General features: G+C 43.1%; 1 protein-coding gene across 2 annotated transcripts; it reads left to right on the plus strand.

Annotated features, from left to right (window-relative positions):
• Positions 1–11,540: 11,540 nt before the first annotated feature.
• On the plus strand, positions 11,541–56,001 carry mtmr8 (myotubularin related protein 8). 2 transcript variants are annotated; one of them, XM_085999028.1, is made up of 14 exons: positions 11,549–11,821; positions 29,724–29,846; positions 31,219–31,381; positions 34,935–35,092; positions 39,188–39,316; positions 39,636–39,770; positions 40,400–40,532; positions 42,363–42,472; positions 43,108–43,233; positions 46,264–46,313; positions 48,356–48,556; positions 49,305–49,433; positions 52,011–52,137; positions 55,079–56,001. In XM_085999028.1, exons 1-14 carry the CDS (start codon positions 11,798–11,800, stop codon positions 55,406–55,408), a joined length of 1,938 nt encoding a protein of 645 aa, XP_085855154.1. In that variant the 5' UTR covers positions 11,549–11,797; the 3' UTR covers positions 55,409–56,001. The 2 variants fall into 2 exon arrangements, with proteins under 2 accessions (XP_085855162.1, XP_085855154.1); XM_085999036.1 differs by lacking the exon at positions 39,188–39,316 and having other exon boundaries at positions 11,541–11,821.
• Positions 56,002–72,089: the final 16,088 nt, after the last annotated feature.

The following is a 72,089-nucleotide window of genomic DNA, read 5'->3' on the forward strand; positions in this document are numbered from 1 at the left end:
ATTTAAAATGGAGATAGACAGTTTCCTAGCAGATAAGGGAATTAGGGGTTACGGGGAGAGGGCAGGGAAGTGGATGTGAGTCTAGATTTGGATCAGCCATGATCCTATTGAATGGCGGAGCAGGCCCAAGGGGCGGTATGGCCTACTCCTGCTCCTACTTCTTATGTTCTTATGGGAGACCTTATGAACTTACTCGGTAATTTCTACCCATGCAGCTTGGACCTTGATTTAACAAGAGAGTAGTCTTTGGCTTTAAAATAAAAAAGGCCATCCTCCTCAGCTGCAACTTCTGCAGCAGGACCTCCAACAACTCATCTGAAAAGACTTCATTGCACACATTTTCTAACCTAACAGCAATGAAACTCCTTCTACAGCTAGGTTAATTTATAAAAGTAGTCCATTATCCTTTACTGGCGAGCAGTAACCCTTTAAGCGCTGCTGCCACTCCTGATTTTGTGCTTTGCGACATAGGCCCACTTCTGAGCATGGAAAACATGCAAACAGAGCATGTAGAAATTAAGTGGAAGAAATTATTGCGCAAACTTTGATGAAGCCAGTTCTTGCTGCTGGTATAGGCAGGTCAATGCTTTGGGTGAGTGCAGCACTGATTTTGCCAGTCTTCCAAAACTGGGGCCTATGTTAATTGAAAGAGCAACTTTCTTTTCACCAAATAGGGAGGAAAGAAAGCAAATAACCAAAAACAGAATAAGCTCTTTCAATGGCTTGCTTGGCAAAATGCAACTGAGACACAGATTAGAACGCCTCAACTTCAATTCCTGGTGTGTGCCGAGTTTGCTGATTTCAGCTGGGCCAGCAGCAGCGATACTACAATTCACCTCAAGAACCTTTGGGGAAAGTGTAAGTGTGGTCGTGGATCTCAGGTGAGGGCAGGAGAAGCTCTGCTGTGATGCCCTCATAATTGAAAGGCCTTTTAACGCTCAACTGTCTTGGCTCACACATGAAGAATGGCCACTTGGGCAAGATACCGGAGGGCAACCAGCACCCATGGAAGCCTATCCCAGCATGAGCGAACGCCTTCAGAAGAAAACGGGATAAAACTGGAGAGAGAAAGAAACAGCTTACTACAACTACAATGGAAACTGAAGCCTAGTTTTCTGATCTGCGTTATTTTAACACCGGTGCTAACCAATTTCTTTTATATAACCAACAAAAACAGCAGTCTATCTTCCAGTTCATCATGTTGTCATTTTGTTCCATCTCCACTTTTTTCTTTTCTCGTATTGGACATGTCGGGCAAGTAATTTGACATGAGGGAACACTCCATGATAAGTTGCAAAATTTCTAGATTTACTATGTTGTATAATTTGTTGGCCGAGGACTGTAATTTTGCGTACGAGTTCACCCAAATAGTGAAAATGCTGGGCGCTGATTGATCACTTGCCCTACCTATGAAACATTCATCCATTGTGGACAGAGGTTCCCAGTTTCTAATAGTTCAAAAACATCTGGAGCAGATTTATTTCTGTTCCCCTTCCTCCTTTTTTCACCAATTTTCTGCCTAGCACTCCCCTATGATTGCCAGACTCCTTATTTGGGTATGATTCAATGGTTTCCAGATGAGAATAACCGTAATGGCCCGGAATTAAATGCCGATATTGGCGAAGAATGCTGTAAGTTGCACCGTTGTGCTCTTCGATCCTCCAATGGGGAATTCACGCCACAATTTGCTGGAAAAGTCATTAGATTCCGCCACCGCGAGCATAGCGGTGAATCGGGAGCACGGCCAAAGTCTGATACACATCGAAGGTTTGACACAGAACACAATGGGTTATTTAATGTTTCCATAAAAGTAAAAGAGCTAAATAATTTTTGCAGGTTTCCCATTTTCATATTTAAAAATTTCTCACTTCTTAATTCATTTTTGTTGCTTATAATCAGAACAGTGCAAAAACAAGGGCCGCTCTTTGTTGTTGTTGCATATCCTGGCTAACTTCACATCTGACAGTCTTTCTTGTCGGTAAATAGCTGGTTGCTTTATTTTAAACAACGTTATGACACTAAAGTAACACTGGTTTGAAAGAGACTGAAACGGTTATCTCCTCACACACACAACCCTCACCTCCATATATCAGTTGATTTCACTCCCCTTCTATCCCAATCAGGGTTGTCGTAGCAACCTGACTTAGGGTTATATCAGGGTTATAGAATGCTAGACGCTTTATTGGCCGAATGCTGGAGTTTCAATTATTTACCATCTGCACGTCTAACAAAGATCAAATGTGTTTGGTAAAATTGTTTATATTTACTGATAAGATGGACAAGTATGAAAAGAGATTCCTTTAATCCACACTGAACAAAGTCAGGAAGTCTTTGCATCTCCCATTACTAGACTTATGCTTTTAAATAAATCAGTACAATCCCACGACATGTAATCAAGTTGTTCCAAAATAGCAGCATTTGATTATAACTCTCAAACATTTTAAACCCAGGGAATTTTATTCAGTGGGCAAATTGTGTCAAAACATGCTGTGCAATTGAATAATTTACTGATTGAGCCCTTCAGCAGCGTTCTGTAATGGTCTAAGTAGCAGTGGTGATCACAGTGGTGCAAATTCAGCAAGCTCGATCTCGATTGGCTGAGCCTGGTCCATTTAAATCAGGTGCGCAGATTCTCCATTTCACTTTCAGCTGTAGCGCGTGGTTAGTGGTGGTCGGGCTGCTAATAATACCATAAGAAATAGGAGCAGGAATAGGCCATTTGGCCCTTCAAGCTCCACCATTCAATAAGATCATGGCTGATCTACCTCATCTCCACTTTCCTCATATCACTTAATATTCAAAAATCTATCAATCTCAGTCTTGAACATACTCAACGACTGAGCCTCCACAGCCCTCTGGGGTAGAGAATTCCAAAGATTCACCACCCTCTGAGTGAAGAAATTTCTCCTCATCTCAATCCTAAATGGCTGACCCCTTATTCTGAGACTGTGACCCTTGATTCTAGACTCTCCAGCCAGGGGAAACATCCTCCCTGCATCTACCCTGTCAAGCCCTGTAAGAATTTTGTATGTTTCAATGAGATCACCTCTCATTCTTCTAAACTGTGGAGAATATAAGCCTAGTCTACTCAATCCCTCCTCCTGAGACAATCCCCCCCATCCCAGGAATCAGTCTGGTGAACCTCCATTGCACTCCTTCTATGGCAAGTATATCCTTCCCTAGGTAAGGAGACCAAACTGTTCACAATACTCCAGGTATGGTCTCACCAGGGCCCTATATAATTGCAGTAAGACATCTTTACTCTTATGCTCAAATCCTCTTGTAATAAAGGCCAACATACCATTTGCTTTCCTAATTGCTTGCTGTACCTGCATGTTAACTTTCAGTGATTTGTGTACAAGGACACCAGGGTCCCTCTGAACACCAATATTTCCCATTCACTCACCATTTAAAAAATACTCTGCTTTTCTATTTTCCCTACCAAAGTGATTAACTTCACATTTCTCCACATTATATTCCATTTGCCATGTTCTTCCCCATTCACTTAGCCTGTCTATATCCCCTTGAAGTCTCCTTGCATTCTCCTCACAACTTACATTCCCACCCCGCTTTGTATCATCAGCAAACTCCTCACGGTTCATGCATAGGTTGATTGTAACTCAGGTGAGTGTGTTTTGGAGTGGTCTTTAGAGACAGTCTGGGTGCTTTCAGCAGACTGAGTTCTCTAAATGGAAGTTATTGAACTGCAGTGCAACACTCGGTTTTCCAATATTATTTCCAGGTTTTATCAATACCTAGCACCAAATTATCCCAAACTGAGGTCCTTTGCATATGAATTCTTTCCATGTTTGGAACCACATACATGTGCAAACAAGTATTCTTCATCATGAATATCAACAAGACTAAACTACATTCTCAACTTTGTGACACACACCTGAACTTGATACTCAAGATAGATAGAGACCAGTCATTTACTCCAAATGTTGATGCAACCATTCAAGTAAAGAGGTTCCAGGTATCAGGGAGCAAAAGAAGTAAATAGAACTTTTTATATATAGCGCCTTGTTTGATGCCGTTAACAACTACAAATGGCGCAGACACGTGAGTCACAGAATGGAATACCTTTGGGTAGTCACAAATACCATGTAGCAGTTCTGGTGCTCTTCTCTACATTTTCCCTGGATTTAACGAGCGAAGAAAATCATGTCAGATATTCCGCAGTTGCATTGGCTTTCTGGGAGAATCTTTTCCGCTAGTTGTTTATTTAATCAGCAGGGCATAATGCGGGAAAGTGGTGACCATCGCTGCATGACCGATTACCTTTGTGTTTGTAGAGGTGCTCAATGTTACTGTCTTTGAAATCTTGAAGCACAGTTTCATGTTCCCAAATTTTATTGTAGCCTCATTTTAAGATTGTGGCCCCTGTGATTGTAGATCTCTGCAGTTTATCTTAAAATAACTTAAATACGAGGGTTGGGCTTTAATCTCTTCCAATTAGTCTGGGCAATTTAACTTTTTTTATCTCTGAGTATTGTAATGATCAATAATGTTAAATCCTGTACACCCAAAGCTGAAATACAGGAGTTTGAGGTGAGATGTTTAATTAAAATCAGGGAATTGTTAAAGCAGTAACCTCACTAGCAGAACAATTTACAATACAAAGGTCCAAGAGATCCACAATATTTACTATTTGGATTTTTTTCCCCCTCACACAGTAGTTAGTTCATGGAATTTGGGGGCTTTTGTTCTTGTTACAATGCAGATTGTATAGAGTAATGGTGAATCATTCACTGCCAAAGGAGTTTAACACACGATCTCCAGAACCATAGATGAATGCCAGACCTTTACGGAACGTTAGTAAATCCAAATGTAAATTATCCTAAAGCCTAAATCCTAAAGCCAGGGTCTGAAAGCCAAGAAATGTCTTGATTATTTTGGCAGATTCCCAGATCTCACAAAAGGTTTGCATCTGACATGGAGACAGCAATTTCATGCAGTATTATTCACACCTTTAAATAAATTTAGCCTTAGTATTTACTATATAATCATTCCAGAGGAAATTATTTTTGGCTTGAAATGCACCAAGAAAGTGACAAAAATAAAAACACTTTGGGAGCATGCCCCAAACATTCCAAGAAATAAATTTTGCACAATCACAACTCATTTCAAAAATTTCTAAATTCACCATTGAAAAATTGCACGTGTACAAGTTCATGTCCTCTTGCACTCACATTGGGACTACTTTTTGTATGTTATACATGAGGCCACTGTGTTACAATTTGCTGCAAAAAACAAACTCAATTGTAGAATGCGATACCAAAATTCTAATAGAAATCCTGAAATCTAATATATTAAAAAGGTTTTTAAACTTATTCAGTTGCATTGAACCAGTAGCCTTGGTCATAAGCCTTTATTCAGAGCTGTTTGTCTGTTATATTGAGTTGTCTGTTTTTTTAAAACTGTTAGTCAGCTTTTCTGAGTTTTATAGGTTGGCATGTATTCCCCTCCTTAACCCAAGGGCTCAGAGTACACTTGCAACACCTTTACTATGGGGGAGATCATCTAACTCAGCAAACATCATTCCCCGACCCCCATCTCCCAAAAAAAGTGGGAGGTAACAAGATCAATAATTGTTTTTTTAAATCGACATATATGAGCAAATTAATTTGAAATGAGTGAGTGCTGTTGGATCTGGGAACCAGCGCTGCAGAGTGAAGGCTATATGAAATGGTGGCCTTCACCTGAACAAAAATGGCCACAATGTCCTTGGCGGCTGGGGGGGGGGGCGAGGAGGAGAAGGGGGTGGTGGGGGAAGATTTAAACTAATGTAGCAAGTACAGGAAACTTTTTTTTTTTTTTATCCGGCACGGACGGGACCGACGTGGTGCCGGTTCATCAAAAATTCCGGATAACCGAAAGCTATAGTAAAAGATACGGAGCTGAGAGCTCCGTATAAAGCAACAAACCCTGTTGCTTAGCAACAGGTTCAGAACAATGGCCACAAGTTGCAAGCGTCTCTGTAGCTTAGCAACAGCTGCAGCCACACCCTTGCATAGAAACAGATGGAGGAAGGCAAGTAATAAAAGTTACCTGAACCTACTCCTGAATTTTGCCGGTTAACCGAGATTTCCGGTTATTTAGGTGCCGGTAAATCAAAAGTTTCCTGTAGCTGGGGAAAGTCTTGGTTTGGGACTAGAGTGTGCAAGTAGGATTAACAATGCTGCTGGAATGGAAATAGAAGACTTTGCTTAAATAAATAGTGAGAAAATATTAAAGCAAGGGGGATAAAAAGGCCATGAGGTAGTGAAAGAAAAAAAAACAATTTTACCGCAAAGAGCATCAAACAGTTAAAAGGGTCAATGTTCCAAAAAATTGGAGTCTGAATTGAGTGGAATGCATGCAAATACACAAAGCATACAAGGCAAAACTGGTGAGTTTGAAGCATTAGTGACCAAAGCGATATGATTTAGTAGCTATCACATTTGGACAGGATGAGAATTTAATATTCTTGGTTCTAACATTTTCAGAAGAGAAAGGTAGGGAAGAAAGGAGGTGGCAGTGTTAGTAAAATCACTATGCTAGAATGCAGGGATGTCCTGGGGATTGCAGAAAGACAGAATCCATATGGATAGAGTTAAGAAATAGGAAGGGAGATGTTAACAATTCTCAGTGTGCATTACAGGTCACCAAACAGTGAAGACTAAGTAGAGGTGGAGATCTGCAGACAGTTCAGTGAGATAAGCAAGAACAGGCACTAACGTTGGATGATTTTAACTATCACAAAATAGACTGGAATAAAGGCAATGTATGTGGTTAAAGTGGTGAATGATTTTTAGAATGCATCCAGGACTGCTACTTAGATCAAATGTTTCTAGTCCAAAAAGAAAAAAAGCTTGATTTTGTTCTGGGAATGAAGTGAGCAAATGAAGTGATGCAAGAGTAGGAGAATAATTGTGAAACAGTGACCACAACATCTAAGAATAGAAAAGAATATTGAAGAGTCAAACAATTAGCAGAACTCAGGGCAGATAAGCCACCGGGTCCTAATGGCTGCAACGTAGACTGTTGAAAGAAGTCAGAGAGGAGATAGCAGAGACTCTGGCCATAATTTTTCAATCCTCATTAAATCTGCAAATTGTACTAACCAATGCAACATCTGTGTTCAAGAAGGGAAAGGAGGATAAAATGGGTTACAATAGACCAGTTATGGGCAAACCTATACAATCCATAATGCAGGATAAAATTAGTGAGCCTTTAGAAATGCATGGGCTAATCAAGGATAGTCACTATGGATTTATGTAAGGCAAGTCATGTTTGACAAATTTAATAGAATTTTTTGAAGTGGGAATTGTATGGGTCAGTAGCGAGAACTCAGTAGATGTTGTGTATATGAATTTTCAGAAGGTGTCTCACCAGAGGCTGGTTATAAAAATGCAAACAAATGGTACAGGAGGAAATTTAGCAGCATGGATAGAAAATTTGTTTGACAGACAGGAAATAGACTTCAGCTAAATTGGTGCTCAGATTGGAGGGTTGAAAGTGGTGTACCCCAGGGGTCAGTGCTGAGTTCACTTTTGTTCTCAGTATATAAAGATGATTTGGGCTTGGGTAGACCAACAACAACTTGCATTTATATAATGCTTTAAAGTAGAAAACCATACTAAAGCATTTCAGAGGCGTAATCAAAAAACCGATGCCAAGCCAAAGATGATTAATGAGGGACAACCAAAAACTGAGTCAGAGGTGAGTTTTAAAGAGGGTCTTAAAAGGAGATGGAAATGGGTTTAGGAAAGGAATTCCAGAACATGGGACCTAGGTGGCTGAAGGTACAGCTACCAATAGAGGGAAGATGCAGAAGAGTGTGTTTGGGATAGGGTTGTATGGATGGAGGAAGTTGCAGAGATAGGGAGGGGCAAAGCCATGAAGGGATTTAAAGACGAGAATGAGAATTTAAAATTTAAGGCATTGGGGGTTCAGAAGCCAATGAAGATCAACGAGAACAGGGTTTATGCGCAAGCAGGATAGGATACGAGTAGCAGAGTCTCAGATGAGCTGAAATTTGTGAAAGGTGAAAGATGGGAGGCCGGCTACAAAAACACTGGAATAGTTGAGTCTGGAACAAAATCTCTAGCTTTGCTGAAGACACAAAAGTAGAAGGTCTAGCAAAAGACTTCAGGAAGACAGAGGCAGGGCCATCAGAATGGGCAAACAGACAGAAGATACAAATTAATATGATCAATGAGAGGTTACACATTTTGGGAGGGAAACCAAGGAATGGGAGTGAGTATACACTCAATATAAAGATACTGAAAGATGTGGACAAACAAAAAGACCTAGGGGTTCAAAGTGTATAATTCCCTGAAAGTGTGCATGCAGGCAGATAAAGCCGTAAAAGAGCCAACAGCATTTTGGGTTCTATAAATAGAAGCATAGAGTACAATAGTATAGAAGAAATGATAAATTTTACAAAACATTGGTTAGACCCAAGCTAAGAGTATGGTGTGCAGTTTTGGAGGCCCCATAATGAAAAGGATATTAAAGCCACATTGAGATCCACCAGGATGATGCCAGGGATGGGAAACTAGGTTACGAAGAGATACTAAAACTATTTCCACTGAAGCAAAGATTAGGAGATCTATTAAAGCTTTTCAAAAGTTAAGCTGAGAAGTTAGGAGAAACTACTTTACACTAAGGATTGTGGCAACACTAGAATGCTTTAAAACATGGAATGCTTTAAGCAGAAACCTTTGTATCTTTTAAAAGGAAATTGGATACATAGTTGAAGCAAAGAAAACTATGGGGAAAAGAGCAGGGCAGTGGGATTAATTTTGCATTTCTCTAGCCACAGACACGCTGGCCCAAATTTACCTCCTCTGCTGTAAACTTCTATAGCTCAACACAGTAATGTGGAGCCTCAAATCTTTCATAGTATTTGTAAAGTATTTTTTAAAATGCAACAACAAAAATCCAACTAAGAGACATACTTCCGACAAGGAGGGCAATGAGCGGAAATACAGCAGCACCTCAGACAAGCAAGGCAGTAAGTCGAGATACAGCAGCGCCGGCCCAGTTGGTAGCAGTCTTGCCTGTGAGTCAGAAGGTTGTGGGTTCAAGTCCCACTCCAGAGACTTGAGCACAAAAATCACTCCAGTGCAGTACCGAGGGAGTGTTGCACTGTCGGAGAAGTTAAACCGAGGCCCCCTTCTGCTCTCAGGAGCATGTAAAAGATCCCATGGCACTATTTCAAAGAGCAGGGGAGTTATCCCCGGAGTCCTGGCCAATATTTATACCTCAATCAACATACAAAAACAGATGATCTGGTTATCACATTGCTGTTTGTGGGAGCTTGCTGTGCACAAATTGGTTGTCGCAATTCCTACATTACAACAGTGGCTACACTTCAAAAAAGTACTTAATTGGGTGTAAAGCGCTTGGGACGTCCGGTGGTCATGAAAGGCGCTCCAATCCAGATCCAAGGTCATCCCATCCTCTGTCATCGAATTACAGTATGCAGACGACGCTTGCGTCTGCACACATTCTGAGGCCGAACTCCAAACCATCGTCAACACCTTCATCGAAGCGTACGAGAGCATGGGCCTTACACTAAACATCCGTAAGACAAAGGTCCTCTACCAACCTGCCCCCGCCACACAGTACTACTCCCCGATTATCAAAATCCATGACGAAGCCTTGGACAACGTGGACCACTTTCCATACCTCAGGAACCTACTGTCAACAAGGGCAGACGTCGATGACGAAGTCCAACACCGCCTTCAGTGTGCCAGTGCAGCCTTCAGTCGCCTGAGGAAGAGAGTGTTTGAAGACCAGGACCTCAAACCCAGCACCAAGCTCATGGTCTACAGAGCAGTAGTGATACCTGGCCTCCTGTATGCTTCAGAGACATGGACCATGTACAGCAGGCCCCTCACAGCACTGGAGAGGTACCACCAACGCTGCCTCCGCAAGATCCTGCAAATCCATTGGCAGCCTAGGCGCACCAACGTCAGTGTTCTTGCTCAGGCCAACATCCCCAGCATCGAAGCTTTGACCACACTCGATCAGCTCCAATGGACGGGCCACATCGTCCGCATGCCCGATACGAGACTCCCAAAACAAGCGTTCTACTCAGAGCTCCGACACGGCAAGGGAGCCCCAGGTGGGCAGAGGAAACGCTTCAAGGACACCCTCAAAGCCTCCTTGAGAAAGTGCAACATCCCCACCGAACCTGGGAATCCCTGGCCCAAGACTGCTGAAAGTGAAAGTCTCTTCGCCGGGAGCAAGCAGAAGTCAAGCGCAAACAGCCCAAGGAGCGCACGTCAACCCAAGCACCCCCACCCACCCCTTCAACCACCGTCTGCCCCACCTGTGACAGAGACTGTAGGTCCCGCATTGGACTCACCAGTCACCTAAGAACTCATTTTTAGTGTGGAAGCAAGTCATCCTCGGTTCAGGGGGACTGCCCAAGAGAGGAAGATGATTGTAGAAATTACTTTTTTTTTTTTACATTATTGCTTGTTCATTTTATGTGCTGTCTTTTTAATGTCTTTTATTTATTTTATGTCTGCTTTATTTATATTTAAAGTATGTATGCGTGTATATGTCGGTATGTGGTTTTTTGTGATGGCGCCGATGAAGATGGCTGTCATCCTTGCGAGCTCCGTGCGTACCAGGCAGCGAAGTGTTCTTGCTGCTTGGTGCTCTCGGCTCGTCAGGAAAAAAGCATTTCACTGACTAGATTACACTTCTTGTATTTAGTTATGTGACCAATAAAATTGAAATTGAAATTAAATGCAAGTCTTTCTTTTCTCAGACAAGCAAGGCAGCTAGCTGAGATCCAGCAGCACCTCCGACAAGGAGGGCAGTGAGCCGAGATCCAGCAGCACCTCAGACAGGGGATCCAGCAGCGAGCTGGGAGGTGGCAGCACCTCAGACAAGGAGGGCAGCGAGCAGAAATACAGCAGCACCTCAAGCAGGGGGGGGCAGTAAGCCGAGAGGCGGCAGCACCTCAGGCAGGGAGGGAGGGCAGTGAACCGAGAGGTGGCAGCACCTCAGACAAGGAGGGCAGCGAGCAGAAATACAGCAGCACCTCAAGCAGGGGGGGGCAGTAAGCCGAGAGGCGGCAGCACCTCAGGCAGGGAGGGAGGGCAGTGAACCGAGAGGTGGCAGCACCTCAGGCAGGGAGGGCAGTGAGCCGGGGTCCAGCAGCACCTCAGACAGGGGATCCAGCAGCGAGCCGAGAGGCAGCAGCACCTCAGACAAGGAGAGCAGCGAGCTGAGAGGCAGCAGCACCTCAGACAGGGGATCCAGCAGCGAGCTGAGAGGCAGCAGCGCCTCAGACAGGGGATCCAGCAGCGAACTGAGAAGCAGCAGCACCTCAGACAGGGGATCCAGCAGCGAACTGAGAGGCAGCAGCACCTCAGACAGGGGATCCAGCAGCGAACTGAGAGGCAGCAGCACCTCAGACAGGGGATCCAGCAGCGAGCTGAGAGGCAGCAGCACCTTAGACAAGGAGGGCAGTGAGCAGAAATACAACAGCACCTCAAGCAGGGAGGGCAGTGAGCCAAGAGGCGGCGGCAGCACCTCAAGCACAGGCTGCCGCAACTCGGTTTAAACCTCCCGCTGCAGCAGCGGAGCTGGGATTGTGCGTGCCGGGCTGAATCTCGCGGGATCCCGGTTGAGGGGGTGGGTCACGTGACGCCGCCGGAAATGGCGGACAGTAACGGTGTTAACGTGTCCAATCTTGTTTGAAAAAAAATGAAGACACGAAGCTTGTCGCTTCTGCACTCAAGCGCCTGATCGAGGCTTCCTCCGGCGGACAGGAATATTATCCCCCAGAATGGAGCACATTATAACACCCAAGGTACGGAGCATTGTCGGCGGCAGGGCAGGGCAGGGCAGAGTGGTCTTCTTCCTCCTCCTCCTCCCCGTCAGTCGGTGCCGGGAGAGCGGGGCTGTGGTCCTTCCCCCGTCAATCCAACAGTTTGCGAAAGGGAAAGCTCCATCAAGTTCCGTGCCTTAATGTCAGCCTGATTGCATTCTTCCCTCATTAGTAACTGGCGTCTGCGTTTCATTTCCTTTCTCGTTTTTGTTTTTACATGCCTTTGTTTTTTGCTATTTTAAGGTTAGTTCGTGGAAGTAACTCCCCCCCCCCCCCCCCCCCCCCCGTAACATGAAGAGTAGAATCACACCACCTTGTTGTATTTGCTGCAACAGGAAATCTTAACCAGCTCAGTTGGTAAGTAGTATCGGATTGCAGGGCTCAGATTTCAGAGTCTGGAAAGTTGCAGTGGTCGCAAGGCGGTGTTGCTGCCGATTGATCTGATTGTGCCGAGTGGGCAGTGCTGTGCTTTATAATGTATTTTCCTAAATGCTTACTTGCATCCTAATCTCCGGTTTTGGGAGGTGAGTGTTAGGGCCTTCTTCCTTCCTAGTTGCCAACTCATTTCCTTCCACTTTTTATGTGATGGGGAAAGGTGCAAGCTGTCATTGGGATGCCAGGAATCACACCTTTAGTCAAACAAAGTGAAGCTGAATAAGCTTACTACTGTATTTTTTTAATCATATGGCATCATGTTACTGAACACGTATTTAATGCAACTAAAGATGTACAGAATGATGTCGGCACAAGGGAAGGAGCTGATTGGTAAGTAGGACCTGGTGAGTATTTCTACAGTCCAGTTGTTAAAGTAAAAGCAAGGTCTCTAGTTTAGAGTAAGTAGTGTTTAAAGTGAAGTAAGGTCCCTAGTGTATTTAATATTCTTTCATTTAAAGGAAGTGAAGAGAGTAAATTAAGGGTAGGACATGGCAGGGCAGCTCGGCAGTGTGGAGTGCGCCTCCTGTGCTATGTCGGAAGTCGGGACACTTTCGGTGTCCAGGGCGAACACATAGAAACATAGAAGATAGGAGCAGGAGTAGGCCATTCGGCCCCTTGAGCCTGCTCCGCCATTCAGTGAGATCATGGCTGATCATCCAAATTCAGTACCCTGTCCCTGCCTTCTCCCCATATCCCTTGATCCCTTTAGCCTTAAGAAATATATCCAACTCCTTCTTGAATATATAATGAACTGGCCTCCACTGCCCTCTGTGGCAGAGAATTCCACAGGTTCACCACTCTGGGTGAAGAAATTCCTCCTCGTATCAGTCCTAAATGGCTTACCCCTTATCCTTAGATTATGACCCCTAGTTCTGGACTCCCCAGCCATCGGGAACATCCTTCCTGCATCTAGTCTGTCCAGGCCTGACAGAATTTTATAGGTTTCGATGAGATCTCCTCTCAATCTTCTAAACTCCAGTGAGTATAAGCCCAATCGACACAATCTCTCCTCATACGTCATTCCTGCCATCCCAGGTATCAGCCTGGTGAATCTTCGCTGCACTCCTTCCATGGCAAGAACGTCCTTCCTCAGATAAGGTGACCAAAACTGCACACAATACTCAAGGTGCGGTCTCACCAAGGCCCTGTACAACTGCAGCAAGACATCCTTGTTCCTGTACACGAACCCCCTCGCTACGAAGGCCAACATACCATTTGCCGCCTTAACCGCCTGCTGCACCTGCATGCTTACCTTCCGCGACTGGTGCACAAGAACACCCAGGTCTCTTTGCACTTCTCCTCCCAATCTATTGCCATTCAAATAATAATTTGCCTTCCTGTTTTTGCCACCAAAGTGGATAACCTCACATTTATCCACGTTATAGTGCATTTGCCATGTTTCTGCCCAATCACCCAACCTGTCCAAATCGTACTGGAGTTTCACGACATCCTCCTCACAGCACACCCTCCCACCCAGCTTTGTGTCGTCTGCAAATTTGGAGATATTACATCCAATTCCCTCGTCCAGATCATTAATACATATCGTGAACAGCTGGGGTCCTAGGACCGATCCCTGCGGTACCCCACTAGTCACTGCCTGCCACTCGGAAAACGACCCGTTTATTCCAACTCTTTGCTTTCTATCTGCCAACCAGTTCTCTATCCAAGTCAATACCTTGCCCCCAATCCCATGTGCCTTTAATTTTGCACGCTAATCTCTTATGCGGGACCTTATCGAAAGCCTTCTGAAAGTCCAAATACACCACATCCACTGGTTCTCCCTTATCTATCTCACCAGTTACATCCTCAAAAAATTCCAGCGTGCAGGAAGTGTCTCCAGCTGCAGCTACTCGATATCTGCATTTTGGAGCTGGAGCTGCGGTTGAAGTCACCGTGGAGCATCCGCGAGGCTGAGATCTTCATGGATAGCATGTTTAACGAGGTGGTCACACCGCAGGTAAAGAGTGCACAGGCAGAAAGGGAATGGGTGACCGCCAGACAGAGTAAAAGAACTAGGAAGGTAGTGCAGGAGTTCCCTGGGTCCATCTCCCTCTCCAACAGATTTTCCGTTTTGGATACTGCTGTGGGAGATGGTTTCTCAGTAATGCAGCAAGAGCCAAGTCCGTGGCACTATGAGTGGCTCAGCTGCACAAGAGGGGAGGAAAAAGAGTGGGAGAGCAATAGTGATAGGGGATTCTATCATAAGGGGAACAGAGACGTTTCTGTGGCTGCAGATGTGACTCCAGGATGGTATGTTGCCTCCCTGGTGCCAGGATCAAGGATGTCAGTGAGCAGCTGCAGGACATTCTGAAGGGAGAGGGTGAACAGCCAGAGGTTGTGGTCCGTATCGGTACCAATGACATAGATAGAAAGAGGGATGCGGTCCTGCAAGCAGAATATAGGGAGCTAGGAAATAAGTTAAAAAGCAAGACCTCAAAGGTAGTAATCTTGGGATTACTCCCAGTGCCACGTGCTAGCGAGAGCAGAAATAGGAGAATAGACCAGATGAATGCGTGGCTGGAGAGATGGCGTAGGAGGGAGGGATTTAAATTCCTGAGGCGTTGGGACCGATTCTGGGAAGGTGGGACCTGTACAAGCTGGACGGGTTACACCTCGGCAGAAATGGGACCAACATCCTCGCAGGGGGGTTTGCTAGTGCTGTTGGGAAGTATTTAAACTAGTTTTTTCAGGGGGCTGGGAACCTAAGTGTGGGCCCAGAATGGAGATAAACAAAGCTGGAAGTGCAAGTTAGAAAAGTAGTCAGCAAAACTAGTAGGGAGCAGAAACAAAGGCCAACAGTAAAGAGGGTCAAAGTGCAGAAAAATATTAAATAGGCAAAGTAGAAGGCACTTTATCTAAATGCACGTAGCACTCGCAACAAGGTGGATGAATTAATGGCACTAGTAGAAGTAAATGGGTATGACGTATTTGCCATTACAGAGACATGGTTGCAGGGTAACCAAAGCTGGGAACTGAATGTTCCAGGGTACTCAACATTTAGGAAGGACAGACAAAAAGAAAAAGGAGGTGGCGTAGCGCTGTTACTAAGGGATGAGATCAGTACGGTAGAGATAAAAGATCTTGGCTTGGCAGATCGTGATGTAGAACTGGAATCAGTTTGGGTGGAGTCAAGAAACCGCAAAGGGTGGAAAACATTGGTGGGAGTTGTGTATAGGCCACCAAACAGTAATGGTAATGTAGGGCACAGTATCAATCAAGAAATTAGAAGTGCATGTAACAAGGGCAATACGGTAATCATGGGGGTCTTTAATCTACAAATTGACTGCGCAAATCAAATTACCACTAATGGTGTGGAGGACAAATTCTTGGAATGCATGTGAGATGGTTTCCTGGATCAGTATGTGGAGGAACCAACCAGGGAACAGGCTATTCTGGATCTGGTACTGTGTAATGAGAAAGGGCTAATCAATAATCTTGTGGTAAAGGGACCTTTAGGGACAAGTGACCATAATATGATTGAATTTTATATTAAGTTTGAGAGTGATGTAGTCCAATCTGAAACTAAGGTCTTCAATCTAAACAGAGGAAACGACAAGGGTATGAGGGACAAGTTGGCCATGGTAGATTGGGAGACTACACTAAAAGGTATGAAGGTGGACATACAATGGCTAACATTCAAGGAAATAATGCATAGTTTGCAACAAACATATATTCCTCTAGGGCATAAAAACCCAAAAGGAAAAGTGATCCAACCATGGCTAACAAAAGAAATTAAAGCTAGTATTGTCAAAGGAGGAAGTTTATAAAGTTGCCAGATAAAGTGGTCAGCCTGAGGATTGGGATCTTTTTAGAAATCAGCAAAGGGGGACCAAGAAATTGATAAAGGGAAAATGGAATATGAGCACAAACTGGAATATGAGCACAAACTAACGAAAAACATAAAAATGGATTGTAAAAGCTTCTGTAGGTATGTGAAAAGGAAAAGACTGGCAAAGGTAAATGTAGGTCCTTTGCAGTCAGAGACAGGAGAATTTATAATGGGGAATGAGGAAATGGCTGAGAAATTAAATAAATAATTTGTTTCTGTCTTCATGGAGGAAGACACAAAAAACATCCCAGAAATGGGAAAACCAAGGGTGCGATGAGAATGAGTAACTTAAAGAAATTATTAGTAAAAAAACAGTACTAGCTAAATTAATGGGACTAAAAGTCAACAAATCCCAAGGACCGGATGACCTACATCCTAGGGTTTTGAAAGAAGTGGCCATTGGAATAGTGAACACATTGGTTGTCATCTTCCAAAATTCTATAGATTCTGCAGATTGGAGGATAGCAAATGTAACCCCGCTATTTAAGAAAGGAGGGAGAGAGAAAACGGGGAACTACAGACCTGTTAGCCTCACATCAGTAGTTGGGAAAATGCTGGAATCTATTACAAAGGATGCAATAACTGGGCACTTAGAAACTAATAGTAAGATTGGGCAGAGTCAACATGGATTTATGAAAGGGAAATCCTGTTTGACAAACCTATTGGAGTTCTTTGAGGATGTAATTAGTGGAGTAGACAAAGGGGAACCGGTAGATGTGTATTTGGATTTTCAGAAGGCCTTCGATGAGGTCCCACACAAGAGGTTGGTGAACAAAATTAGGGCACATGGAATTGGGGGTAATATACTAGCATGGATTGAGAATTGGTTAACAGACAGAAAACAAAGAGTAGGGATAAACGGGTCTTTTTCAGGATGGCAGGCTGTGACTAGTGGAGTACCGCATGGATCTGTGCTAGGATCCCAGTTATTCACTATATATAAATGATCTAGACAAGGGAACTAGATGTAATATCTCCAATATAATAGCAAAATACTGCGGATGCTGGAAATCTGAAATAACAACAGAAAATGCTGGAAATACTCAGCAGGCCAGGCAGCATCCGTGGAGAGAGAAACAGAGTTAACGTTTCAGGTCTGGGACCCTACATCAGAACTGGAAAAAGCTGGAGATGTAACAGATATTAAGCAGGTGCAGAGACAGAGGGGGGGGGGGGCGGTTAGGAGGGGAGGAAGGAATAGAAAGAACATCCTGTACTTTTGTAAGAGGCAGGAAAGATAAAATGTTGCAAATGGGAATGGCAAAAATCATACTGCATGAAAAATGGGGGCAGGGATAACTATCTGAAATTGTTGAACTCAGTGTTGAGTCCGGCAGGCTGCAAAGTGCCCAATCGAAAGATGAGGTGCTGTTCCTCGAGCTTACGTTGAGCTTCATTGGAACAATGCAATAGCCCGAGGACAGAGAGATCAGAGTGGGAGTGAAGCGGTGAATTAAAGTGACAGGCAACCAGGAGCTCAGGGTCACCCTTACGGACTGAACGGAGGTGTTCCGCAAAGCGGTCGCCCAATCTGCGTTTGGTCTCCCCAATGTAGAGGAGACCGCATCGTGAGCAGCGAATACAGTATATTAAATTGCAAGAAGTACAAGTAAATCGCTGTTTCACCTGGAAGGGGTGTTTGGGGCCCTGGACAGTGGGAAGGGAGGAGGTAAAAGGGCATGTGTTGCATCTCCTGCGCTTGCACGGGAAGGTGCCGGGTGAAGGAGAAGGGCTGTTGGGGGTGATTGAGGAGTGGGCCAGGGTGTTGCGGAGGGAACGGTCCCTTCGGAATGCTGAAAGGGGAGGTGAGGGGAAGATGTGTTTGGTGGTGGGATCACGTTGGAGGTGGCAGAAATGGCGGAGGTTGATCAGGTTGTACAGGGCCTTGGTGAGACCACACCTTGACTATTGTGTGCAGTTTTGGTTGCCTTATCTGAGGAGGGATGTTCTTGCCATGGAGAGAGTGCAGCGAAGATTCACCAGACTGATACCTGGGATGGCAGGAATGACGTATGAAGAGCGATTGGGTCGATATTCGCTAGAGTTTAGAAGAATGAGAGGGGATCTCATTGAAACTTATAAAATTCTAACAGGACTAGACAGACTAGATGCAGGAAGGATGTTCCCGATGGCGGGGAAGTCCAGAACCAGGGGTCACAGTCTAAGGATAAGGGGTAAGCCATTTAGGACTGAGATGAGGAATTTCTTCACCCAGAGAGTGGTGAACCTGTGGAATTCTCTACCACAGAAAGTGTTGAGGCCAATTCATTAAATATATTCAAGGAGGAGTTAGATATATTTCTTGAGGCTAAAGGGATCAAGGGATACGGGGAGAAAGCAGGGACAGGGTACTGAATTTGGATGATCAGCCATGATCTCATTAAATGGCGGAGCGGGCTCGAGGGGCCGAATGGCCTACTCCTGCTCCTATCTTCTATGTTTCTATGTATTCTCTTGAATTCAGAAGAATGAGAGGGGATCTCATTGAAGCATACAAAATTATTACAGGGCTTGATCGGATGGATATTGGGAGAATGTTTCCCTTGGCTGGGGAGTCTAGTACCAGGGGCCACAGTCTCAAGATAAAGGGTAGGCCATTCAGGACTGAGATGAGAAGACATTTCTTCACACACGGTGCTGAATCTTTGGAATTCTCTACCCCAGAGAGCTGTGGAGACTCAGTCATTGGGTATATTCAAAACAGAAGTTGATAGATTTCTGACTAGTAAGGGCATCAAGGGATATGGCGATAGGGCCAGTGAATGGAGTTGAGGCAGAAGATCAGCCACAATCTCATTGAATGGCGGAGCAGGCTCGAAGGGCCGAATGGCCTACTCCTGCTCCTATTTCTTATGTTCTTAGAATGTTTTGTAGTATGCTCATGAGTTTATATATTATAAATCTACTTTCTTGGTTTAATCAATAGGTTTTCAAACTGTGTCCATGAGGTTCTCAGATTTCTATTTTCCCCTACGTGTTGACTTACTAGACTAGAATGTTCTTTTGCTGTTTGGTGTCAGAACTGTGGTCCCTGAGCCCTGGCAATTCACCTCTCAAAGCCCAGGCAACTCAGTCCTATTTGTGTTCTGTCCTATTTGTGTTTTATATTTGTTATTTACTGGCTTGTGTTTGAATTTTGTGAATCTGAAATTTTTTTACCACTGTTATTTCATGTTTGATTAATTTATAAATCCTGAATTTAACAAAGACCTGCTCATGACTGTAGCTTTAGGTATTAACTTTATAACTAGACCCTGAGGCTCAGTTTGTATATACTTGTGTATTTGACCCTGATCTGAACTTCTGACTCCCTATCCTCTCCATTACTAAGGCCACCTACTTCCACCCTGTAACATCACCTGTCTCCACCCCTGCCTCAGCTCATCTACTGAAACTCTCACCCATGCCTTTATTCTCTCTAGACTCGACTATTCCAATGCTCTCCAGGCAGGCCGCCTTCCAATTTACACCCTCCGTAAACTTGAGCTCATCCAAAACGCTGCTGCCTTTATCCTAACTCACACCAAGCCCCATTCACCCGTCACCCCTGTGCTCACTGGCCTACATTGGCTCCCGGCCTGTCAACGCCTCGATTTTAAAATTCTCATCCTTGTTTTCAAATCCCTCTATGACCTCGCCCCTCCCTATCTCTATAACCTCCTCCAGCTATACAATCCTCTGAGGTTTCTGCGCTCCTCCAATTTGTATAGGACCCTGGTCAGGCCGCACTTCGAGTACTGTGCACAGTTCTGGTCTCTACTATAAAAAGGACATGGATTCACTAGAGAAAGTGCAAAAAAGGTTTACAAGGGTGGTACCAGAACTGAGAGATTGCAGTTATTGGGAAAGATTGAACAAGTTAGGGTTTTTTTTTTAGAAAAGAGGAGACTTAGAGGTGACCCGATTGTTAGATCCGTGATTCTTTAAATAGGATGTTTCCCCAAGAACTACACGGAGGCTGTAACTTAACAATCAACAGGTGTTTACTGGAGTAGAGTAGTCTCAAGACTGAAGTACAGAAGCCTGCTCCGGCTTTATATACAGGTGTGGTCACTGCCGGTACTACAGTATACAGGAGCTGTAAAACAGTTCTCTTAAAGGTACATACACAACAATTCCTCCCCTTTTAGATTAACAGTACCATAACATTCATTTAACAATTAACATTTTTTTAACATGCAACATTAACTGAAAATAGTCCATTTATAGATTCAGTCTTTGGGGCGGCTTCCTGATCCTTTCGGGATAGCGCCTTTCCTGAGGTGGTGGTTCTTGGTGCGGAGGCGATTCTGGCCCCTTTTCGTCAGTTAGTTCATCGGTTTCCACTGCTACTGGTTCGGAGGTAGATGCTACCGGTATGTCGGGTTCATCCCCAGGTACTCGAGACATGGGGTTGACTCGTTCCTGTGACGCTAAGATCTGATCGACGTGGCGTCTCACAATGTTCTCCCCGACATCCACTGTGTACATTAATGGCCCCTGCCTTGTGCATATCGTTCCAGGTTGCCATTTCTCTGTTCGGTAGTCACGGGCCAAGACTGGTTGTCCTACATTGAAGCTCCTTGTCGGCTTCTCATTGATGTGCTGGAATTGTTTATCCTCAACATTTCTTCGCAGATTGGGTCTGAGCAAATCCAGACGAGATCTCAACCTTCGGTCAAAGAACATCATGGCCGGGGTCTGGTTGGTAACTGCATGTGTCGCATTTCTGTAGGCTAATAGGAAATTGTCCACCTTATGCTGTAGTGGAATTTCATCATCGCACATGGCCTTTATCGCCTTTTTAAAGGTTTGTACGAACCTTTCAGCCAATCCATTTGTGGCTGGATGATACGGGGCAGATGTGTAATGCCTTACTCCATTCCTTCTCTAAATTTTCGAAACTCTTTGGACACAAACTGGTCCATTATCAGAGCAAATCTGCTCTGGCAAGCCGTTCCTGGCAAATATGGTCCGTAGGACTGCAATTGTTTTCTCTAGTGGTTGAGGACATTTTTATCACCTCGGGCCATTTCGAGTGAGCGTCCACTGCTATTAAGAACATTGAGTCCATGAATGGACCAGCAAAATCAATATGCACCCGTTGCCATGGAGAGGAGGGCCACTCCCATGGGTGTAGAGGGGCATGTGGTGGTGCATTTTGGACCTCCTGGCATCCTGAGCAGCTCTTGGTTAGGTCCTCGATTTGTTGATCGATCCCCGGCCACCACACATAAGCCCTAGCAAGGCTTTTCATTTTCACCCCTCCCAGATGACCTTCATGAAGCTCATTTAGCACTCTCTCCCTTAACTTGGGTGGAATCACCACTCGGGATCCACACATCACTGTCCCCGGCTTACTGACAGCTGTTCTCTTCTGGATGAGAATGCTGGCAACAGTGAGTCGCCATGTGTTGGCCATCCCCTCACCGTCAAATCATATACCCGAGACAGTGTCGGATCATTGCGGGTCTCCTTCTCTATATCCGCGTTCGTTACTGGCAATCGTTCAATTATTGACGAGTAAAATATCTCGATAGGGTCCACTGCTGGTGCTTCCTCCACAGTAGGCAGTGGCAGGCGTGATAGCCCATCAGCGTTTCCATGCTGTTTCGTGCCTTTATATTCTATTTTATATTGATTCGCCCCTAGAAACAGGGACCATCTTTGTAACCGTTGTGCAGTCATCACTGGAACGCCCTTCTTAGGATTAAAGATGGAGACAAGTGGTTGGTGGTCAGTCAGCAAGGTGAACTTCTGCCCATGCAGATAGTGGTTGAATTTTTTTACTCCCCATACTAGGCTGAGGGCCTCCCTGTCAATCTGGGCGTAGTTGCGCTCGGCTGAGGTTAGTGACCGAGACGCAAAGGCTACTGGCCTCTCCAACCTGTCTAGGAATTTGTGCGACAGCACCGCTCCAATACCATAGGGTGATGCATCACATGCCAAACGAATTGGTAGTGCTGGGTTGAAATGGGCCAACACCTCTTTTGATGTGATCAATTCTTTACACTTCTGGAAAGCTCGTCTACGTTCGTCATTCCACTTCCATGGCACCCCTGTTTGCAGTAGGGTGTTCAGTGGGTGTAATACCGTGGACAAATTTGGTAAGAACTTATGGTAGTAGTTTACCAGCCCGAGGAACGACCTCAGTTGTGACACATTTTCCGGTGCTGGAGCCTTGACTACTGCCTCAATCTTTTCAGGGGACTTATGTAACCCCTCTTCATCGATGACGTGGCCACAATACGAGATCTGCTTCTGGAAAAACTCGCACTTGTGGCGATTAGCTCGTAGCCCATATTCCTTTAATCTGGTGAGCACCTTCTCCAAGTTGGCGAGGTGATCACTGTCATTTTCGCCCGTGACCAGGATGTCGTCCAAATAACACTGGGTCCCTGGAATCCCTTGCAGGACTTGATCCATCGCCCTTTGCCAAATAGCCGGAGACGATGCTACCCCAAACACCAGCCGGTTGTATTGATAGAGACTTTTATGAATGTTAATCGTAAGGTATTGTTTCGAGGCTTCTTCTACCTCCATTTGCAAGTACGCCTGGGCTAGATCAATTTTGGTGAAGCGTTTACCTCCAGATAGCGAGGCGAAAATATCCTCAATTCGTGGAAGCGGATATTGTACCGTGTGAAGGACTGGGTTCACTGTCACCTTAAAATCCCCACAGATGCGGATCTTCTTTGGTTCCCCAGGCGTATTACTCAACGACCTCTTCATTACAGGAACGAAGGGTGTAGCCCACTCGCTCCAGTCTACTTTGGACAGTACTCCTGAACGTTCCAACCCTTCCAGCTCTGCTACGACGGCTGGTCTGATCACATAAGGCACTGGTCTGGCCTTAAGAAACTTTGGGCTTGCATTTTCCTCTATTTTAATCGTTGCTGTTATGCCTTTTAGTGTTCCGAGCCCCTCCTGGAACACTTCTTTTGCGTCGGTTAGCATTTTTGACAGTCGTCCAGGTGTGACGTCGTCATCCTTTTTGGCCTCAACCTTCAGTGCCTGTATGAAATGCCAATCTAATTGTATCTTCCGGATCCATTCACGTCCTAGCAGTGGTGGTCCTCCATCTGGCAATACATATAAGTCCATTTTAGGTATTTCCTGGCCTTTGTATATCACTTTCACCCTTATTTTTCCTTTGGGGTAGACTTTTTGCCCCGTGTACGTCTTCAAGACAATCTCTGTAGCTTTCAAGGGTATGTGTGAAAATAGCCGCTTGTAGTCCCTTTGGTTTATGACTGTTAGGGCTGATCCTGTGTCCAATTCCATTTTCACTTGGACTCCATCTATCTTGAGTGTATCCCCCCAGATAGTCTGGTGATCCTCCATTTTGGTTACCTTATGTAGTTTCAGACAACCCAACTCCTTGCTTCCGGAGTCTGTGTCACTTTTCTGTTCGTCTGAACTACTGTCCATCACCTTGTGTACCTTTTTGTACTTCTCCTGTGGAGATTTCTTGCTGTTGGTTTTCTTCCCAGACCTGCAGACTCTTGCTATGTGTCCTGCTTTTCCACACTGTCTGCACACTTGGTCCTTGAACCAACAATCCTTCTGGTCGTGTGTTGTTCTGCCGCAGTGATAACACTTCCCTGTTCCATAGGACATTTCATTGGTGCCATATTCTTGCGGTCTCCGTTGTATCTCTGCAGCGCCCCTTGCGGCTGCTTCGTGTGATACTGCCATACTGAAAACCTTGTCCAGCGTAAGATCCTTTTCTGATAGAAGCCGTTTGTGGGTTCCTTCACTTTGAAGCCCACACACAAACTTGTCCCTTAACGTATCTGCTAGTCCCACTCCAAACTGGCAGTGTTTCGATAGCTTGCGCAGTTCCGTTAAGTACTCAGCATTGCTTTCGTCTTTGTGTTGGTTCCTTTTATGGAACTTAAATCGTTCTGCTATCAGCAGCGGTGTGGGGTTTATGTGGTCCTGTAGGATTTCTGCTATGCTTTCAAAATTCTTATTCACAGGCTTCTCCTGGGGTTATTAGGTTTCGCAGTAACCCATAAGTTTTTGCACCCATGGAATTTAACAAAACCAGTGCTTTCCTAGCATCTGGCACTTCATTCGCCCTGCAGTACACCTCAATACGTTCCACACATGTCGCCCAATCTTCGACTTCATTGTCAAACGTAGAGATACTGCCACTCTTCGGCATCCCTGGGTGTGATTTAACTGTCAAAAATGACGTCTCCCGCGCTTTCCCTTCTCCGCTGGCACAAAATGGCGTCTCCCGCGCTTTCCTTTCTTCCCGCGCTCGCCCTTCTTCTCCGCTGCGGCTTCTAAAAATGACGGCTCCCGCGCTCTTCCTTCTCCGCGGCTCAATGGCGTCTCCCGCGCTCTCCCTTCTTCTCCCCGCGGACACTGTTCAGCCCTTGAGCCCTGGCTGTGCTCTGCGCGTTTTTTTTTCTGTGCGCCTTTCCCGTTTCCGCCGCTCGGTCCTGAACCCGGCTGCTGCTTTACCCTCTCTCCGTTTTGTTTTTCCTCGACGCCGCTCGGTTTTCAACCCCCGGCTGCGCCCTGTGCGCTTCACCCTCTATCTTACCCCGTCGACGCTGCTTGGCTTTTTCTCTGCCGTCGGTCGACTCCAGCCGCCGCTGTCCGGGAAGGGTCTGCGCTGTACCTGTCGTCAGTCTGTTGCTGATCGTCGTGGCTGAGGAACCAAGCCCGGCTCTCCACTGCCTCCCCTGCGATGTTCACTCTCTGCCGGACGACTGGGTGGTTGCTCGTGGTCGACGCCCGTGTTTCTGGCCTCGACTTCCACCGCCCTCCCGGAGCGAATCCTCGAAGGGAAATGCAAAGTTGCAGGTAGATTCGAATCGACACTCGTCGCCACTGTTAGATCCGTGATTCTTTAAATAGGATGTTTCCCCAAGAACTACACGGATGCTGTAACTTAACAATCAACAGGTGTTTACTGGAGTAGAGTAGTCTCAAGACTGAAGTACAGAAGCCTGCTCCGGCTTTATATACAGGTGTGGTCACTGCCGGTACTACAGTATACAGGAGCTGTAAAACAGTTCTCTCTTAAAGGTACATACACAACACTGATAGAAGGCTTTAAAATTATGAATGAGTTAGACAGGGTAGATGTGGAGAGAATATTTCCACTTGTGGGAGAATCCAAAACAAGGGGCCATAAATACAAATAAAAACAGAAAATGCCTGAAATACTCAGGTCAGGCAGCATCTGTGGAGAGAGAAACAGAGTTAACGTTTCAGGTCGATGACCCTTCGTCAGAACTGGAACAAGCTGGAGATGGAACAGGTTTTTTTAGCAAGTGCAGGGGCAGGGAAGGCGGGTGGGGTGCAGGGGGGAGGAAAGAACAAAAGGGAAGGTCTGTGATGGGATGGAAGGCAGGAGAGATTGAGATGGTGCAAGGCAAAAGGAGATGGTAATGGAACAAGTTGAGAAACCAAAGATGGCTCTAGACGAAGTGTAAATGGCAGAATGAAAGACAGCTGCCATGTGGGAGAGAGAAAAAAATATAATAAATAAAATAAATGGGGGGGTGGGGGGGAAATACAAGATGATTATTAATAAATCCAATAGGGAAAAGAGGAGAAATTTCTTGGAGAGTGGTTAGACAGAAAGTGGTTGAGGCAAATAGCTTTGATGTTTTCAAAAGGAAACTAGCTGAGTACATGAGATAAAAAGATATACTGAAAGGCTGAGAGGAGGCAGATAATGGGAGGAGACTCGTGTGGCGTATAAACACCAACACAGAGTTGTTGGGCTGAATGGCCTGTTTCTGTGCTGTATATTCAATGTAATTCTAGCCTCTTGTGCATTCCCAATTTTCATCACGCCACCATTAGTGCCTTCAACTGTCTAGGCCCTAAGCTCTGGAATTCCTTCCCTAAATCTCTCTACCTCTCTCTCCTCCTTTAAGACACTCCTTAAATCCTACCTTTTTGATCCAGCTTTTGGTCACCTGTCCTAATATCTCCTTGTGTGGCTCAGTGTCAAATTTTGTTTGCTCCTGTGAAGCTCTGGGATGTTTTACTATGTTAGAGGTGCTATATAAATGCAAGTTGTTTAGCAACCAAAGGCAGAAAGCTTGAACGCTCCTGTTGTATATTAATAAAGAAAAATATGCAATGATCACAGCTTTTCTTCGGGTAGCTGAAGATTCGAACAGGAAGGTATTAATATTTGCGGGGATCCCTTAAACAGAAAACTTTAAAAGACACTGAGATATGTCATTTTGTTGAAATACATGTGAGAATTTTCCTGCTTTTAACAAGCTGTGGGGAAAATTAATGCTATTTGAAAGTAGCTCTTGGAAACAAACTGAAGGCTGTCATGACTGCCATGAGATTCCATAACTTGTACTGTATTAGTAACATTTTATTACACTGAAGGTTACAGGGTGATGTGTTAAAATTACACTATCAATTGTAGTAGTTCTAATCAGTCCCTTTTCTACTTCCATACTTTGGTTCTAGAGCCTATCATTCCCCTGTGGGCAGAACTGGGAGCATCTTGTATTGATTGACATACACTTTCATTTCATGTTGAAAAATATATACTTACAAATGTCTTGATTTAAAAACTTCAATTTTCCAACCTCCACTCAGGTTCACCAAGCCAGGTTTCCTCATTGCTTGGTCACTGGTGACTAGGAGCAGTCTGCTTAAACAATGAGGTTGCTGTTTTAATTGAAAGCCTATCCAAATCCATTTGACTCCCGTAAAACTACAAGGTATTTTTTTCCAAAAATTTATACTTCAACTTTTATAGTGCGTCATTAAAATGACTCCATGCTTCAAAAAGTAAATTTACTATTTAAGTTCATTGACTGACTGCTTTGCAGATAACATGGGAGAAATATTTTGACCCAAGGCAATCTCCTATTCCCTTTATGAAAATGTAAAATGGCTCAGTAAACGTCAGCACGATTACATTGGCTTGTTTTTGTGCCGTAGAGCCTTTCAGCCCAACCAGTCCATGCCGGTGTTTATGCTGCACTCGAGCCTCTTCCCGTCTTTCCTCATCTAAATCTATCAGCATAACCCTCTATTCCCTTTTCCCTCATATGTTTGTCCAGCTTCCCCTTAAATGCATCTATACTATTCGCTTCAACCACTCCGTGTGGTAGCGAGTTCCACATTCTCATCACTCTTTGGGTAAAGAAGTTTCTTCTGGATTCCTTATTGGCTTTCTTGCTGACTATCTTATATTGATGGCCTCTAGTTATGCTCTTCCCCACAAGTGGAAACATTCTCTCTCTATCCACTCTCATCAAAACCTTTCATAATTTTATAGACCTCTATTAGGTCACCCCTCAGCCTTTATTTCAAGAGAAAAGAGACCCAGCCTGTTCATCCTTTCCTGATGGGTATACCCTCGTATTTCAGGTATCATCCTTGTAAATCATCTCTGCACCCTCTCCAGTGCCTCCAGATCCTTTTTATATGGCGACCAGAACTGCACGCAGTACTTCAAGTGTGGTCTAACCAAAGTTCGATGGAGGTTTAGCATAGCTTCCTTACTTTTCAATTCTATCCCTCTAGCAATAAACGCTAGTGCTTGGTTTGCATTTTTAATGGGCTTGCTAATCTGTGGTGCAACTTTTAGTGATTTGTATATTTGTACTCCTCGCTCCCTCTACCCCACCTAGACTTGCACCCTCCAAGTGATGTGACCTCCCTATTCTTCCTACCAAAATGTAACACCTCACATTTGTCTGTGTCAACTGTATTTGCCCATTCTGCAAGTTTATTATTGTCCTCCTGTAATTTGTTGCAGTCCTCCTCAGTATTGACTATCTCCTCCTCCCCCCCCCCCCCCCCCCCCCCCCACCCCAAATTTGGTATCATCTGCAAATTTAGAAATTGTGTTTTTGATTCCAAAGTCTAAACTGTTAATGTAAATTGTGAACAGCAGTGGTCCCAGCACTGATCCTTGTGGAACACCACTCCCCACCTTCTGCCACTGTGAATAGCTACCCTTTACTCCCACTCTCTGCTTTCTGTCTTGAAGCCAGCCAGCAATCCATTCTGCTATTTGTCCCTTGACTCTGCAGTCTCTGACCTTATTCATTAGTCTATTATGGGGTACCTTATCGAAGGCCTTTTTGAAAATCTAGATAAATTACATCTACTGCATTACCATTGTCTACTCTCTCTGTTACCTCTTCAAAAAATTCAATAAGGTTGGGCAAGCAAGTTTTTCCCTTTTGAAATCCATGCTGACTATTCATTATTATACTTTTTGTCTCTAGATGCTCTTCTATTTTCTCCTTTAATAGGGATTCAATTATTTTTTTCCACCACCGATGTTAAGCTGACTGGTCTATAATTCCCTGGACATGTTCTCTCCCCCTTCTTAAATATAGGTATTATGTTAGCTATCCTCCAGTACTCTTGCACTACACCTTTTTCTAACAAATTATTAAATATGTGTAGTAATGACTCTGCTATCTCTTCCCTAGATTCTTTTAAAATGCGTGGATGCAATCCGTCCGGACCAAGGTTTTATCCTCTGAGTTTGATTAGTTTATTTAATATATCCCCTCTTTAAATTTTAAATGCACTTATCTCATTACTCATCTCATCATCCAATGTCATGTCCACCTGTTCTAGAGAGAATGAAAGACTTGCATTTATATAGCGCCTTTCACGACCACCGGACGTCTCGAAGAGCTTTACAGCCAGTACTTTTGAAGTGGAGTCACTGTTGTAATGTATCTCTCTGGTAAATACCGAAGCGAAATAATGATTTAATATTTCTGCCATCTCCCTATCATTACCTGTGGTATTGTCCCATCCATCCCTTAATGGCCCTATTCCCATCCCAACCTTTTTTTATTGATGTGCCTGTAAAATATTTTACTATTTTTGTTTTATGTTCCTTGATAATTTAATTTCATAGTTCCTCTTTGCCTTCCTAATCCCTTTGTATTCTCTCTTATCATGCACTCCCCTGCTGTCTATGTACTTAATGTATGCCTTTTTCCATACCCTCAATTGTTTCCTTATGTCTTTATTCATCCATGGAGTCTCGTTAGTGTTTAGTTTGTTCTTTCCTTTTAGCCATGGCTACACCTGGTCTTGACTCCCCATGAGCCATGGGAGATCAACTATTATATGGTTCAACAATAAAAATTGTTACTTTTTTCTCCCCACTGTTGCTACATGACATATCAGCAGTGAAAAAGCAGAAGAGGGCTCCCAGCTCAGCAACACTAAAAGCATCACCATGTAGACAAAGCTTCTGCTGCAGCCTGATCTGCTCCCCTGACCAGGTGATGACTTTGCAAGGCAGACCAATGGAGGAAGTGAAGGTACTACAAAGCTCCCACACAGATGGTGATGCTTTTAGTATTGGTGAGCTAGGAGCCCTCAGGCGAACTCCGGGTGCTCCGGTTTCCTCCCACAGTCCAAAGATGTGCGGGTTAGGTTGATTGGCTATGATAAATTGACCCTCAGTGTTAGGGGGATTAAATACGTGGGGTTACAGGGATAGGGTGGGATATGTGTTGGTGTAGGGGTTACGGGGATCGGGTGGGATATGTGTCGGTGCAGGCTCGATGGGCCGAAATGGCCTCTATCTGCACTGTGGGGTTTCTGTGATTCTGTGAACTGCAATCCTAATTCCTAATTTTTGCTTTGTATTTCTTACAGGTAGAACAAGTGAAGTTGCTGGACCGGTTTACTTCCAAGAAACCAGCACTGGGAACGCTTTACTTGACTGCAACCCATCTGATTTTTGTTGAATCTTCACCAGAGGTTCGCAGAGAGACATGGGTATGTAGTTACATGTTTGTTGTTCACTACTTTTGTGCTGACTTCTCAATCTGAAAGCAGGCGCCCTCCATTTAACTTAACCCGCCCGGCGGGAGCGTGGCAGAGTCAGGCCTGATGCCGTCTTGCAACCCGTCCGATATTATGCTCCATTGACTTCAATGAAGCGTAAAATCTGGCGAGGTGCAAAATGGGCCTCCCACCCAAAACCGTCTGGCGGATTATGTTAAATTCAGGGCTAAAGTTTTCATAAAATTAAGGAAAGTTTTTATATCATTAGGAAATCATCATTTTCTTTTAAATTTTAAAATGTTTTGTGAAACCAAGGTGAATGGCTAAAGTTAATAATACAAGACACCAACAAGGTTTAAAAGAGAAGATGGAAAATAAAAAGGTAGTGCTCGGGTGCTGCCAAACATGGTTGTTAAACGCCTGAAGATTGTAGGAGGACGGAAAGATCAAGGGAGACCAGGCATTTAACAGTTTCGAAGTCCTGGGAAAGAATGAGTTAGAGTAGTAAACTGATGAATCTTGATTTATGAGTGAAGATGTAGCGAGGAAAAAGTGTGTGCCGGACAATATATTTGCAGCTTAGGAGGAAGAAGAAAGGAACAATTGAAATTTGCTCAGGGTGAACTAGTTTCTGCAAAATCATGGCACCCTTTTTGACCTAGTGTTCAGTTTCAAACCTCATATCCTAATGACTCTTACTTCCCCCTCCACAACAACACCCGTTTTCACCCCTACTGCCACTGAAACTCTCATACCTGCTTTTGTTGCCATTAGACTTGAATTTTCCAATGTCTTCCTTGCTGATGCCTCATCCACAACCCTCCATAAACTGAAGCTTGTTCAGCTGCCTATATATGGTCTTGCTTTAACTCCTGCTCAGCCACCACTCCCCATCTTTGCTGATCTACATTGGCTCCTCATTCCCCAACATCCTAAATGTAGAATCATTGCCATCAAAGGGCTCCTCAATTTTTCCCCTTCTCTATCTGTGTTCTCAGGCTATTCGAGCATGGAGGGCATCACAGCTGCATATGATCCGGTGCTCACTGAATATCTGCAATGTGTAATTTAAAACAAGAGTCACTAATAGCAATTGGGAATAGGACTCCTGGTGGTTTTTCGTTTTCTCCCTCTTCTAGGGGTCTGTTTTGTGCTGTGGTGCGTTTGCCTACTAGGCAACAGTGGTATCAGTTTTCAGTTTTTATTTGATAACTTTATCTAACCAAAGAGAATTGGGAATACTCTATGCCAAGGGTTGCAGTTGAAACTGCTGTTCTCAAATGGAAGAAATAGTATAGGAAAATATAGGCTTCACAGGCTGACAATGAAACTAATTTATAATTTTTAAAATAATACTTCACAGATTTTGCACCATCATATTTCAACAATAGAGAAGCTGCCCCTTACTTCTGCAGGATGTCCGTTGCTGATTCATTGCAAGAACTTCAGAGTTGCTCACTTCGTTATTTGTCGAGAACGTGATTGTCATGATGTTTACAGTTCACTTCTCAGACTGTCACAGCCAGGTACAATACCTCAGTGTGTAAATTGCTGAGTGTAAGCTTTAACAACTGTTATGACATATTTCACTGATGTAAGGTTTTGATGATGGTGCTATTGGTGTAGTTGATATGTTCTGCAAAAAGACATGCATTATATAGTATCTTGTCACATATTTCAGAAACATCTCAAAAGTGTGCAAACAATTAATTACTTTGAAGTGACTGTTATGTAGGCAAGCACGGCAGCCATTTTGTGTACAGCAATATCCACAAGCAGCGAAACAATGATGACAAGATAATTTGCTATTAGTTGGCTAGAAGACACCTAAATTCAAATCCAGCCCAGGCAAATGGAATGAAAGTGTCTCCTGTGCTGGCTATAATGATCTAATGTCAAATGAGTTTGGCTAGCCTCAATCCAATTCCTAATTGATTGGCTCCACAGTTTTTGTTGCCTTTAGTTCAACACTAAATTGGCAAATTCACCCAGAGAGGCCACAGAGAAGGAAAATAGAAATATATCACACTGGTGCTTTTGAGGCTGACGAACATTGATGGGGCCCCGATCTGTGCCAGCATTGGGTGATAAACAGCAAAAGTAAGAGACTACCATAACAACAAAAATGCCAACTTGTATTTATATTACAGCTTTAACATAGAAATATGTTCCAGGGAGCTTCACAGAAACATAATTGGGCAAAAATTGATGCCGATAAAAGGAGGAGGTATTAAGGGAGGTGACTAAAACCTTGGTCAAAGAGAGGGAGAGGCAATTCCAGAGCTTACGGCCTAGGTGGCTGCAGGCAATGTTGGGATGAAGGGAGTGAAGGGGTGTGGGAGATGCACAAGAGGCCAGAGTTGGAGGAATGCAGAGTTCTTGGAGGGTTGTAGGGCTGGAGAAGGTTAGAGATGGGGAGGGGTGAGGCCTTGATGGGACTTAAACATTAGAATGAGAATTTGAGGCACTGGGGGTCTGGGAACGAATGTAGGTCAATGAGCATAGGGGTGATGGGCGAGCAGAACTTGGTGCGGGATAGGACACGGGTAGCAAAGTTTTGGATGAGCTGAAGTTTATTGGATGAATGGGAGGTCGGCCTGGAAAGCATTGAAATAGTCGAGCCTGGAGGTGACAAAGGCGTGGATGAGGGTTTCGGCAGCAGAAGGCAGGAATGGAAATGAGCAAGGTTACAGAGGTAGAATGATAGGCAGTAATGGAGAGGATATGGACGCGAGAAGCTCAGGAAACCTGGTGGACCTTGGTGCAGTTAAGAACATTGGCCTAGAAATTCAGTTTGGGCCCGCCAGCTCGCGTGCGCCCAGAAGTTACCGCTGTGCGCGGAGCCACTTGCGCCCGCCGGAAATTCAGTTTCAGCGCCCCAAGTCGAAGCCGGCCGCTATTCAAGGGTGTGGCCGCCCCCGCTTGGGCGCTGAAACTGAATTTCGGCGCGCTAGGTGCCGCAGCGCCACCCGCTGCAGAGCGGCAGGCTGCGGTATTGCAGGCCTTCCTCCCTCTCTTAAGGGGGAGGTGCCTGCAACGGCGAGTTCGCCGCTCGCTAGTGCCGGTAAATGAGCCCGGCACCACGGAGAAGTGCCGGGCTCCCGGAAAACAGCCGGCAATGCCGCGGGGGGGGGGGGGGGGGTGGTGGAGGAGGCCGGGGAAGGAGGTGCGGGCAGGCGGCCGCCGAAAAAGCGGCCGGCCGCACCTCCGCCTTAACTCGCCCCACTAAGGCTGCAGGACGGCCCCGTTTTCAGATCGCTGTTTGCGGCCGCTGCGGAAGAGGCGGCCGCAACTAAATATGGCGGTCGGGCCGGTAGCGGGGCACTGCGCACACCGATGACGTCATCGGTGGCGGCGCAGCGCTACTGGCTAACGCCGCCATTACCGCAGCGCTGAATATCGGCGCAATCTCAGCAAGTGCCGCAAAAGCCCTCTTTGGGCGAAAACTGGGCGCAAAGCCTACTGAATTTCTAGCCCATTGACTTTAAAAAGAAAATGATGCGCAAGATTTGTATTTACTATAAAATGGAGGGATACAACAATTGCTTTAAGTTTAGAGATGTATGTTGTAAAGTGTTTGTGCTTTATTTTGGTGTCTCTCCTAGTCTCCCATTTGAAATGCCTTCTCATAAAGCTATCTTTATCATCACACTTCACCGTGGGCAACATTTGTCAGTGTTTAGTTACTTTTCTAATGTTATAATTCACACTATTATTTTGAGACTTGTGGAAATTTCTGAAGGATGTTTGGCCTACAGGCTAAAATTATTCTGAAGTACAAGAATATGTTATACTGTAGCAGTGAGATAGGCTCTCTAGAATAAACATTTGGTTAAAAAAGGATGTAACCGAGTCATACAGGTCATGAAGGTCATAGATTCAATCTCCACTCTGTGCTGAGTTAGTTGATCTTGGTGAAGGCAGCAATTGTTATACTAAACCAAGGCAGCAATTGGAGTACTTTAAATTAGCCACAGTGCCATCTCTGCGAAGTAACAATCTTTGGACATTCTCTTTTCGGATGATGTAGGTTGGCAGACGGATCTGGTGATCTAGTGCTCTGCTCACTATCTTGAACAATTGGCTAACCAGTGGGATATGATGGTGGATGTTTCAAATGTGGTATTATGGCCGTGCATGTCTCAAGATGGAATCTGAGGTATTGATTGGAAGATTCAAAGGCTGTCTGCCCTAGTTGTGAACCATATCAATGCCTGGGGTTCTGGTGGATGGCAGTTTCATCCTGGACACAGTCCTTCAGGATGGCATTGAGAAGTGCACGTTGATCTTTTTTTCTAAGGTAATAAAGTCTCAATGCAGTTTAAACATGTGGCATACAAGATATGTATCCAAATAGTTCTATTCAATTGTTCAAAACTCCCAGGCATGTAACAGAAGCCCATGTGTAAGGTCCAGGATAAAACTGCTGGATAGATTTGTGGCAAAAAGAGAACTGATTGCAGAGATGTTGACCTGTTACTAAATACCCAGAAGGGGTAGAAGATACATAGTCAGCAGATCTCTTTGCTAACACACCTCACATGCACAACTAGAGGGATAAACCGGTCACTGAGGGCTGGGATCCTCTTCCTGGTAATCAGGTTAAAGCCCAAATGGGTGTCTGGTCCTAGTGTGACAAGCAGGGGGATGTTAACCAGCAATCTATGGTAAGCTGTATGATTTTTAACTGGTTAAACTTCAGCAGTGTCACTGTGCACACTTGTGGGTCCCCAAGCCTTGGATCTGCCAACCTGCACCAAAGCACTTTGTAGTTGGGTAAGTGGGATGTGTTCCCACAGGGAAAGAGTATGTGTGTTTTATATTTCAGAGATAGAAAACCGACAGGTGGGTTTAAATTTCTTAGCTTGAATTGGAGACTCTCAACATGGTGATGTGTTTCCTCACATGTAGGAAACCTGGCAGACTGATGAAACATGGAAGATAAAGAATGATACTCAACGTTTTTTAATTATGGTGTACATATGGACTCTTTTTATTGCTGATTGTTGAGAACATTCCTTTTATACAGCAACAGTTTAACTTTTTATTAACGTTCCAAAAAAATTGATTATATTTCAGTGGAGTGTGAGGAACTTTATGCTTTCTCGTACAACCCTAAGCAGAATGAAACGGACAGAGGAATAGGTTGGAAAACAATAGATTTAAGAGAAGAATTTCAGCGTATGGGTGTACCTAATGAATACTGGGAGCAGACTGATGTAAATGAAGGTTACGAGGTGCGTAATAATGATTCCCTGCTTTTATGATTTTTATTACCCATGTGTGCCCACACTTCAGTGGGATCATAGTTATCAAGTAGTTACCTAAGAGCATCTCAACAATCCATAGTCCAGCTTGGCCAAGGCACTGCCCAGTATTGTATGGAGCTACACACACACAAGATCCTAGAATCTGTGCTTGGGTCCTGGTCTGTGATGATTTAGCTGATCTCGGCCAGAGCAACCGTTTTGGTGCTATAGTTGATGTGTCTCTAGGCTAGGTAGAGGAAGAAAAAAAAAAAAGTCAGTTATAGTTCCCACTCCTGATTTGCTATCTATTGACTCATGCTAGAAAGCCAGATTGGGCTCGTCTGCGATAGCTTCCTAACACACTGGGTCTAGATTTGTACATGAAGAATTGCATTTGGTTCTAGGTACCAGAAGGCTACCTGTCTAAAACCAAAATGCAACAAGAGTCGGCACCTCTGGTGCGAGGGAACAATTGAGATTCTCGCTTGATTATGAGGTTATTTTCAGCCCAGACACAAGATAAACCTAAATCTGAAAGATATGATGTTTTCATCTCGCTCTGTCCTCTATTACTTTATATTTTGTTTGAGGAATTTAATTTGCAAAATTTGTTTTTGCTAAGGTTCTGTATTTCCTGGCATCTGGACTTTTGAAGCTTTATACCTTGTTTACAGGAGCTGAATCAATATACTATTTACAGTAGTTCCTGTTTTTGGTGGGTTTCCAAACATCAACTTGAATTTCACTTTTCTACTGCTACAAGCTGGCACTGACGAAAGTTAAGTGAGAATCAGACTGCCCTCCTTACATGCGCCTTGTTATTTCATTCCTGCAAGTTCTGCTGTTGGGGCAGTTTTCAAAGTATAGTACTTAATTTGGAATGCACTGACTGATGGGATGTTGGGAGCAGATTCAGTAATACTTTCAAAAGGGGAATTGAATAAATACTTGAAGTGGGAAAAATTGCAGGGCTATGGGGAAAAGGGCAGGGGAGTGGGACTAATTGGATAGCTGTTTCAAAGAGCTGGCACAGGCACAATGAGCCGAATGGCCTCCTCCTGTGCTGTATCATTCTATGACTCTAATGTTTGCACATCTCTTGCTACATGTGAAGGAGATTGATTTTGATGAGTTTTGTGTATGGCTTGTGCTTCCTCTGTTATGCTTTTAGAGTCACTTGTGTAACCATTTGTAATGGGAAAACCCTATGTCAACATTTTATAATAGTAAAATCTTACATCAATTTTTTGCTGTCACACTTTGTTGATGAGCCCATCGAATCACTTAATGCTTTTTGAGGGGAAGAATCTGTGTTTTTCATTTGCCTGAATGTCTAATGTCCAAAGTAAGGTTTTAAGTAAGTTTAATAAAAATTCTCATTTCACAATACAGGAAACTTCGCGATATCCGGGACCGGCGTGATGCCGATCTATGAAAATTTCCGGACAGACCAGCGCTAATGTTGAAGGATACGGAGGTTTTCATCTCCGTATCTGACAACAAACACTGTTGCTTAGCAACAGCTTGTAAACAGTCGGCCCGTACCTTGGAAGCGTCTCTGTAGCTTAGCAACAGCTTCAGAGAGGCTTTCCAGAGACTGACTGACTGTTTAAAAAAAAATGCTAGGAGAAGAAAAAAAAAGAAAAAAACCTAACAAAATGGCTGCTGATTTCTGCCGTTAGATCAAGGTTTCCGGCCATACAACCTCCGGATAAACCAAAGTTTCCTGTAGCATGTTTAAATGCACTCACTGGATTGTCTTTTGTGGCTTTGAATGCCATGCTTAAGTTTTAGTTCCAAGACTTCAACCTGTCTCTGAATTCTGGGCTTCAATTGAATTGCTTTCCCCAGAACAACAGGACTAAAATTCCAAACATATCTGCATCTTGTTGCATTTTAGGGCTTTGCCAGACATTTCTTCCATGCTCTGCACCAAAGATCACTCCCTAAGTGAGGCTTCACTCCTTCTGAGCAGGAGTGTGATCTTGTATGTACAATATCTTGTAATATAGCATTGTCCAGGGGTTGAACAGAAATCTTTGTTACTGTAGTTAGCTTACTGAATTGACATGAGTCCTCTTGGTGTCCTCCTAATCTTTATATATCAGAAGAATAAGTGCTCAAAATCTATGTGACTTAGACTATAATCTACAAATCAGGTTTGATAAAAGTAGCCATGATGTGGAGATGCCGGTGTTGGACTGGGGTGGACAAATGTGAGAAGTCGCACAACACCAGGTTATAGTCCAACAGTTTTATTTGAAATCACAAGCTTTCGGAGCGCTGCTCCTTCGTCAGGTGAAGTGACTTCACCTGACGAAGGAGCAGCGCTCTGAAAGCTTGTGATTTCAAATAAAGCTGTTGGACTATAACCTGGTGTTGTGCGACTTCTCACATTTGATAAAAGTAGACAGTAATGGATAGTTAATACAAAAGATTACAGAACTTTTAACTTCCTCAGGTACAAAAGTAGCAAAAGATGTGCCACGTTGCTAACTCAATTGCTAAGCTTGGACCAGCGTCGTTAGCATAATTTAACATGAGGTTTGATCAAACCAGTGTGAAGCCACCAGCCTAAGTGATGCCTATTGTTCCCTATGACGTTCAAAACTTGGATATAGGAAATCAGATGATATCTTCCACAGCTGAACAAAGCTGCTTCAATTAAAGTGATGGTTTCTTCAACTCCACCAAGATGCTTCACCAAAATTCATTCATACCGGGTAAATGGCTACCGTATGTTCTAAGTTCAAAGGAGTTTGGGGAGGACAACTAAATTGGGAGAGGTGGGGGGAGGTGTGGGAGAAAGAGATTGGCAGGGCAGAGGGTACTCTATGTAAGTGGCCAGTGTGGGAGCCTGAGGAAGGGTTTACAGTTGGGCGGTGGGGTCTAGCTCTCTTGTGATGCATGGAAATTTCACAAGGCTACATTTAAAGTTGGCTAGAAAATTATGTTGCAGTGAAAAAGACAATTTTAATAAAAGCATTCAGTTATTTATTGTAATGAATCAATACAGTGCACATAACACTTAAGGTTTCATCCTAATCTTGAGTCTGCCACCCAGTGATTGTGTAATGGAGCTTTTTTCCTGACACACATGCTGACTTTAGGGGGGAGAATACAATTTCAATGCTAGGTTTGGAGCTAATGTTACCAGTCTTTCAACATTATAAATGCCAATCACAGTACCACCTGCAGGTGTAACAAAGTACTGCAGGTGTATGTTGACACATTTAATGGATTTTTTTCATAGAAACCAATAAGGGAGTTTTTGCTGCATTTTGAGATTGAATTCTGCAACTCCTCCCTGCCCCCACCCATAGCTTTTAATATATAAAATGTATAGTGAAGTTTTTATAATTGTACACCAATAATCATTCAGTCTGTGCCCAGCAACTTTAAAATTAACTGAAAACTGAATCAATATTTCAGGCTAAGGTACCAGGGTGATTTATGTTATGTAAGTGTTTGTCTGAAAATCTTCTTAACAGTATTTCTGCAGAGACTTTAAGCTATTTTAAAATAAACAGATCAATGACTGTTAAAATAGTGGGCACATCGGATTCATTATTAATATTGTACAGTGCAGTTTCAACTCTCAGGTTTTTGTTTAAAAACCGGCCTTAGCCCAAAATAATTTTGACAAGTATTATCGGAACCTTACAATAGCATTTCTAACCAAAAATTACAAATTTATTTCTCTGTGGCTTCACACTTTAGCTAAATATTTTTGCAGATGTTTGATATTTTAAATGTTACTGAAGCAGAGTATCAAAAGTTTTGATCTTCATTTGACTCATTACCCTAAGAATACTGCAGTAAAATCTATTTCTACCTGCATTTTGAAATTTAAACTGTCTCCACATTTAAAACCCGTTTTAATTTCAAATGGATGGAATATTATTTCAATGTCCATCCATTTGAAATTAAATGAAGTATCGTTCAAATTTTCTTTAACTTTGTACTTTGACAGCATATTAAGTCTCTACATTGAAGTGTTGATATTTTTATAAAAATCATTAAGCAAAGCTCCATATGTATTAGTCAAATTCTACTGTAGAATTTTGTTTTGGTTCCTTCTAGACCTGCAATACATATTCAACATTTCTGTGTGTGCCAAAAGGAGCCAGCAAGCCAACAGTAGTGGGCAGCTCAAAGTTCAGAAGTAGAGGGCGATTTCCTGTTCTTTCATATTATTTCAAAGAGAACAATGTAAGTGTCTTTGCTAATTAGTGATTTTGTTTTTTATGATTCAGTGCAGTTTATTCAGATGACTCAGCTTAAAGTAGTACTTCAGGATATAACCCAATAGTGCTCTTATTATTCAACTCTGGGGAAAAATACAAGACTTTTTTTTTTAAATACCCTGATGGCTTATGAGTAATTTCACTGCATAGAATCTTCCTAAGCCAAACTGGCGAGTAGGTCCCAAGAGATTTGATTTCAATCCAATAGAGATGTGGGAAAGAGGCACAGCATAAAGTGATTTTGCACCCCCATCCCTAATGTAATTAAATGTTTGTTTCAACAGGCTGCCATCTGTAGGTGTAGTCAGCCACTGTCTGGGTTCAGTGCCAGGTGTGTGGAGGATGAACAAATGCTACAAGCCATCAGCAAGGCCAATCCACAAAGTTCTTTCATGTATGTGGTAGACACGAGACCAAAGGTATTTTTATTCACTAGATGGTTCAATGGACATTACTTATAAACATCAGTGGGTTAAAACCCATTACAATTTGCCTCGGTGTTTCTGAATTAGGGAGAAGAAAAATCAGCTGCGGTTCCTACCTGATTGCTCTCCAATGATTCAAGCTGAAGGATGTCAATGTGTGGATGACAGCTGAGGACAGGATGAGACTTGGCTGTGATGCCTTCAATCATCAAGGAACATGTCAATTAAGGGTGTCGCAAGTGTATGTCATTTGTCTGTGGTGTACAGATTTATACTTCAGGGGCTACACTTATGCGTGCTTGTGCTCAAATCTGCAGATCCCAGCACTAGCCATTACACCGCTGTAATAACGTTGAAAGAGTTAGAAGAAACCTCCTTTAAGTGATGATTGAAAATGATGTGTGATATAACTTCTGACGATAGGACAAAATGAAGAATGGTTTCCTAAATTTTGAATTCAGATTTAAAAATTATTTTAACCTCTGGAGCAAGACAAGTTGATGACTGTACCAGGACGATTATTGAATGCCTACGTCACCAACAGCAGAAAATAAAAATCCACACCTGAAAACAAATAACCTGAATTACAGGGGCTATGTTCACAGTATTGATTTCTTTTATAGCTGAATGCCATGGCAAACCGAGCTGCTGGGAAGGGATATGAAAATGAAGATAATTATTCCAACATTAGGTTCCAGTTCGTTGGTATTGAGAACATACATGTGATGAGAAACAGCTTGCAAAAGTTTTTAGAAGGTACTGTTTCTACTCCAGCTATTGTTTATTTATAAAAACAAACTGCTTTCTGAATTTAAAAACAGAAAATGCTGGAAATACTCAGCAGGTCAGGCAGCATCTATGGAGAGAGAAACAGAGTTAAGGTTTCAGGTCGAAGACCCTTCGTCAAAACTGGCCCAGTTCTGATGACGGGTCATCGACCTGAAACCTTAACTCTGTTTTTCTCTCCACAGATGCTGCCTGATCTGCTGAGTATTTCCAGCATTTTCTGTTTTTATTTCAGATTTCCAGCATCCGCAGTATTTTGCTTTTGTATTACTGCTTTCTGAATTGTTGGTTCAAAAATCGCTAAGACAGAAATTGCTCTTTGAACAAACAGAAAATAGAAGTCATTCTGGTTTGTAGGACTTAGTGTTACACTGTTACGACTAAAGCTATGGTGTGTGCAGCTTCTCTTCTGGCCAAGGTCAGTGAACTCAGCACAAACCTTGGGACCTTTTGATCTGTATGGCTTTGTAATATACTAGCTGGTGGCTTTACTCTCTAGGCCATCAGGGCAGCTGCAAGTTTTATCCTGTTCATTTAAAAAGGTTTTAATGTTGCATATAAAATTAATTTTAAAACTGTCCGTTCCAGGTTTATCGGAACACATGATGAATGGCTGGTTAATGTTGAATATATGTGACTGAAATTGATTGGTTTGGGGGCATGGTTTTTGCAGTTTGTATATTGCATTGAAGTACAGAATAATTTAGTGCATTGAAGTACAGAATTTTTTCCACAGTAATTTACTGAAGGGGTTATAACCTCTGTATTTAGTATTAAAGTGGAATTACTCTTGTTCTATAATCAACAAAACAAACCTTTTACAGAAATGGAGGGGGAGATCTTAGCTTTTAAAAATATAATTGAACAGGTATATGCTTGAGGAGTCAACTAAAACCTCAACTTTCATTCAAATTAAGGAGCAAATTAATTATTTTGGAAAATTGTTGAAATTTAGTTTGAAATGAAGTTTAGAAATGTCACATCATTATTGGATTATTATCCTCTATTGCTAAATTACATGCACTCTGATCTATAATGTCAAAGCAACTGTTTGTTCCAAAACATTAACTGTACATTTTTAGTTGTTTGTCATCCTTATTTTTTCCCCTTTTATTCCCTCCTTTCCTGAAGGCGTTGATTCGTGCTGAAGTGCTATTCCATGGGTGCACCTTGGTGCTGACAGGACATTCAACTGTGAAGAAACTCCCAGACAAAACTGATCCTGTCTTCCTCCACCTGATGCACTGTAGTATATTCCATTTGGCATTGTTAGTTTGTGATCAGGAGGAGGAACCCAGATTATTTATTTTCTCTTTTTCTTCCACCACCCCCCCCCCCCCCCCCCACCATTTCTGCTCAGTAGTACATTTTCAAAAAATATTTACTGAGAAAGTTACTTCATAATTTATAACTGGCATCTGTCAGTTCAGCACATTTCTTTGAAGATCACACTTTAGAAAATGTCTAAAATTTGTGTAGAAGCAGCTCACCATTTTGAAAGCTTTCTGCATGAGGGATCCTCTGCAAATATTGACATGCCCTTGAATCCTCTGATAATTTTGAAGGATTGTGTTAGCTACCCATAAGGAAAACAGTGCTATAATTGCAGAAAATATTATAAAGGAACCAAAATAGCATGCTCCTAAATCAATAAATACAACAATCTAATGACAAATCTTTAAGTTTGGGGACCTCAAACAGCTTACGTAACCTGTACTTTTTAATCTTCATTTGTTTCATGGGCAGAGGAAAATATAACGTTGCAATATAAATTGAGATTTTTTATTTTTATTTTTTTAGTATGTGAACTAAAAACCCCATCAATGAGTGACTTTCTCACGGGCTTGGAAAATTCTGGGTGGCTGCGTCACATTAAAGCGGTCATGGATGCTGGTGTCTTTCTAGCAAAGGTAATGGCTTGAGTTTTTTTTCTTCTTGTCAGTATTTTTCCCCTTTCTAGCAGGTGTTGAATCCTTACTGTAGTATGTCATTGGCAGAGCCTTCAATTGTCATGACCCTGAGCTCTGTAGTTCTCTTCTAAACCCCTCCGCCTTGTCACAGTCTTCCACATTTTCAAAAGCTGCCGTAGAGCATACTTCTTTAGCTACACCTTCGCAGACCTCCCTGGCCTCTTCATCCAACTGGAGTTTGGTGTCCAACTCTTTTTTGAAGCACTTCCCCTAAATGCTTCCGCTACTCATTGCATTAACACATGAACAAGTTTTTTTCGAGTTGTATTGACTGAATTACTTAACCCTGGCAGTAGTGCTTTCTGTGCACTTTCTCTTCCCCCCACCACAGGGTTATTCTGCTGCTTTAATAGAATATTAGTACATTAGAAAGAAAGAATTGCATTTGTATAAGCAATAAAGTTTTCAGAACGTCATAAAACAATGCATTACTTTTGAAGTGCAGTCATTTGTTATGTAGGAAAACTCTTTCACTTACTACTCTTGAATTATGGGTGTTTCTATTAAAATGATATTTATAAAAGGAATTTATCTGTTTAAAACTACTTTGTTTTTCTGTACACTGTTAATGCTAGGCAGTGGCTGAAGAAAATGCCAGTGTGTTGGTCCACTGTTCTGATGGGTGGGATCGTACTGTTCAAGTTTGCTCATTGTCTGGCCTTCTCCTGGATTCCTACTACCGGACAATAAAGGGATTTATGGTGAGAATGTACATGGTGCACTCAAGTTTCCTGGGGTTTTGGCTACTTAAAACTAAGTTAACGTAGTTAAGTAATGTACAGCCTATGTTCTGTTTCCTAACTGATCAAAACATATCGTACTATTAAACAAAAATTAGTTTGGAGGCCCAGTACTTATTGCTCTGTGTAGTACCACGCCATGCAGACCAGAAGATGCCCGATTGAATTATTAATCTGTCCTGTGTTGGCTAATCTTAACTGGCGTATTGGGGGGGGTGGGAGCTAGACCGCATTCCTCCTCCTGATTGCTAGTCGGTGACTTCTGCAGGAAAATGTGCATGTGTAGACACAGTGAGAACAAGATTGGGCACCTGTGATGCTTTCTTTGTCGAATAACCTGCCAAAACTCTCGGTTCACACATGAAACATGAATAAGGCATGGAGAACTGACAACAGAGAGAGACAAAGTAAAAACAAAAACAAGTTTTATTTTAATTTTTTTTAAATCTCCAACAATAATTAAAATCTGAAGGCATGAGACTCCATACTTGTAAAAGTTAATTTTCAGTGCTAGAGGGGTTGTTTCGCAGTAATTAAGACTTGTGTCATTAAAAATTCACTTGCACTTGCGTGGACAAGTCCTAAACTTTTCTGGCATGTTTAGTGGTTATCTATGACGCAAGTATCGCAACTTCATGTCGTTCTGTGTTTCAATGCCAAGTCTCTCAGCAAGATACCAGTGTAGCGAAGCTTCTGGAGGAGCAGGCCACTCAGACAGCAATTTTCTGATTTCCACGTTTAACTGCACATGTCTGTTGCCAGAAGTTGCTGTCCGATTTCCTCTTTAATAACGGTGAGCGCTGATAGCCTCACCATTACTTTTACCGCAAAATCCCGACCACTGCTTTTGATGTGTTAGAAGAGGAGATCCCCAAGTTATGTCAGTATTTGCAGGTGGTCTCACTGAGAAGCTTGAAAACCACTTCCTTAATCAGGCATTGTTGGTGGAATTGTTTACAGTTTAAAAAAAAACACATGCAGCTGCATCCTGGCAGCCTTTTTGTTTATATAGTCTTTGCATGAGGAAGTGGCGGATATGTTAAACTTGCTGTCCTTGCATCAAAAATTACATAATGCACAATAACATGATTTAAATTTATGCACTGAATTGTCTCTTGTTTTAATTGAAGTTTTTTTTTACTCTAAGGCGTTGGCCTCTGTCTCAAAAGCCTAGGCTTAGTGTGGATAGTTTTGCCCCAAGCTGTGAACTTGTCATCCTGTAATGATACCACTACCCACCAATGTTCCCTGTTTTTAAAAAAAAAACAACTTGGGGCCACATGGCCTGTTGAAATGTCATCTGCGTGAGACCCATGGAGCGCTGCGCAGCCTACAGGGAACATTGCTAACCACCCTCCACCACCCACTCCCCACCCCAAGTGGGTGCCCTGCAGCACTACCACTGGTGGAAGGATGTAATTACAGCATACAGGAAACTTTGGTTTATCCGGAGATTAACTGTCCGGAATGCTCGAGCCACCGGCAAAAATCAGGAGCCGTTTCGTTAGGTTTTTTTTCTTTTCGTTGCTTTTTTTTCACCAGTCAGGCTCTGCAAGGTCTCGCTGAAGCTTTTGCTAAGCTACAGAGACGCTTGCAAGGTACGGCCGACTGTTTAGAAGCTGTAACAGGGTTTGTTGCCAAGATACGGAGCTCAAAATCTCCGTATGTTTCAACATTAGCGCTGGTTTGTCCGGCAGTTTTGATGGGACGGCAACAGCTCGGTCCCGTCGGTGCCAGATACCACAAAGTTTCCTGTAACAAGTTACATTAACAATTTGCATTATAAATGTTGACATAGGAATTTATCTTGTGTATATGTAAATTCTTTTAAATCTTGTATCTGTGTACTTCATGTCACTTTTTTTCCATTATAAGTTTCAATGACCACATTTATAATTAGAAAATGTCTATGTAAACTTGTCGTCCCATTGTTTTGATTGGGTGTGAGATGCTGGATCGGCTATTGGGCAGGTGATTGCTGACCAGTAGAAGATTACTTTGAGCAAAAACTACGCATCCTAAACTTTCCTTTCCCTTTAACTACAACTGTTTACATTTTTAAAGTGCTCTTCATTTAAAAAAAAAAATGGTTGTTTGAGTGCTTTTTAAAGTGGAGAAAGATGGCCAGCAAGCAGGAAAAAAGGTTGAAAAAAAATTGGGGGTGAGGCTAAAAGGCACAGCGAAAAAGAAGGGATTTTTGGGATAAAGTGGCATGGTGAAGAGATTGAGAGAATTCCAGGAGGGTAGCATAATAACAGAAAAAGTAGGCATGGATGGAGTGGGGAATGAGCAGTAACCTGGCTTCAGGATCACTGGAAGAGGCGTGTGCATGTAAGGCTGAGAAGATGACGTGGAGTACAACCATGGAGAGATTTTAAATAAAGATGAGGATCTTCAAGTCAATTTGCTTTGGCACAAGCAGCCAATGGAGCTTGGCAAGAGTGGAGTGATGAGAGGCTGTCCCTTTGTGTGAGGTAGGAAGCGGGTTTCAGAGTGCTAAATAAATTGGTATATATGGAGGCTGAGGAGAACGGCAAGCAGAGTATTGGAGAAGTCGATCCTTGAGATGACAAAGTGTGGTTGAGAGTTTTGGCAATGTTTGGGGTGTAGACTAGCAGTGTTCCAGGAGTGAAAGAAGGTTGTTTTTGGCAACAGAGTGGCTGTGGAGGAGGAAGCTCTGCTCACGAATGAACAGTTGTTGAAGGTTACAGATTGAGAATGAGGGGATTGCTGGGAAGATTGAAGTCGAGGCCCGAACTAAAGAGGATGCCTTTTAAGTAAAGATTTTTTTTTAAATGAAGTACTTCAGAGGAATATTAAATCGATGTAAATTTAAAAAGTGACACCGCTCTTAAGTTGCTGACTTAAATATAAAAGGAAATGTGTGTTTTCCATTGCTGATGAATCAGGAATTTATTTTAGAGGTTATCAACAAGAAATGCTTATTTCTAACATTTGTGCTAGTGTAATTACATGTTTGCTCTTTTCAAGGTTCTTATAGAAAAAGAATGGATCTCTATGGGACACAAATTCTCCCAAAGGTAATCAGATGCTCTTTCATGGACAATTGTGTACATGTTTAGCTTCTCTGTTGTAAGCAAAGGTTTAAAGCATATTGAAAGGTAATGGTAGTGCTCCCTTGTTGGCCTAGTGGGTAAAGGCATCTCATGGTCTAGTGCTAAGTCACGCAAGGCAAAAGGCTCCAGGTCTATTTTCTGGTATCTGCTTGATTAACTGATCTCAATCAGGGCAGTAGTTGAAGTAAAACAAGTGCCATTGGGCTGGGGAGGGAGGAAATTCTGTTCCTGAGTCCTGCTGAAAAGTGCAGATGGTTCGGCATTGGTTGAGGATGAGATCTAGCTCGGCTATATTCCGTTCCCTTTCCCCCCTGCTCCCCTCCCCTTGCTTTCCCATTCTCTGTGAAGAAATTCATCCTCATCTCAGTCTTAAATGGCCAACCCGTTATCCTGAGACTGCCCCTCTAGTTCTAGACTCTCCAGCTGGGGAACAACCTCTCAGCATCTACCCTGTCAAACCCCCTCAGAATCTTTGTTTCAATGAGATCACCTCTCATTCTTCTAAACTCCAGAGAGTATAGGTTCAATCTCGCCTCATAGGACAATCCTCTCATTGTAACTAAAAGGAATGTTGGACTCGGAAGGGTGACTGTGATGTGTTTGTGCATTTTTGCCAAATATTCCCAGTAATTGTGACATTGGTTCATTTGGTAGTACACTTACCTCTGGGTCAGAAAGTTGTAAGTTGTTCTACTCCAGAACTTGAGCACATATGGTACAGCAATGAGGATTGTTGATCTTGCCATGGACCTGCTCACCCGAAAGGGCAGACGTTACAGCACTATTTTGAAGAAGAGCAAGGAGTTCTCTGCTTACCATTCCTTTTCTCAATGCAGTTTGTGTGATATTGCTGGTGCTTTCCTGCGCATGTCACTCCAAAAGTAATTCATTGTGTGAATTTAGCAGTATTATATCTTCTTTCTACAAATACAAATAATCCTTTTGTTCAAGTAACTTTGTATTTCAGCAGTGTCTTGTGGCAGCCTAATGGTGTCTTACACAGGTCAGAAAGTCAGGCCCAGTTCTGAGCTATTTTTTTAAAGTTAGAAATAACTGAACTGTAATCAGTTTCATCTCAGCATATTAGCTGCTGAAAGCCTCATCCATGCCTTTGTTGACTCTAAACTCGACTTTTTCAATCCTCTCCTGGCCAGTCTCTCACCTTCCGCCTTCTATAAACTTGAGCTCATCCAAACTCTGCTGCCTGTACCTTAATTCCCACCATCACCCCTGTGTTCGCTAACCTACATTGGCTCCCGATCCGGCAACGCCACAATTTAAAAATTCTCATCTTTGTTTTCAAATCCCTCCCATGGCCTCACTCCTCCTTCAGTTCTACAACCCTCTGAGATCTCATGCATGCCTCCATTTCTGGCCTTTTTGTGTATCCCTGATTCTCATTGCTCCACCATTGGCAGCCATGTCTTCAGCTGCCGAGACTCGTGTGGAGTATAAACACCAGCACAGAGTAGTTGGGCTGAATGGCCCGTTTTTGTGCTGTATATTCTATGTAAATCTGGCCTCTTGTGCATTCCCAGTTTTCATCATTCCACCGTTGGCAGCCATTCCTTCAGCTGCCTGTGCCCTAAGCTCTGATATTCCCTCCCTAAACCTCTCCGCCTCGCTACCTCTCCTCATTAAGACACTCTTTAAAACTTACCTTTTTGACCAAGCTTTTGGTCACCTGTCCTAATACCTCATGTGGCTCAGTGTCAAATTTTATTTGATAATTCTCCTGTGAAGTGCCTTGGGACGTTTTTGTGTGTGCATGTACAAATTGAGAGGACAGGATTGAGCTTGGACAGTCGAATAGCTTACAATGATGCAGGCTTGCATGTAAAGAAGAGCAACTTGGACAAGGTGTCAAATGGTGGCTATCATATGTTCATGTCAGGAGGGAAGTAGGTTGGAAGGCAAAATATTTTTCAAAAAATACAATTTCAATTCAGGGATTTTATTTTATGTAAGGTTGGAGATTCTCATTAGTTTCTTTTTATCTTTCCTAGATGTGGCCATCTGGAGGGTGACCCGAAAGAAGTTTCTCCTGTGTTTACCCAGTTTATTGAATGCATCTGGCATCTGATGGAACAGTTTCCATGTGCTTTTGAGTTTAATCAGAAGTATCTGCTGGAGATCCATGACCATGTCTTCTCCTGTCAATTTGGCAACTTCATTGGAAACTGCCAGAAAGAACGTCAAGAGTTAAAGTGAGCTTAAAGTGAATATCAATGTTATAAATGAGCTAGACAAGAGCTAGCCATTATGGTTCAGAGAGCCCTCGTGAGCTTGTGCTCATTGCTAAACTGATGCCATGTTTAGTCATCAATTGCGATAAGTATTGCGTTTTGAATTGGCTCTGGGTATATATAATATTTTCTAAGGGCTAGTTATAAACTGTCTGACCCAATAAGCAACCCAGCCTCATATAACATATCTTGGCCAGCATTAATTATTTTGCAATGGCAGCCTAGAGGAGGAAATAAAACCAGAACTCCTGGTTTGTACTGAATTAGCTGATCTCAGCCAGGGCAACAGGAGAGCTACAGATAACCTCAACAGCCCTGACAAGAAAACAAGTCCCACTCCTAAATGCTGTATAGTTACCTCACCTAGAAAGTGCATGTGTGTGCACGGCAGGTGAGGTCAGGATTGGCTGTGCCTATGGTGCCCTCCACAATTGAGCAGCCTGTCGATAGTTGCTGTCTCGGCTCACATTCAGAGTGGCCATTTGGATAAGATAACTATTTCCCAATAAAAGTTTAGTGGCTTCAGGAGAGAAGGGGAGAATTTGATTTGGAAGCAGCAGCATATAAATGTAAATTTTTCATCATTATTACCAGGTTTGTTTTTTTAAATGATTGAAGACCGTGTGACCACACTAGCCGCTTTAAAATGTCTACTTAAATGTTAAGATTGCTTATATAATTTTAGAAATTGATTTTTTTGTGGTTATAGACTTCAAGAAAAGACTAATTCCTTGTGGCCATTCCTATTGAAGAAGCAACACCTGTACCAGAATCCCCTATATAAACCCAGTGCAATAAATATTGTGTTGAAGCCCAATACTGCCCCTTTTAACTTCAAGTAAGTGTGTCTCAAGGACTTGAAACTTTTTTGGTTTTGGTCCTTTGTTATTTCTTGTAACAGTTTTCTAGAAAATATTTTGAGCGAGCTTCCTTGATCAATTCGTGGGTGAAGGCAGTGCCTTGTGTAACAGTAGGACATATAGGCCAGAAGATCACTGGTTTCTTTGCTGAGTTAGCTGATATAGCCAGATCTGCAATGGGGGCATTGTAATTGGTCTTGTGCCTATCGGTTAGTGAACCATAGGCAAGGGGAAACCAGCCAGTCATTGTTCCAGCGATACCTGGTGCAAATAATGTGGGAATTTTAACCCCCAAGGACGAGTGGGTTGGTGGCTAGTGGGGAGGTCAAACATTTTCAAATCTAAAAAAACGCCCACTTCCTGTTTTACTGGAGGTGGGTTGGGGGCGGTGGGTGACCTGCCTGCTCTCAGGAGGCGCGCCGATCACTGAAAGCTTTTTTAAGCAGGATGCATGCCTTCATTTTAACAGCATTTTTATATTTAACTCGTGGAGGCCAGGATTCCTGGGCCTCGGTATCCCAGCAGGCAGCCTGTCAATCTGCAGGAAGTCTGAGAATCCTTTCCCCCCACCCCATCCTCTTCCTGGCCCCAAGTAAATATTGGGGCCAATATGTGTGTGGAGTTCTGTTGAGGACAGGATTTGGCTTGGCTTTAATGCTGTTCACATTTGAGTAAGACTCACACTTGGACAAGGTACCAGAGTGTGGCCAGCATCTATGAAACCATACCCAGTATCGGTCAGCACCTTCAGGTAAGGAGGGGTGAAAATTGGGCTGAGGGGAAACAGTACAGCATTTTTGTCAATCTTGTATTACATATTTACATCGAAGTTGTAAGAAAGTGCCAAGTTTCCTACTGATGAAATAATTTTCTTTTGCTATTTCTTAAATGTCAGTTTTAAAATAGTTACACCACACATTGGGCTGGATTTTGCTACGGGGGCGGGTTGGAGGTGGGAAACCCACATTCGGGCTTGTTGTCCCGCCTCCATGGAGATGTGGCCAACCCACTGGATTTTCCTCTGATTGACCTTGTTGAGCCCGCCCTGTGGGCTCAGCAGGCCAATTAAGGGCCACCCGGCAACAGGTGACGTCAGAGATTGACATTTCATCTGTCAAAAGCTTTTGGCAGATGAAATATCAGTGTTTAACAGCTGTTTGAAGCTGTCAAGCACTGAAAAACTGCTAATTCAGCCTCAGTCCTTTCTCAGGATAACTTTAAAATCATTTTGCTGCAGAAACCAAGAAGCTGATTTTTTTTTTAAAAATCGGAGCTTCTGTGGTTCTTGCAGCCGACTCCCGACACCGGAATGCAGGACTCCTGTAAAGGTAAGTAAAAGTAAGTTAAACTTATTTAAACACTTTAAACACTTGCAAAACACTTACCTTTGCACTCCTGCACCCCTCACTCACCTGAACACTGGGCATCTCGACCCCTCCAAGACCTCAGACCCACGTCCCGCCTCGAAAACTTTTCGTGGTTTGGAGCTGTTGGGAAGCCCACAAACCAGCAATAAAAATCGCGAATAGGCAAAAAACTACCTGTTAACAGGCAGTTTAATTGCCTTTAATCCCTTCCCGCCTCTGGGAGTCGGGTTCCAGCACTTGTCGGCAACCCGACTCCTATGAAATTGACATGGAGGCGGGATGGGGTTGGGACCCCCGGATCTCCGATTTTTATCGCCCGCACGCCTCCAACCCGAATCCAGGGGCTTAGGAAAATCCAGCCCATTGTATTCCAACTAAACTAATTGGCAAGCGTTTTCCTTCATTGCCTATGCTGCGTTTAAGCTAATGCTGTGAGTATCCCTTGTTGACTCACTTTAAAAAAAATAAATACAGGAAACTTTCGATTAACCGGCCCCTAAATAACCGGAACGCTCTATCCACCGGCAAAATTCAGGAGTCGGTTCAGGTAACCTTTTTTACTTTTACTTTTTTTTTACTCCATTTGTTGCTGTGCAAGGGTGTAGCTGAAGCTGTTGCTAAGCTACAGAGATGCTTGCAACTTGTGCCGATTTGTTTTGAAGCTGTTAGGGTTTGTTGCTTTATACGGAGCTCTGAGCTCCGTATCTTTTACTATAGCGTTCCGTTATCCGGAATTGTTGATGAACCGGCACCACGTCGGTCCCGTCCGTGCCGGATACCAGAAAGTTTCCTGTAAATAATAATTTCTCCCTTATGGGACATCAAACATCATCGCTGTGGTCAAGATGTTCTCTCTTTGGTTTGGTGCACGAGAGCATCAACAAACTATGTAACCATGATGGATAGATTGATTTTTATTGTTAATTCCATAAAGTGCAATCTCTTTTATTGAGCCCCTGATATGTTGGCTATTAATGTTTTACTGCCATACTTTTGCTTTGTAATAAAAAAAAGTTTAATAATCTGAGGTTCCTTTTGTAAGTTTCTATTTGTTACATGTATTCTTTGATGAAAATCCTCAGCCATTATTAGTTCACCAGAATATAACGTTTTTTTATTGCGAAAGGTTACTGCCATTTGTTAAAGTGCTGCTATCTTTATAAAGACTTCATCTGTTCTCCTGCCTAGGTTCTGGTGTGGTATGTATAATCATTTTGATCGAGGAATGCAACCAAAACAATCTGTGCTGGATTGTCTACATGCTTCAACGAAACAGAAAATTGAACTGGAGGGAACTGTAGCAGATCTGGATCAGGTAAGAGAATTTAAAATTGCTATGTTGAGGCTCTGTGATAAAAGGCACTGCTTGGTGTCATACAAGACATACAGACCATGAGGCCCAGATTCGGTTTGCATTCTGTACTGAGTTGGGGTGTTACATTTGGCCTTGCTGCCTGTCTTCAAGGGAGGGAAAAAAATCAGTCAATGTTTCCACTGCTGTCGCGTGGGCGGGTCCCCTCCGTTGCACATCACAGAATCACAGAAACCCACAGTGCAGATAGAGGCCATTTCGGCCCATCAAGCCTGCACCGACACATATCCCACCCTATCCCCGTAACCCCACGTATTTAATCCCCCTAACACTAAGGGTCAATTTATCATAGCCAATCAACCTAACCTGCACATCTTTGGACTGTGGGAGGAAACCGGAGCACCCGGAGTAAACCCACGCAAAACACAGGGAGAATGTGCAAACTCCACACAGACAGTCGCCCGAGGCCGGATTCGAACCCGGGTCCCTGGTGCTGTGAGGCAACAGTGCTAACCACTATGCCACCGTGCACATGTGCGAACCCCCTCAGTCTCTCTCGTACACTGACCTCATCTTTGCCGGCAACTGGCTAATACAGCCTCACAAGCTAACTTGGTATTTTACTCCCTGTCCTAATACACTGTACCTGTAGGCACTTTCTGCATCTTAGAGAACCAAAGTGAACTAACAGAGAAAGATTGCTACTTCTACAAAGACAGACAACTTGGTCTCGCTGGAAAGAGCTTACTACAGACCGTCTCCGACTGCTAATGCTACTGACTATTGATTGCCTACCATTAAAGGGGTGTAAAAGCCCTCTCTTTTATATCTTAATTGCGAAGGGAAGTCTCCCTATATTCACTTAACCACCAATCAGGATGATAACTGTTAGAAGGTCTCAACTCTGCCCTTTTACCAATTAAACCTTATAAATGTGGGTCCTGTGACTGTCATTGAGTCACTGGACATGGCTATTCCCAAGCAAGACTGACTTGTGTCTATGAATTCTTACAACCATTCCCCATCAACCTTATATTTTTATTTTCCATTAGGTGTTCCACTTGGGGACTGAGTTCGGGACAATGGGGTCTCGTACTAGTAAGAGATGTCCGTAGTATAAGCACTGTTTTTTTCTTATATCATTACTTGGGAACTTTTATAGCTTTAATTGCTTTATGACCTTTAGCTTAGATTTTAGTGGCCAAATTATCTGGGAACTTCATGGCCAAAAGCCTGGGTGATGCTTTAAATTAGCCTCACTTGTATTGGTTAAAAGCCCTTTCCCAGCATTCAGTTCAACAACTGAATCCATTTTGAGCAGACGACGCCACTGTCTTCACATGATGTCCACTTGTGCATATTTCCAGCAAGCTAAACTCCATTTTAGGGCATTTCCCCAACCAATCTTGAAGGCATCCTTTGGGAAATTCATAGGACACTGTTCCAACAAAATCCAAAGGGGTTAATTCATTAGGGATATCTCCTTTATTTAAAAAAAAAAAAAAAAAAATCTGCATTTAGTACTAATTTCTGTCTTGATATACAGTTGTGCCTTCATTTGGTCTGTCTTATTCACATTCATGCTGCCCTTACAATTGAGAAACAATTTTCTCCTGACAACTTGCCCTTTTTCATGCTTTTCAAGAATTCTTTTCTGTCCAATAAGTTTTCATTCCCAACGGTACTTTTCACAGAAATTCAAATTATGTCCACAAGATGTGTCAGCCCTGACGGTAAGTGTCAGCAGACTATACAACTATCCTCACATGGTATCCACTCTTGCACATTTCCAGCAATGCATTGCTGAATAGCAGTCAGGAGCCAGAAAGCTAACTAATTTTTCCCTCTGAAGTGTGGAAGCTCTAAAGCCACTGGTAGTGCCCCTACCACCTGTGTATGGCTCAGTACTCACTGGATAAACTTGGTGAACTGTTGATGGGAACCGTCGCAAGAAAGGATTGAGTTGTAACCCTGGTAATTACTGATCAGTATGCCTACTGCCAATCTTAAGGTTAATAGAAACGATAATGAATGGAAAAACTGTTGCAGGACGTCAATAGCTGCAGACAATTTGTCAGTCTTGTAGTCCAGAAATGAAACAGTTTAGAGTAGCAACCTATGGCATTTTGACATTCCAGCCTCATTGAGAATCACTCGATTTCTGGCATATCTGATGAACTCCTGAATTGATATGAAATGATAAACGGATGCTTATCTTTTGCAACACCTTGAAAGAATTGGACAGCGGTGTATGCAAAGCTCAGAAAGCCAAGCCAGTACTAACAAAAAATGCAGACGATGTTTTTGTGATAGTTACAAATCCGTTCCAATTGCAGACTTTCATATAATCTACAATGGACAGACAAGTAGCAAACATGGTAGAAGATTGGGATATCAAGAAAGCTGGTCCTACTTGCCATCATTCCTGTCTTCAGTTTTCTACAAGACCTATTGTCATTGAGAATCTGACTGCTTCTTGCATATCTGGTGAGCACCTAAATTGGTGCCAGTGCTTAAACCAGACCTCATGATTACACCAAGAGTACAGGAAGAGTAGCTGCATCTCCTTATAAATCCATCCAAAAAGTCAACAAATTGTTAGTGACAGAGCTTCACACACAGCTTCGTCTACCTTTGGAACTCTGTCCCTGTTATACATCAGTTTATAGAGTTCCTGGACCATGTCTTTGGTTATGGGAAATCTATTGCCCATTTGGATCACATTGAATTGTATCCTCGGCATGCCTTCAAGTGTAGAGAGAAAATTGTCATACTGATGCTGACAAGAATTGTTATGCCAATGCTATGTTAGGGAAAATGTAGAATGCTCGACCAATATGTAAATCATTGTATGTCTTTTTATAATTAGAGATTTAGTGAATGGAGTTTGAGTTGATGTGCATTGTTGTTTTTCTGATACCCTTTTCTATTTTTCTTCATACAGAAACTAATTCAACTGGATGAATCACATTCTGATACCTTTATCTTGCCTATGAAACTTTCTATTGAGGAAGACTCTTCCCAGTCCCAAGTACTTGGTGCTCCTCAGGACTATATGGAAGAACAGAAAATTCAGTTGCCAAATGGAACAGAAGAGGTAATAGAAACTATTGCTGATGGGAGAAAAGAAAGGGAAAATGTAACAGACTCTTCATCATTCACACATCAACCTCAATCTACTTTGAATTACGTTGACTCCATTGGCTTAGTCAAGTTGAACATACAAGTAGATGAAGAAAACCGTCAAATATTCCAAGATACAATAGAAAAATAATTACTTATTTCTAAGCAAATTGTATATGTGTTTGTTCACAAATGTATTTGTTCTTGATATTTTATATCATTCTGCAAAAGTGTGTCAAAGGGAAAATGCCAAGAAATAGCTTTTTAACAAAGGGAAGATATTTCATGATCTGTCAGGGAGTCTGGCTGTTTAAATGGAAGGATGTACTTCAGAGGGATAATTTTATAAAATTGCACTCCTAGTGTGGATCCTCACCTACCAGGAGCACATAGTGGAAATTTAGGCGACTGTCCACAATGGATGGGAAATTGTGGTCACTGCCCCTGAATTCCTGGTGTGCTCCTAGTGGTGAGGCTCAGATGTTATAATCTGTCCAGTTATTGCAAGTCTGTTTTATTGTATTTCTTAGACTTTAAAGGACCAATCTCACTAAGTGGCTTCATTGTAGTGTTTTAGAGTTTTACTACTGAAGAAACCAGTGTTGGGTGTGGTAAGCCCTTTTAGAAACCTAAACTGGTTGCTTTGTATATATATTGAGCAATTGACCAATATTTTTTCTAAATTGGAACTTCAAGTTTTAGATTAAATACTTTCTAATGAATAAACAGATTGTTATGATTGCATTTCCCTTTTTAATCTTTTCTCCAGTTTTTCTCTCCTCATCTGCCTTTCTATTACTCTTGTTCAGATATGGCTCCATGGCTGCCACCAGCCCTCTGACATCTTGCCCAAATGACCATTCTATGTGTAAGCCAATAAGACAACTTATTCGGCAATGATATTTGAGTCTAATCCCTGCCACATGTATTTCCCAGCAAGTGTCACTGCATAGTAATTCGGGACAGGAGCTCTGGCAAATTTCTACGACCAACTGCTGCCCCAACTGAGATCAAGTAACTTGGCACAAAGGGAGAGGAGGGGGGGATTGATCCAGGGCGTTCTGGTCTTGGCTGACTTAGAACCACCCTGGAATGGGGAGACCCTTTAAGGACTAGGTCACTGGAGTAAGTTGTATTTCACTATCGTTTTTGCAGGGTGGTTTTATAATTGGGTTGTACTAGTATTCTATTAATTATGAACAATATTGGTAATTAGCAAAAGATTTCACAGCTCTTTCAGAGTGATCATGAGACATTATCACTTCACATTTTGCCTGTTCTAAAGGTAATTGTGCTACATTTGCCATACTAGTCAGTGCTGATTTCTTACTTTAACGGACATCATGAGGAAACGTGCATTCCTGGGACTCCACGGTTTATTTTCTGATCTTTAATATTAGATTGTCATAAACATTTTATCTTTTCTAACATGTTTGGTTTATTGTTTTCTGTGATTTATTGTCCGAAAGTGAACCTCTGGTTATTCCAATTCCAAAGTTTCTTCGGCATTTCCTGGGCTACCACACCAACTAACCTAATCTCAGCTAGAGCACTACCCAGCACATTTCCTCATTGCCAGTCCCTACTGGGTGCACTAAAGAGCCAATAAGATGGAGGCCATGTTTTGCAATTCCTTTGGGGGGAGCTCTCGGGTTCTATGAAAATGTGTGCACTAGATAATGTCAGAAGTGCAGAATTCTTGTCCATTTATAATGTCGTGTGCTGTCAGATGGCAGGTTTTCCATGTGGGTTTGCCAACAACAAATAAGTAAAAATTAAACCGAGTAAAGTATTGTAGAGTTTGAGCTTCCCTAATGGCTTTTTCTTGAAGACTACTTACAGTCCTACAGTGTTCTCTGAAGAAAGTGTCTGAACAATGATCAGAATTTTATGATTTGAAATAGATCATAAAATTGTCACAATTAGGATTTTATTATACGGTGTGTATGTGTCACACATGTGTAAGACTAGATATTTGGTTCATATTTAAGGGTAGAAAATAGGGGGCTTATACACAAGTCATTGTGCTGGATGTTACTGCAGCTCACATTGGGGAATGTACTCGTTTGCTAACCAGCTCCTGCTCTCCTGTTCACCCTGGCTAGTGCAGCACCACTCCCTTCCCTCAGGCTCTAGGTCTCCTACTCGTATAAAGAGGTCATATTGGTGCAAATGAGAAGAATTCTCACCACTTCATCTATAACTGCTGACTGTCAGTACATGTACTGTTGGAGCTAGTTGGATCAGAGGAGGGATTTTTTTTTTTTTTTTAATTAGAGATCGGATTAATTTGTGTTTTGGAAACCATAGTTGGTGGGAGGAGGAAAAGTGTTGCTTTTAGTAAATTATTTTAAAGGATACCCAAGACAACGGTTTTAATGTAGCCTATAAATATAGTAAATGCACTAAATAGTTTGGATACAAGAATGTGTGGTTTATATACCATTTTACATATTAATTTTTGAGTGTTAGAAACTGTCAGTGGGATTATTGGGTACCCAATAACTTTATAGGAGCTAAAATGTCAAAGGAAAACAACAACCACTTGTATTTATATAGCGCCTTTAACATAGTAAAATGTCCCAAGGCGCTTCACAGGAGTATTATAAGACAAAAAACTTGACACAAGCTGTGAAAGTTTTGTAAAAATTCGTTTGCCCTCCAGTTTTCTTGCCTCCTTTCCTGAAAGCACCAACCAGTGCAGGGTTCATTACTAGGGTACATCTGCTCTGCCCATACTTCAACCAAATAGCATTTTGTATAAATCTCCTAGACAGTGTCAACAGGCTAATCAACTGTTTGTGGGAAGGAGCCAGATTCTGTACTATTTCACATTATACATGGACACGCACACAATCCAGTAGGAGTCCCTGGATAGCAATCGGGAGCAAAAACTGTCAATAACTTCCCATTTCCTCCCTTGGGCAGGGTGCTGAGGCCCTTTGTAGCACTCTCCTACCATCCTCGATTAAATCAGCTAATGCAGCACAGACTGAGAATTGAACCAGAGACCTGGTTTATCTGGCTCAGTTAACCATCCATTTTTTTCCTTAATCATTTTACAGTGCTATATTCGAATTCAGTTGACTTGAACAGTGTTTAAAAAGTAGAGAGTAAGATACTATGAAATTTTACCAAAATGAAGGCAACCCAATGAGATTTTGTAGAAAATGATTCATTCTGAACTTCTCCAGACTATTTATTTTTCTCCTTTAGATTATTATAAGTAGTTTTTAAGATCAGAATCAATCAGTAAGAGTTTTAAATTGACCTATAGTCAGTAAAGGGACTAGTATATTTTTTTAAATTGAGTTTATTGTGATGTAGTTTGATTGCAGGCATCATTTCATTTGTGCTATCTGCTCCATATGAGCTTCTTCCATTGGGTAGCATGGTGCCCGTTTCAGGAGAATTGATTTGAGACATTGGCCAAACACACTAGTGTATAGTGTTTTATTTCAGATTTTCACCATCCGCAGTATTTTCCTTTGGTTTTAGTGTACAGATTAATATTGCATATTGTTTGAAAAGGCTTGCTGTTGCTATTCAAACTTTGTGCAATTATTCAGCAAATGAACAAAATTGACCTATAGATTTGACCACAGTACCATATTGTAATATCAAAATCACTAGATGTTTAATTACCAGCTCAAAAATGTATTTTTCTAAGCCATTTCTATTAGAGTGAAACTGCTGCTTCTTGTATGATTGTGATATTTAATTATATCAAGCACAATACTGAATATTTGTTACTTTAATACCTGTTTCACCTGTGTTGGTCCTATATGTACAGACATTTAAAAAGACTGTTCCTGTTCTGTGCCTTCTCAGCTTCAACCTTCTTCACAAGATCTGTGTAATTCCCTTGCATTGTTTAACTTAATGTAGTGATTTTTGAAGAATATTCTTCTTAAAAACCTGATGGCTAATTTCTTCAATACTGCCCTGTAAATGACACTTCATGACTGAAAGAAAATAAATATAAATTTGTTTGGATTTTGCTACATAGAAATCAATTTGGAGCGAGTTGGAAGGCTACTTGTTGCCTGTGTATTTTTATCTTGCCAATTTTACCCCTTCCCCGCCTATCCTGTTGATTCCTTGACAGAGTATGGTTTCCCAAGCATCAGATGTCCTCTGCTATCTTGTTCAGAACACCATTATTCATTTGAGTCCTGGTGGTAATTGTTGGTATGCTATTTGACCGCATTTGGTGAGAAGGACACATCAGTTAAACCTCATCCTGACCTCTGCCAATGTTTATACTTGTGCATTTCCAGTAGGAATTAACAGATAGCAATCCGAACCATGGCCAATTTTTTTAATATATATCTCTTGTCCGGGAAGGGTGGGGGATAATGCTTTTTGTACAATCCTTGCTGCCTGTCTGAAATTGGAGAACAGCAGACTTGGTCGAACTGGGACCTCCCTGGTGTGTATAGATCGGTTGCCTAACAGATAAACATTGCTATTGAGGAAAGTCTCCTTTTCTCAAACTGAAATTTTTCAATTTGCTCAGCAGTCTTAAAGAAAACTATATGAAACCGTAACTACAGTTTTTTTGACAATTTCTCCTCTCTCCTGAAGACAGACTTGCTGGGGCATCTTTTGACAAGCCCCTAGTGCCCTCCAGTACCTGCCTAAGTTTGCATTCTCCATGTGAATATGAGCTAGTGAGCATTAGCAATCTATTTGACCATTGGAACATCATGGCCAAACTAGATGCTGTCCTCAAATGACATCCACACCAGTGCACTGTCCAGCAGAGATCAATCGGTAGTGATGAGCTGATATTTCTTCTTTTCTAGCTCTCAGGAACTGAGGCCAAATGTGGCAAGCCAGCAGACTCTTATTCTGTCCTCTGTTGATGAACTTTCCAGTTCCGGTCACTGGATTGAAATCGCCAGCAGGAATGCAGACTTTTTTTTCCTCTTGCCACCCCCAGATATGCCCATACCCTGGCTACAACACAGACTGGGAGTTATGGATCTGTATGGTTTAGTGCTACCCATTAGATGGCGTTACCCACTAGATCATTGGGGAAACCCCTGAGGATAAAATGTACTGTTTTCAGATGATAAAGGAGGACCATTTAAGGGACAGGGTGGAGTACAGGAAATTAGTCTTCTACTGCATCCAAATACATTATGCAAATAATAGTTTGGTCTACCCATCCCCTCCCCTTTGTGATAATAGATATAATGTGTCCAGCAATAACACACAATCTCTGAACAGTAATATCACTGCCAACAGTAGAAGTTGGTATGGTGATACTTGGGCTCTGAAAAAGGAGGAATTGATGGAGCTGTCAACATTTAGGACATGTTCGTGAGATTTGTGATGAGTGATGACAAATCACATGGGTTATCACCACTTGTGATGAGTGGGATTGATTGGAAGCCACTTTAAAACCGTTCTGATGAGAGGTCGCTGACCTGAAACGTTAACTCTTGTTTCTCTCTCCACAGATGCTGCCTGACCTGCTGAGTATTTCCAGCATTTTCTGTTTATATTTCAGATTTCCAGCATCCGCAGTATTTTGCTTTCGTATTAGTTTAATCCACTGCCACTTCCCTTCCCACCTTGAAGTTGTGCTCTTCTCTCTGATGGGATTTCCGTTTGCCTCTTTTACCTTATTTACCTTCATTGCTTTCTGTTTCCCTTTTCATGTTTGGTCAGGTATCTACTAAAACTCGCTTTCACAGCCACATCTTTCCTCAACAACTATCTCCGGCTCTGACTTATTCCACGTGGATTTCAACTGAAATTGCACCCTTCATGTTTTGGATCTACCCATGATTACAGAAATCTCCATGATATTTAGTGTTCCCGAACCACTGCTCTCGCTGCCTCTTGAGATCCACGCTCAACGCCATGCGCTGCCACGTGCACACTCTTGACCTCTCTCTTCAGCAGCACCAACTCACTCTTTCAGAGCTGTCCTGGTCTGCAGTTCCATTTTATCCTACACTTTAACATATTTTTTTGCTTCCGGTGTCGACTGCAAACTTCAACAACTTTGAGATACAAACATCCCTCCGGATCCTTCAACCCCTTCCTCAACCAAACTTTCCTGTGACCCCATCCCTCCTTCCAATCTTTCACTATGCCCTCTGACCTTCCCCTCTCTAACCCCGAATGATCAGGCCTCAGCTTCATCCCCTTGTGGCCCAACCTCATTGAATTTCGAGCTCAGCACTATGCTGAGTTTTTCTTCCTTTGCCTCTGCACCCACTTCTTTGGCCCTTTCTCCCATCTTCAGAATGTTCATTCCAGCTGGACCCATCCCTCTTACCCTCGCTAGCTCTTTTCATTGCGAACTGCCTGTGTGACATTGGCCGTCTCAATTTCTCTGCTCTGCTCACTCACTCTAACCTACCTCCCTCTGAATTTGCAGCACTCTGTTCTCTCGGGTCCAACCCTGACATTGCCATTAAACCTGCTGACAAGGGCAGCGCTGTTTTTGTTTGGCGAACAGACTTCTACCTTGCGGACACTGAACACCAACTCTCTGCTACCTCCGCCTGCACCATGGCCTCACCACCGAACATCAAGCCATCGTTTCCCAGACGGTCACTGATCTCCTCTCTCTCTCTCTCTCTCTCTCTCTCTCTCTCTCTCTCTCTCTCTCTCTCTCTCTCTCTCTCTTCCCCCCCCCCCCCCCCAACGGCCTCCCAAGTTCATAGTCCCCCAAACCCGCACAGCCTGCTTCTACCTCCTTCCCAAGATCCACAAACAGGACTGCCCTGGTAGACCCATTTTCAGCCTGTTCTTCCCCCACAGAATTATTTCTTCCTATCTCGTTTCCCCCCCACCCCCCTATATAGTCACTTCCAACCTCCATCTGCGACTCTTCCGACACCCTCCGCCACTTTTCCAGTTTCCTGGCCCCAACCGCCTCCTTTTCACTGGACGTCCAATCCCTCTATACCTCCATCCCCCACCAATGACATATACCATTTAAATATATTTTTGTGTTTCTAGTCATGTTTTTCTCACCGTATACATTACTCCAGTTACACATTAAATCAAGTCTTCAACCATAACAATTTCATTCTCATCGCTCATTTCACTGCTTCAATTTGCTTTCAGTCCCTGAATATGAGTAATTTAATTTTTCAGTCTAAGACTTTAGGGTGAATTTCTGCAGAGGTTCTCTCACTTGTCCATTGTTAACTTGAATGGAAGAGCTACAGAAATCTCAAACACATTGTAAGCACCACTTACACTGTCAGGGATTTTTGCAGCTTTTCCACTGAACTTGCCTAAGATTGTAAATCTACCCATTTACATTTAAAATCTGCTTAATTTTATGTATTGCCTCTACACACACCTTTTATTTGTACTAGTTACTGATACAGTCTATACATTTGTGACTAAAGTGCCAATAACTTCCCAATTAATGTACTTTTTAAATTGTTCTTGATCATATTTGTAGATTGAGTCATTACTTAATTTTATTTAAATATTTCTTTGTCACTCAAACTTATTATTGTACAGTACAGATTCAACACCTACTATGTTGGATTAAAATTAAAATGTAATGTGGCCAGGGTCCCTTTAAGGATCCCAGCTTAAAACATGTCATGAATGAGGTCACCAGACCTGCTCCATCTAATTGGGCTGGATAACGCGCTGGGCGGGCTTAATAGGCCCCATTTAGGTAAATTCATTTTCTACAGGATGGAACCAGCAGTGGGGTCGGGACTTGCCACGGACACCGGCTGCACTGGACTCGCCAAGGTAAGGAAAATTCAGCACAGTAACTGTGTTTCTCTCTCCACAGATGCTGCCTGACCTGCTGGGGTATGTCCAGCATCTTCTGTTTATTTTTCAGATTTCCAGCACCTGCAGTATTTTGCCTTGGTGTTAAAAGAATCAAGCTTACTTGTGAGATGCATCTAATAAGTTATTTTTTTTAATGAAAATGAGCCTTGCTATAAATGAGTGGGATTGAATTGATTTGTTTTTACCTCAAAATTGCCTCAACAGTGGTCTTTCAGCTTCTGCAAGAATTAAGATTGCATCAGAAATTTCCTTTTCTCCAAAATCAGAGAGGTGAAGTTTTGTTTTGGCATCTCCTGTCACACTTATAAATGAAATACTTAAGCTTTTTGGGGACTTCTGTAATTATTCCAGTGTAGCATTACATAAAAGTGAGAGGGTATTAAGATTAAGGTAAGGGAATCATATTACACTTTGCTTGTAGGACCTGGCTCTGTATAAAATAATTTTCTTTCTAAAATGTTTGATATTCTACTTGTTATCAAATATGCTGGGACATGTGCTGTTTTATTTCATTACTCTAAGTCTTTGATCTGTGTATTAGTAAACCCCTTCATCCCCCACCCGCCAAAAAAAAGTGGAACATAGGAACAGGAGTAGGCCACTCAGCCCCTTGAGCCTGTTCTGCCAATAAATTAGATCATGGCTGATCTGTATCTTGTTTTTTATTCGTTCATGGGATGTGGGCGTCGCTGGCAAGGCCAGCATTTATTGCCCACCCCTAATTGCCCTTGAAGGTGGTGATAAGCCACCTTCTTGAACTGCTGCAGTCTGTGTGGTGAAAGTACCCCCACAGTGCTGTTAGGGAGGGAGTTCCAGGATTTTGACCCAGCGACGATGAAGGAACGGCGATATACTTCCAAGTCAGGATGGGGGGTGACTTGGAGGGGGAACTTGGAGGTGGTGGTGTTCCCATGCACCTGCTGCCCTTGTCCTTCTAGGTGGAAGAGGTCGTGGGTTTGGGAGGTGCTGCTGAAGAAGCCTTGGCGAGGTGCTGCAGTGCATCTTGTACATGGTACACACTGCAGCCACGGTATGTCAGTGGTGGAGGGAGTGAATGTTTTAGGTGGTGGATGGGGTGCCAATCAAGCTGGCTGCTTTGTCCTGGATGGTGTCGAGCTCCTTGAGTGTTGTTGGAGCTGCACTCATCCAGGCAAGTGAAGAGTAGTCCAACACACTCCTTGTGGATGCTGGAAAGGCTTTGGGGAGTCAGGAGGTGAGACACTCGATGCAGAATACCTAGCCTCTGACCTGCTCTTGTTGCCACAGTATTTATGTGGCTGGTCCAGTTAAGTTTATAGTCAATGATGACCCCCAGGCTGTTGATAGTGGGGCATTCGGCGATGGTAATGCTGTTGAATGTCAAGGGGCAGTGGTTAGACTCTCGCTTGTTGGAGATAGTCATTGCTTGGCACTTCTGTGGCGCGAATGTTACCTGCCACTTATCAGCCCAAGCCTGAACGTCATCCAGGTCATGTTGCATGCGGGCATGGACTGCTTCATTATCTGAGGAGTTGTGAATGACACTGAACACTGTGCAGTCATCAGCGAACATCCCATCATATCTCCATCTACCTGACTTGTTCTGTAACCCTTAATGCCCTTGCCTAACAAAAATCTATCAATCTCAGCTTTGAAATTTTCAATTGACCTAGCCTCAACAGCTTTTTGGGGGAGAAAATTCCAGATTTCCACTACCCTTTGTGTGAAGAAGTGCTTTCTGACATCACCCCTGAACAGCCTAGCTCTAATTTTAAGGTTATGTCCCCTTGTTCTGGACCAGAGGAAATAGTCTTGTTGGCCATGCTGTGGTCATTTGCAGACCAATTTGGCGAAGGGGCCAGAAACTGACATTTGTGTATGCAATGGGCCTAATGGACAGCAACTGAGAACCTTTAGCCAACATGGTGGGCGGCACACTTCTGGCATAAAATAAGCGCACGCATGCTGCTCACCATATTGGACCCTTGGTTGGCACCACTGAATTCCTAGACTGTGGTCTTTAGTTAGAATTAAATGTATCTTTTTTGGGGGGAAGACCAGGCAATACTGTCCAATTTTGTATTTAAAACCAATTTCAGCATCAGATTTGTAATTTCTTTTCTGTCCGTTTTCACCCCTCCTATTGAAGGGACCTTTTTTTTATTGACGTATAATTTCACAGTTGCTGTTGGTTGCCCAAGTTGCCATTCTTTATGCAGGACCCTGGGTAGTAAGGGTTGGCAGGCTATTTAATCATGAGGCCAAATCCAATCCTGATCTCTCATCATCCACACACACATATCCCAGTAGGGAACACTGGATAGCTATCCGAAATAGGAATCCTGCCTGTGTTGCTCCTTATCCAAGGGCACTGAGGTAATATGTAGTCCTGGTTAAGATCATCTAACTCTGTGCAAAGCAGAAATGGAACCGGAGACCTTCTGGTATATATGGTTCAATGGCATGCTGCCTTTACCAACTGACTCATTGAGAGGAGATCTGTAATAATGTAATATGTATGTAAACATTACAAAACAACTTTTGTTTATTTGTGTACCCTGAAAGGGAATAAGTTGCTTGTTACTTTTAAAGAATGTTTTGTGAATCAAGCCATTGAATATTTTGTACCAGCACTGTGATATATCTTTTTTGATTCCTGTATTTGTAAGCAGTGAAATGTTCTTTTTGTAAATGTATTAAAAGTATAAGGTGCCTATCTAACCTGTGCAGAATTCTTTACGATTAAATCTTTCTTGTCCACACCATAACGTATTTTGGCTGATGGTTGACAGGTTAACGGTTTGTCTTGAACCTTTTTTTGTCCAATTTCCTCTCCACTCTCCTGAAGGTGCTAACTTACTGGGCTATGTTTTTCTGGGTTTCAGCTGTCCTGCTGTAACTTGTGACTATTCATGTGTCAGCTTGAATAATGATACATACATATTTGACTGTGGAGCACATCACGGTTGGACCTGCTTTTGTCTTTAGCCAATATTGAAGGTGGCAGGACAAGTTGAGAAGGCTTTGAGAAGGATGTGCAAAACTTGGCTTTATTAATAGAGTACAACAGGAAGTTATGGTAAACCATTATAAAACACTGGTTAGGCCTCAGCTGGAGTATTGTGTTCAATTCTGGGCATCACACTTTAGGAAGTATGTCAAGGCCTTGGAGAGGCTGCAGGAGAGATTTACTAGAATGGTACCAGGAATGAGGGACTTCAGTTATGTGGAGAAACTGGGGTTGCTCTCTTTGGAGCAGGGAATGTTAAGAGGAGAATTGATCGAGGTTTTCAAAATCATGAAGGGTTTTGATAGAGTTAATAAAGATTCTATGGCAGTAGGGTCAGTAACCAGAGGAGACAGATTTAAGGTGATTGTCAAAAGAACCAGAGGTGACATGAGGAAACTTTTTTATACAGTAAGTTGTGACCTGGAATGCACTGCCTGAAAGAGTGGTGGAAGCAGATTCAATAGCAACATTCAAAAGAGAATTGGATAAATATTTGATGGGAAAACATTTATAGGGCTAGCGGGGGGTGGGGGGGGGGGGGGAGAAGCAGGTCATTGGGACTAACTGGATAGCTCTCAGAGCCGGCATAAGCACAATGGGCCAAATAGCCGCCTTCTGTGCTGTATCATTCTATGATTCTATCAATACCAAGCTAGATACAGCAAATTAACTATTGGGTAAATTCTAAGCATTACAAAGCTTGAGCATTTAACGCCTGACGAAGTGGCTTCCATAACTAAACAAAAACACAATTTATTTTGATTGCCAAAAGTGCTTGAGCCCTTTCACCTGATATGGGGGAATAGCCTCTGAAACATCCCTGTTACTAGATGATTTTCACACCTAGACCATTTTTAATTTAACAGGGACAGCTACCACTGGAAAAGATAGAAAAGGGATTTGTCCCTCAAAGATCTCTTTTACCACCTGGAATATCAACACCTGAGATCAGATTTTTTTCTTTCCCAGGAAATGATATATGTCCTTACCTGGCCAGAAATGTGAGGAACCATAGAAATTTACAGTGCAGAAGGATACCATTTGGCTCATTTTATTGTACCTTTGATAGAACGGATTCTTTTACCCTCAGTCTGGTTCAGTAATCACTGAGTCGAATGCAACTGGAGAATTCAAACGATTTATTTTCCGCGGAGTCTTACTCTGAAATGTCGGCACCGACTCCTGCAAGAGTCTGATGAACCCAACAGAGCAAGCAATTTGTCATACAGTGTGCTACATTATTATACTTGCATTTGAGAAGACATTAACACCTCGTACATTCCTGCACCAATCCTGAGCTGTGCACGTATACATTTAATTTGATTTCCTGGCCTGGCAGTTTGAAATAAAGAAGTCACATTTAACTGAATGGGTTACAGCTAAGTAAACATCCTGGTAATGTGTTCATGATCACCTAAACATTATGGTAATGCGTTTGCAATCATGGTAATGCGTTTTCTGATCGCCTATTGTCTGTATAACTTCTGCACGCTGCCTTACATTGTTTCTATCAGCAAGGTGTGACATTGTGGGCGCCAGCCATATTAGCAGCCAAAGATCAGTTTAGCCTTTTTATTTTACTTCTTGCTGCCTTCACAGTTTCTTGTTTCTATTTCCTTGACCTTGGTATTCTCATTCCCTCCTTTTATCATTCTATGATAACCAACCGTTTTTCGGTTACGTCTATTTTATTCAGTCGATCAAATTCTTTATTATCATCGTACTTTACTTCCTTCATTTCACATTCATTGATCGGTCTTACCATTAACATCTTTGGGCTACCTATTTTCTTCAAAGCTAGCTGCATTCTTCCTAGCACACATTTCATGATTGCTAGTCCAATAAAAATACAGGCGATTGCAACTACTAGGTACATAGCCATATTTATCAACCAGTCATACCATCCTCCAAATCCCCAGTTACTTGCTTCCTTCATATTATCCATTTGTTCCCTTATCTTAGTGATAAAGCGGGTGATGTTCTCTGTCTGGTCTCGGACTCCCATAAGGCATTTACCTTTTACTATTGCACAGACACCACCTTCTCGGGCCAGCAGGTAGTCTAGGGCATATCTGTTCTGCATAGTGAATAACCTGAGTTCCGACAATTCTTTAGTAACTGCTTCGAGGGCCCCCATGGTAGCATTACCCAGGATGGTGAGGCCACAGATAAGGTAGTTCCGGTTATTGGCGGCCAGATAGGCTCCAGTGTAGCCTATAGAGAACAGGCCAGCAAATCCATATCCTATAGAGGTTCCGTGTCCTCCTAGGGATTCAGGATCTTTCCACTTGGAGCAAAACTCTTTCGAGGCTGCCCTGACTATTTTTCGGTGGGATGTCCATTGGGAGGGGCAGGGTACTGTGGTAGGGGTTAAGGTAGCGATGGCTACCGTCCGGGGAGCGGTATCTATTACCATGTAATTAGTAGCTCTTCCTTGGCTCAAGAAAAAGTAGCCTGGTTTGGTATATATCACGGATATGTGTTTCTGCCTTGTGCTTAAATGGCTCGGGGGAAGGAAATAGTCAAAACCTTGGATCTCACGAGTATCAGTAGGCTGGGTATTAGCTATTTTTACTAGCATAAAGGTTTCCCCTCCTACCTTCAGAGTTGTCCCATCCCCTTCTCCACATAAAACTTGTACTCCTTCGGTTATTGACACACATACGGATTGCTCACGTGCAGCTACCGGTGTCTGGTCCTATCGTACACTGATGGTGGAGGCAGCGTGTCACCAAGCAGGTGTAGTTCTGCTTAATCCATACTGACCTACAACCATAGCCCGTCCCATTCCAACAATTCTCATAGCCACCAGGGTTCCTGCTTAGTTTCAGGCAATTGGCGGGCAGGGTTAAGGTATAGGGTATTGTTATATTGGTTGTGGGAGGGAGAAGGTGAGCATCTAAAAGAAAGTCCGGGGGAACAATAACCAGGGTTGGGGCAAACACCCCCTCAACAGATATCAGGGGCGGACAACAAACAATTGACTCTGGTGAGTATAGGGCTGCGTGAGTCTGGAGGAATAGGTTGCCCGTCGGGGTTTCTTCAGGGAAAGTGTGTTGGAGATCTCGTTCATGTCTCTTTGTGAGGATACCTTCTACCCTCGAATAGTCGAAGCTGCTCATAGGGGACAGTCCATTTCTTTTCCTTTCCTGGTTGGACTTCGGATAACAGCTTTGTCCTTTGGTATCGGTAGTTCTGTTGCATGGTCCTGCAGTAACAGACTTGGTCACCTGGCGTCGACAGACGTAATCAAATTTACACTTGGTCCAATGGCATGGCAATGTTCCTCTGTGTATGTATCTCAGCATTAGCGAGCGGTGGGGCTGTCTAATAAGCCCAATGTAGGTGTCCCAGTTGATCACGTTCCATTTCCCGAACCCGCCTGGGTTATCATCATTGCACCGAAGCACGTCTCCGTGGCATAGGTGGTGTACCCGCTTGGGTTGGTTCCGCCGGCATGTTCTCCTTCTGGGCTGTTGAGTTATTCCAAGGGTGATCAGGACAGTGATAGAGAGGATCCACAGCGACGTCTGCATAGCTGGTCGGCGCGGCACGTCTGTTTAGGGAGAGATTTCTTGGAAGCAAGAGAGGTTAGCATTCTTTAAGTTTCAGGCATAGCATTACTGACAATTTTACAGTGGTGGAGGTGAACCCAAGCACTCTTTCCCTCTACTTTGGCAGCAGTTGGGGTGGTGAGTAGGACTTGATAGGGTCCTTCCCAACGAGGTTCCAATCCTTTTCGCGTCCAATTCTTGATTAATACATACGCTCCGGGCTCGACCTGGGACGGACTGACTATAGGAGGGAGGTCGATGTAAGCAGCGCGTACCCGGGAGTGCAAACTTTTCAATGCCCTGGTTAACGACAAAATATAGTTAGTCATTTCTGCCGTCGTGGTGAAAGTGGACAGTCTTTGGGACTTCCTGGTTCCACGGGGTTTTGAGAGGTCTGCCATATATGATTTCAGCAGGGCTTAATCTTGCTGCACCAGCCGGGGTAGTGCGTATTTGGAACAAGGCCACGGGGAGTAGTTTGAGCTATGTAGTTCCCGTCTCAGCCTGTAATTTGGCAAGTTTATTTTTCAAGGTCTGATTAGCCCGCTCGACCAGTCCGGCGGCCTGTGGCCTGTAGGCACAATGTAGCTGCTGTTGGATGCCCATTTGAGTGCAGAACTCCTTGTTTACCAGACCCACGAAGTGAGGGCCGTTGTCTGAACTTAATCGGTTTGGAATTCCGTACCTTGGAATAATTTCTCTCATTAAAACTTTTACAACAGTGGAGGCTTTGTTATCCGTAGTCGGGTAGGCCTCAATCCACTTACTAAATACATCAACAATAACCAGTACATATTTATAACACTGACACCTTTCTAATTCAATGTAGTCCATCTGGAGGGTCTCAAAGGGACCCGTGGGTAACGGCGTCTTACCCGTTTCACAAGGTATGCCTTTTCCCGGGTTATGCTGCTGACAAATGAGGCAGCGACTGCTAATACCTTGAGCCAGAGCTTGTAATCTAGGATGCCACCATATAGCTAATAACGTGTCACTAGTTGCTCTGGCACCACAATGAGTTGCAAAGTGTATACATTCAATAATCCATAATGCTAGCTCATCTGACATACAAGTTTGCTCGGCAGGGGTGACCCATAATTTAGACACACAATCATATGTACAACCGAGCTGTTTCCACAGTCCCTTATCACGGTCAGGAGCGGCCTCCTGTAACTTAATGACGTCTTGGATGGTTGGCATTGGCTTTTCCGAGGGAGACTTGCTTTTATTTGAGCTTTTAGTCTGGCTCATCATTCTAGGCACAACCACTCGTTGTTCCTGGGACGCTTCCCTAGCTCCCTGGTCTGCGCATCTATTCCCTATATCTACAGGGGTTTGTCCTGCTGTGTGTGCGGAGCACTTTATCACGGAGATCTGTTTTGGTAGCATGAGGGCTTGTAGCAAATCAGATACTAATTTCTGATGGGATATCTGTGTTCCTGCAGAGGTTAGGAACCCTCTGTTTTTCCATAATTGTCCGAAATCATGAACCACTCCGAAGGCATATCTCGAGTCTGTATAAACGTTAACCTTTAAGTCCTTCCCTAAGATACAAGCTCGTATTAATGCGAACAGTTCTGCTTGTTGGGCGGAATACGGAAGTTCAAAGGCGGCAGACTCCAAAGTATCACTGTCCTGATCTACGATTGCATATCAAGAAAGTCTTTTCCCAAGGGGACTGACGGACGCACTTCCATCTACATACATGGTTGTGTCAGGACTCTGCATTGGGGCATCAGATAGATCCTCCCTGACGGAGGTATCTTCCTTGATTAAAAATAGACAATCATGTCCTGGGTCTGTTTGTTCGAGGGGTGGTTCTGTGAGAAAACATGCTGGGTTGATAGTAGTACAATGCTTCTTAATTGAAATGCGCATAACAGGTCTCTGGCCATGAGATTGCAATCCAGCCCATCTGTGATCACGAATTGGTGTTTCACAGACTCATTTTGAAATGCTACTTCAACTGTTTCTGATATCGGGTACTGGCACACTTGTCCTTGGAATCCGGACAGGCTTTGTGTCTCCCCGGATTTAGGGAGATTGAGCTCTGATCGGACAGATGACATAGCAGCTCCGGTGTCTACCAGAAACGTATGTCGGCTCCCTTCAATCAGCAGGGATAGAACGGGCTCCTTGTCCGACTGGAACCCGTTCGCCACGAGGTTGGCTAGTCAGTACTGGGGAAACGGATTATTCTGGGAGAAGTCTGTATATCTTCCTCGTCCCCGATTTCCCTGCCAACCTCCCCGTTGTCCTTGCATGTGGCCCCCTCTTGTCTTCGGGAGGGACATTCCCTGCTCCAATGGCCTTGCTGGCCACAATTAAAACAGGTATCTGACCCTGCTTGCCTCCCTCCTCTTCCTCTATTGCCGAAATTTTGTCTTGGGGGAGCATAGGGTGGGCCATAATTAGGGACGGTTGGTCCGTTGGGATGGCTGGTATCTCTGTACCCTTGTCTATCAACCCACCCTGGGACGCAGTACTGGGGCTCCATCTGA

The sequence above is a fragment of the Somniosus microcephalus genome, chromosome 1, assembly GCF_052327205.1.
Source record: "Somniosus microcephalus isolate GS21.2 chromosome 1, FLI_Smic_1.0, whole genome shotgun sequence".
NCBI lineage: Eukaryota > Metazoa > Chordata > Chondrichthyes > Squaliformes > Somniosidae > Somniosus > Somniosus microcephalus.

Coding starts and splice junctions, on each gene's coding strand:
- mtmr8 (XM_085999028.1), top strand. CDS start 11,798: ATGGAGCACATTATAACACCCAAG. Junction 43,234..46,263: donor GGACAATAAAGGGATTTATG/GTGAGAATGTAC, acceptor GCTCTTTTCAAG/GTTCTTATAGAAAAAGAATG. Junction 49,434..52,010: donor ACTGCCCCTTTTAACTTCAA/GTAAGTGTGTCT, acceptor TCTCCTGCCTAG/GTTCTGGTGTGGTATGTATA.